General features: G+C 34.0%; 2 protein-coding genes and 1 long non-coding RNA gene across 5 annotated transcripts; 1 reads left to right on the top strand and 2 right to left on the bottom strand.

Moving 5' to 3' along the window:
• Positions 1-30,029: 30,029 nt before the first annotated feature.
• LOC130933202 (60S acidic ribosomal protein P0-like) lies at positions 30,030-32,377 on the top strand. Its single transcript, XM_057862752.1, has 3 exons — positions 30,030-30,389; positions 30,498-30,566; positions 31,838-32,377. The coding sequence occupies exons 1-3, from the start codon at positions 30,144-30,146 to the stop codon at positions 32,084-32,086; spliced, it is 564 nt and encodes a 187-aa protein (XP_057718735.1). The 5' UTR covers positions 30,030-30,143; the 3' UTR covers positions 32,087-32,377.
• A 1,993-nt stretch (positions 32,378-34,370) lies between these two features.
• LOC130935733 (two-on-two hemoglobin-3-like) lies at positions 34,371-36,233 on the bottom strand. Of its 2 annotated transcripts, XM_057865613.1 has the most exons (4): positions 35,991-36,233; positions 35,787-35,917; positions 34,924-35,114; positions 34,371-34,840 (listed from the first exon to the last, which is right to left on the bottom strand). In XM_057865613.1, exons 2-4 carry the CDS (start codon positions 35,910-35,912, stop codon positions 34,756-34,758), a joined length of 402 nt encoding a protein of 133 aa, XP_057721596.1. In that variant the 5' UTR covers positions 35,913-35,917; positions 35,991-36,233; the 3' UTR covers positions 34,371-34,755. The 2 variants fall into 2 exon arrangements, 1 of the variants encoding a protein (XP_057721596.1); XR_009067955.1 differs by having other exon boundaries at positions 34,371-35,068.
• Positions 36,234-41,219: 4,986 nt separating this feature from the next.
• LOC130933076 (uncharacterized) lies at positions 41,220-58,407 on the bottom strand. Of its 2 annotated transcripts, none has more exons than XR_009067606.1 (4): positions 57,911-58,407; positions 57,705-57,828; positions 57,477-57,625; positions 41,220-41,637 (listed from the first exon to the last, which is right to left on the bottom strand). It is a non-coding gene; the product is annotated as an uncharacterized LOC130933076 (long non-coding RNA). The 2 variants fall into 2 exon arrangements; XR_009067605.1 differs by lacking the exon at positions 41,220-41,637 and adding an exon at positions 55,196-56,053.
• Between the last annotated feature and the right edge of the window lie 5,532 nt (positions 58,408-63,939).

The following is a 63,939-nucleotide window of genomic DNA, read 5'->3' as shown; positions in this document are numbered from 1 at the left end:
AAAAAATTATTATTTATACCTATAAATATTTAAAATACTAATAAAACTATTCATAAAAGAACAAAATCAATGTTATTTCATAAAAGATGAGTTATGCAATGCTTATTAAAAGTATCTGAATGTTAAATTTTTTATTAATTCTATTAAAAAATTATATAGATTCCAAAATTATCCTTATTATTTCCACCATCTTCAACCTTTGATTTCTCCATCATAACTTTTCCCTTTTCAAACCCTAAATTTCTATTAATCTTCACATTTACCATGTTACACTCATAACAACAACCACATTATTCTCTTATCACTACCACCACCACTAACATCACCATTAACAATTGAGAGAATACTACTAATCAAGCTTCAATTAGGATGCTAAATGCACTTTTCACCACTACCATTCTCCGTCTCCCACTTTTTCTTCATCATTTTCCTAGCTTTTTTCCAAATTCACTCCCATGAAAATTTGCCCAAGTCATTATAACCGCTTTTGTTCTTATCTTTGTTGCTTCGAGGAGGAGTGGTGTTGGAAGTAGAAGTGTGAGAAATAGTTGTTGTCTGTGAAGAAATCAACCGAGGTTTCTTGGTGCTAGAAGTTAAATACTTGAAACCTGCAACGACCGCATCAGTTATCATTAGCGTTGACCCCGTTATGAGCTGCCGCTCCCTCCTCCGTGCAACTGGAACCCATGTTCTCTTCACATGAATATGAAAATCAAACCTTCTACTCTTGTAGTAAGTCCTGCACTTTCTATGTGCACAATCATTCTTCGCTTGGTTTCTAAAATCTTGACACGTAGTTATTCCACCACTGCTGTTTTTTATCCAGAACCAAATTGGCAACCATATTGTGGCCTATAGGACGCTGCTTATTCAGGTACTAATGATTATGAGGTTGTTGTTCTTGTGAGAATATTTTCATGATCAAGGCAAGCATTGCGATAAAGAGAAGAATGACAACATGCCAAGTGAAGTTACAGAATTGTTGGAATAATTGTTGCTAAGATGGCAAAGATCAGAGGAGGACAAAACGACATTGTTACGGTCATGATGGTGGTGGTGGAAGGAGGATGCTGGAGCGACGATGAAGGCATTGTTGAGGCCAATCATTCCTCCAGGCATATCAAGAGGTGTAAGGTCGTAGTTTAGAGACCTGGAAGGCCACGCTCCTTATGATGTAGGGGCAGTGAATCCATCACTGGTCGGGGACCCCGCATTGAAATCGAGAAAGACGCCGTCGATGGGAGCAATAACTTTGGTGAAGGATGTGAATGATATGTAATATGTGTTGTTGGGAATAATACACCATTCCCCCTTGAGAAAATACCTTTCACAGAAAAATAAAATAGACACAATCATAACACAAGAATTTAACGTGAAAACTCCAATTATTGAAGAAAAAACCACGGCCGTTGCCAAATGACAACCAGAGAATATCACTATGTGAAAATTGTTACAACACATAGACTTCTTTCTCTCTAAACCGGCACCCCAGTACACCCACACTCTCAAAGCAAATATTTAACTACACCTCACAACACTCTCTAATCAAAAGGTATAGAGGAAAAGAAAGGTCAGATACAAGCTTTAAGTGTTTCCAACTGATGCAAAAAATATGGAGAACTTAGCCTCATATTTATAGCATAGGCCACCTACTCCATTTGCTATCCTAAGCAATGTGGGACTAATTCAACCAAATTCTAACAATCTCCACCTTGATTGAAATTGTCACACATCTTCAGCTTCCATAGTCAACACCGACAATTCTTTGCTGCCATTGTCTATACCGACAATCATAGTTCAGAGAACTATCATACTCCATCATAAAATTATATTCACTTGGAATTAGACCACTCCAAGCATTTTGCCTTGGTACAGATCGAAACCTTGCTGAAAATTCATGGTGCAACTTCCAAATTGGCTTTTCCTGGAAGTTCTTCAGCCATCGACATAACTCCGCCACACACCTTGCATCTCAACGCCAACCAATGCCCGTGTGCAATTGTGGACCCGATTGCCACAACTTATCCTTATCCATGGCAGTGCGACAATACCATGAGGATACTTCTTGTCTTCTAGAGAACATCATCTTCTCTCATAGAGAGAGCAATATTGCAAGTATCAGATTGAGAGCCTTTTTCTGAAACCACATTACCTGGACAATTTCTCTTTACATGCCCAGGCTTTCCACATTTCCAGCATGTTACACTCCTTCCACGATTTCTTTTTCCATAATTGTCACTTCTAGCTACAAGCGCCAAATCTGATGAAGTGCTACCCTCATTTTTCATTCTTCTTTCTTCAGCAATGAGCTTACTGGCAACTTCTTCAAAATTCAGAGATTCCTTCCTATACATTAAAACATGTTTGATATACTCATAGGAAGAAGGAAGAGACAATATGAGTCTCAGTGCCTTATCTTCATCATCAATTTTCACTCCAATTGCCTCTAATTCAAAGACAATACCATTGATAGCACTAAGATGGTCGGAGATTTTCACATTGTGATCCATGCGTAGATTATGGAACTGCTCTTTCAATAACAGCCGATTTGAGATTCCTTTTGCCTGATACAACCCTTCGAGTTTATCCCAAAGTTCCTTGGCTGTTTTCATTCCTTGCACATTTGCAAGAACATTCTTAGCCAAACACATGCGAATAGCACTTGCAGCTCTTAAATCTAGTTCCTCACATTCTTCATCCTTCATACCAGAGATCTTCTCCTTCAACGCCTTGTGCAAACCTGATTGTATCAACACATCCTTGACTTGTATTTGCCACAAGCCAAAATTGATTCTTCCATCAAATTTCTCTATTTCAAGCTTCACAGCACTTGAACATCTTGACATTGTTGCAACCGTATACTGGAATAGTATAACTTAATTGTAGATCGTGCACTAGGAAGGGTCCCTAGGAAAGAGAGGTGGGTCACAATAGACACACTTAAATACCAAGTCTTTCCTTAGCCAGAACCTTTCCAAACTGCACTCTCACAGTGTCATACTGCCTTCCAGTAACAACAACAGCAACCAAAGATCAACCTCAAGCCACAGGACAAAATTCTTTTCTCATGTGGAAGGTCAGACTAGGCTGCAACCACAGAGCATACTAAGAATAAATTCCACCGAACCGAAGCTCTGATACCACTTGTTGGGAATAATACACCATTTCCCCTTGAGAAAATACCTTTCACAGAAAAATAAAATAGACACAATCACAATACAAGAATTTAACGTGGAAACTCCAATTACTGGAGAAAAAACCACGGCCGTTGCCAAATGATAACCAGAGAATATCACTATGTGAAAATTGTTACAACACATAGACTTCTTTCTCTCTAACACCGGCACCCCAGTACACCCACACTCTCAAAGCAAATATTTAACTACACCTCACAACACTCTCTAATCAAAAGGTATAGAGGAAAAGAAAGGTCAGATACAAGCTTTAAGTGTTTCTGACTGGTGCAAAAAATATGGAGAACTTAGCCTCATATTTATAGCCTAGGCCACCCACTCCATTTGCTATCCTAAGCAATGTGGGACTAATTCAACCAAATTCTAACATGTGTGTGGATGTTTGTTTATTTGTTAAGATGGTGATAATGGTAAATATGAATGCTATAGAGGTCTAAGGTTTGGATGAGTTTGAAAAGGAAAAGTTGATGAATAATCAAATGTTGAAGATGATGGAGAGGATACGAGTAATATATTTTAGTACTTTTGTCAAACATAATTTATCTTTTATGAATACAACATTAGTTATGTTTTTTATGGATAATTTTGTCAATTTTTTAAATATCTATCGGTAGAAACAGTAGTTTTTTCTTTTATAAAAGTGTGGTTTCTGCATAATGAACAATTAATGCTAGCTTTTAGAAATCGATTGTTTGCAAATTATTTTTTCAAATCATCAAATTTTGACATTTTTTTCACTTGTGATCAAATCCCTTTTCAAAGGATTTTTTTATTCTAAAATAAAAAAACTTTATTTTTCTAAAAGAAATTATTCAAACTTTAATTTTTTGAATTTATTTTTTGTGGAGACAAGTTTGCTCGCGAACTTCAAATTTCTATGCTTTTCAAATACTCCTTCTGTGCTTTTATTTTGAAAAAAATATATACTTCTGAATCGTTTTTGTGCTTCTAATTTGAAAAAAATATATACCATGATCAAAACTCTTAATGTTAAAAAAATCTAGTTTAGTTTAATTTGGATGAGAAGGAAAGTTGCGGAGTTGAATATTGAACAAACAACAAGCATGGCTTCTTCAACATTGCTAGCGACAATGGCAACCATTATTAAACCAAACGAGGTTTTAAAAATTATGGTATTGTGGAGCACCATTCTTACTACACCATTTCTATGTACTCTTGTATACTCTTGGAGACGATGATAATAATTGATATTGCTGCTGAAATATTGTCCAGTATTCAACTTTTTTATTTTTCTTTCCACTCAGTCTGGTATTTATAGAGGGAGACGAAGTGAAGTTCGTTGGGAGTGCGACAAACTTTACAAAATTAGTGAGGTTCGCCGAGGTGCGGTGAACTCAACCTAAATGCCAAAAAAACGTATTTCGAAAATTAAAGTCTAATTGATTTTTTTAGAGAAATAAATTTATTTTATTTTAGTATAGGAAAAAATCTCCTTCTTGAACTTTACAAGCTGACTTTATCTTTATTTTTAAGCTTTCCAATGCTTTAAATAACTTGTTGATGAGCGGATAATTTATACGCTTTTTGGCATTGTTTTTAAGTAGTTTTTAGTAAGTTCAAGCTACTTTTAGGGATGTTTTCACTAGTTTTTATGTTAAATTCACATTTCTGGACTTTACTATGAGTTTGTGTGTTTTTTTGTAATTTCAGGTAATTTCTGGCTGAAATTGAGGGACTTGAGCAAAACTCTGAAAAAGGCTGACAAAAAGGACTGCTAATGCTGTTGGAATCTGACCTCCCTTCACTCGAAATGGATTTTCTGGAGCTACAGAACTCCAAATGGCGCGCTCTCAACGGCGTTGGAAAGTAGACATCCAGAGCTTTCCAGCAATATATAATAGTTCAGACTTTATTCGGAAATTGACGACGTAACTTGGCGTTGAACGCCAAGTACATGCTGTTGTCTGGAGTTAAACGCTAGAAACACGTCATGATCCGGAGTTGAACGCCCAAAACACGTCATAACTTGGAGTTCAACTCCAAGAAAAGCCTCAGCTCGTGGATAGATCAAGCTCAGCCCAAGCATACACCAAGTGGGCCCCGGAAGTGGATTTATGCATCAATTACTTACTCATGTAAACCCTAGTAGCTAGTCTAGTATAAATAGGATAAGTTACTATTGTATTAGACATCTTTTGACAGTTTAATCTTTTGACTGTTTAGCCTTTGATTATTCGGTCTCTTGATCACTCAGGAGGGCTGGCCATTCGGCCATGCCTGAACCTTTTACTTATGTATTTTCAACAGTGGAGTTTCTGCACACCATAGATTAAGGGTGTGGAGCTCTGCTCTACCTCAAGTTTCAATACAATTATTATTACTTTCTATTCAATTCTCTTTTATTCTTATTCCAAGATATACGCTACACTTAACTTTGATGAATGTGATGATCCGTGACACTCATCATCATTCTCACCTATGAACGCGCGTGATTGACAACCACTTCCGTTCTACTCTAGGCCGGGCGCATATCTCTTAGATTCCCCAACAGAATCTTCGTGGTATAAGCTAGATAGATGGCGGCATTCATGAGGATCCGAAAAGTCTAAACCTTGTCTGTGGTATTCCGAGTAGGATTCTGGGATTGAATGACTGTGACGAGCTTCAAACTCGCGATTGCTGGGCGTGATGACAAGCGCAAAAGGATCAATGGATCCTATTCCAACATGATCGAGAACCAACAGCTGATTAGCCGTGCTGTGACAGAGCATAGGAACGTTTTCACTGAGAAGATGAGATGTAGCCACTGACAACGGTGATGCCCTACATACAGCTTGCCATGGAAAGGAGTAAGAAGGATTGGATGAATGTAATAGGAAAGTAGAGATTCAAGAGGAGCACAACATCTCCATACACTTATCTGAAATTCCCACTATTAATTTACATAAGTATTTCTATCCCTTTTATTTTCTTTTTATTATTAATTTCGAAACCCATAAACATTTAATCTGCCTAACTGAGATTTACAAGGTGACCATAGCTTGCTTCATACCAACAATCTCTGTGGGATCGACCCTTACTCACGTAAGGTATTACTTGGATGACCCAGTACACTTGCTGGTTAAGTTGAACGGAGTTGTGAACCATGGTATTGGCATCATGTTTTTGGCGCCATTGCCAGGGAATGAAAAGCAATGAATTTTGCAAAATGGAATAATACATGAATAACAATTTCGTCCACCACTTGTCATATTTCAGATAATCTTTTTTGTTCTCTCATTGCTTCATTTTAAAGAAAGATTATTGAGTGAAAAATAAGAAAATTTTTGTAAAACAAATAAGAGAGAATCTTAGATGTCCAAATCATTATATAATTCATGATAGAAGATAATTAAAAATAAAATTGTATGATAGTACAATTGAGATGCATTTAAGATATTAATTTTATGTATTATTCTTCACATACAAATTATTTACAAATATAAGTCTATACAAGTCATTTTATATTCACATGCCCTGCACTCTTCTCCTGACACTTCCTCTTTTTCTTCTTCTTCTTCTTTTTCTTCTCTTTCTTTTTCGTTATTTTTTCCTTTCACTATTGTCATCACCAACACCATCACCACCATCTCCTCCTCCTCCTCCTCCTCCTCCTCCTCCTCGTTGGACTTTTTTCTCTTTTTTCATTTTGCTCCCTCTCCTCCACCATCTTCATCATCATGACCATCATCGTTATAGCATCGTCGTATTCTTCTTATACATATCGTCATTATCGTTATTGTCATTATTGTTATTGTTATCGTAGAAATTTTGCCATATTGATGACGTTGCCTAATCCAAAATTTGTGCCATAAAATTTTCCCAATTTGTTTAGTTGAAGCAAATTTTAGGATAAGACTAAGACATTTAGGTGTATTGTTTAAAAATTTTCAGTGAATTTGTACTGATAAATTCTACATAATTCAAAGCTCTTCATCTTCTTCCTCCTCATCTTCTATTGCTTCTTTTTTTTTATCATCATCACCATCTTGTTCTCTTTTTTTTCTTATTCATCTTTTCTTTCTTGTTTTACATTCTCAAGTTTCTTCTTATTTTACTATTTCTTAACAAAAATAAAAATAAAAAAATCAAAAAAAGAAGAAGAAGAAACACATAATGCTATAAAATTACTTGGAAGAGGATAAACTTATATTCATTCAACTAAAAGAAAGAAAGAAACAAAGAAAAGAAGAAGAAGAAAAAAATACAGTATTAGAGAAAAGATTTTTGTGTAGTTGCAGTAAATTTCTCTGGGTAAAACTAAGATATTTAGGTGTATTATTTAAAAATTTTTGGTGGATTTATACTGATAAATTCTGCATAATTCAAAGCTCTTCCTCTTCCTCCTCCTCATCTTTTGCTTCTTCTTCTTCTTTTTTTATCATTATCACCATCTTCTTCTTTTTTTTTTCTTATTCATCTTTTCTTTCTTATTTTACCTTCTCAAGTTTTTTCTTGTTTTACTCTTTCTTAACAAGAATTAAAACAAAAAAAATCAAACAAAGAAGAAGAAAAAACACATAATGCTACAAAATTACTTGGAAGAGGATGAACTTACATTCATTAAACTAAAAAAAAAAGAAAAAAAGAAGGAAAAAAAAGAAGAAAAAAATACAGCATTAGCGAAAATATTTTTGTGTAGTTGCAGTAAATTTCGAGATAAAACTAAGACATTTAGGTGTATTGTTTAAGAATTTTCGGTGAATTTATACTGATAAATTTTGCATAATTCAAAATTCTTCCTCTTTCTTCTCCTCATCTTCTGCTGCTTCTTATTCATCTTTTCCTTCTTGTTTTACCTTCTAAGAAAAATACATAGTATTGCAAAATCAATAGAAAGAGGAGGAGAAAAAAATGCAGCAACAACAACAGCAATAAAAAGAACGATGAAAAGGATGAAACACGTGAAGAAGAAGAAGGAATGTAAAAAAAATTAGGAAAAATGCAAAGTAGAAGGAGAAGAAAGAGGAGAAGGAGGAGGAGGAACGCGGGATACAAATGTTGGAGGAAAAAAATTGTGATTTTACGCGCGCATTATGAAAGTGGATTTTCTTAGATTAGGTTAACTTGTATAAATTTGTATGTTAAAAAGATTTGTATGTGTAGCATATATCTAATTTTATTATATATATATAAAAATGTCGTTTAAAAATTTCATGAAAATGCCTGCTAGTTTTAGTCACAACAAATTCAAGACATTATGTTTTCGAAGATCATCACTTATAAGGTGATATCAAATCATAAAGTGTTTCGTCAGAATGTAGAATAGGATTCTTGATTAAATTAATATCACTTGTATTATTAAATTTTATGGAAATATGATCAAGTTTGAGTTCATAGACTACTGGTTATTTGATCCAAAGAATTTGAACGCAACAACTATCAGTAACTGCATACTACGCTTCGGCATAGACAATAATATAACATCTGTTTTTTCTTGTATTAAGACATTAAAAAATATCCAATTAGATAGTATGTACTGTTAATTCTTTTTCTATCGAACATACATCTCATAAAGTCAGAATAACCAACCAAATCACAAATAAATACTTAGAATATCATAACCCTAATTCAATATTCCAACTAGATAATTCATAATATTTTTAACCACATTAAGGCGTGATTCTTTGGAATTAGCTTGGTATTTAGCATATATATAGCATAATATTAGAGTTACTTACTTACTTGCTATAACATATTTTTTTATATCTAATTTCTCATTTTTCTCATCCTTATTTTTAGTCAATTCAGTCTCTGTCTATTTTTCTGAAAGATAAAGTCATTTCTATCAAAAAAAAGTATGTCCCGACTCTAGTCTTTGTATTCTGTGAGACATGACAGCCCTTCTATGCCTTTTGGTGTTACAAACAAACGGAATAAATATACATGTCACTTAACGGTGATGAGCTGGCTGTCAGGTGTCCATTAAGTATCAAGCTGTCAATTTAAAAATGGATAGGAATCGATCTGTCCCTGCCTCCCAAACAAAAATGCTGTCGTTTTAGGTGGGCGATTGAAATGGTGCGTATAGTACATGCTTTGGGTTTCCATTTAACCCTTCTTCCCTTTCTCTTATTTTCATGTTCTCTCTGAAGATGACAAAACGACGATGCTCTACTTGGCTGTAGAACTGAGTAAGATGCTAACAGTATTGCTGACAACACTCCAAGTGAAGCTTCAGACGGCACCACTAACGGACTCCCTGACGACGTTAACAGAATTTTCTTGTGCAAGTCTTCGAGGTAAGTAATAGATTATTTAACTAAAATATTAGTGATATTGTGTATTGTTTAATTAGTTTTGGGTTTGTGAGTGTTTGCATTTTTTTTTTGGCTTGGTATCGCATAACAAAGATAGAGTTTGGTTAGAACTCAATGTTGCTAATTTTGGGACATTTTGCCATCAAGAGATAAAGAAGTTTTCCCTTCTTGCAATGAAATTCATATATAGAAAATAGGATTCAATGGAATTCATATATAGTTTGCAAGTGGATTCAAAATGCATCAATTTGCTTGTATTAAAATCATAAACTCTATATATAACAACAAATCTTACCGATATAGTTATCTTTATTCAAATTTTGATATATATATATATATATATATATATATATATATATATATATATATATATATATATACTATATGCTTTGTTTGTCTCAGATGGATAATTTTATGGTTGTTCCTGTATTTCATCATGGAGAAAGTTTTAAGAGAAATTCAGAAGAGGTATTATGTTATCTTAATGAAAAAGTGCATAATTATCCACCTATAGATTTAGACTATATTAACTTTTTTTATCTAGAAATTTTATCTAAGGAGTTAGGGTATACAATATATAAGAAGATGTATTGGTTTGACAACACTGCTGATTACATGGAAGCTGGGCTACATGTTATTAAAGATGATACTGAGATAGATGAACTGAGGGATGCTCAAAAGAGAAATAAGGGCAACAATGAATTTTATCTTTACTTTGATCACCTGATAGATGTCCCTGAAGTTGTTGATGATGGTGTAGAGTATGATACTGTTGTGCTGAGTGAATCATCATCATCTTCAGATGATGGATATGAGACCACAGAAGATGAGCCTTATAAGCCTCCTCTTTCTAGTTTTGAGGAGACAGACAGCAGTGATGAGAGTTTAAAAAAGAAAAAAATTTTCAGAAAAAGAAGAAGAGAGTTCTACCTAAAAAGAAGGCTAGTCATGGCCCAAAAGTTCAAGATAGGGCTAGCCCAAATGTGGAGGTTGGCACTGGCCTAAATATGACAAATGACACTGGCCCAAATGTAGAGGTTGGGACTGGTTCAGGTGAAAAGATAGTATGGACACAATTCAGAAAAAGTCTGTCCAAAAAAGACCTTCTAAGAAGTATAAGGGCACTAGAAGAAAACATATTATGAGAGATGGAAGATATAATGGAAGTAAGACTGAGACTATAGGTGGTGGTTTAAGTGACATTGAAACTAGTTTGGGTGGCACATCCGGGAGTATTGGACCAACTATTGAGAAATTGATTTGGATTATGACAAGCCATATGATTATGAAAGTGAAGCATTGAACAGCCCAGTGTTATCTGAGGACGAAGGAAAGACTGCATACGATGCCTTTAATGGAGAAATTGAGTACGGGAAGGTTGAATTTAAAGTTGGACAAACCTTCACTAGAATAAAAGCATTCAAGAGTGCCCTAAAGGATTATTTCGTATATGAGGGTAATGATGTTATGTATCTAAAGAATGAGAAGCAGATGGTCAGGACAGCATGCACTAGTGAAAATTGTTCATGGCTAATATCGACATCAGGGAATAGTGCACATAGATGTTTTCAAGTAAAAACTTTGTTCAATGAGTATAATTGTAGGAGGGATTTCAGCAACAACCTTGCTGATAGGCAGTAGATAACATCAAATTTAGTTAAGAGGCTTCTTACTTAGCCAGACATGAAACCAAAGCAGGCTATGAAATACATGATCGAAGACTAGAACATCCAACTGAATGGTAAAATGATAAGTAGGGCACTTAAGGCAACTAGGGAGGAGGTAATTGGCGACGAAGGAGCACAGTATGGTAAGATTAGGGATTACCTGATGAAATTGCATAGGACGAACCCTGGTTCAACTGCAAGATTAGATGTGATACCTCAGCCAGAGTCTGTCCCTTTGTTTGATAGACTATCTATAAGCTTGGATGCTTGCAAGAAGGGCTTTATAGAAGGATGTAGGCCTTTAATTGAATTAGACGGTTGTTTTCTTAAGGGCTATTATGGTGGTCAGTTACTGTCTGCAGTGGGTCAAGATGGCAACAACTATTTCTTTGTTATTACATATACAGTTGTGCCAAATGAGTGTAAGGACACTTGAAAATGGTTCTTTGTTATTCCAAGGGCTTTTCATAGGAACTGCGTACTACACATTTTAAAAATTTTTCATTAAGCAATTTAAGGACCAACTGACCAAGCAACTTGTATGGAATTGTGCACGTTGCACCACACAAATTGAGTTCAAGACAGCTATGAAAAAGCTGAAACAGATTAGTGTTCCAACTTGGAAATATCTTGATAGGTTTGATCCAGCCGCTTGGTCGAAGGCATTTTTCAGTCCCGGACTCAAGGTTGACAATATCACCAATAATATGTGCAAAGTTTGGAACACTAAGATAGTGGCATAATGGGATAACCAATACTGACGATGTGAGAGGATTTAAGATGTTATCTAATGCGAAAGATGGCAGCACACAAAAAGAAGCTAGAGAAACATATTGGCGCTTTAGCTTTAGTGCAGCAAAAAAAATTGGACGACTTCATTAAGCCAAAAAGCCATAAATGGAAAGCTACTTGGGCTGTAGATAGTAAAAGGGTTCTTTTTGAAGTGCACTATCGAAATCACAAGGTTGGGGTTCATCTTGAAGAAAGAACATGCACATGCAACCTGTGCAGCTAACTGGTAAACTTGTTATTATTTTGTATTTGTAAAACTGTATATTTGTTACATAGGATTGGTTGCATGTGATAAATTGAATTCATGTCTATAGGTATGTCTTGTAGACATGCAGTGGCAGCCATGTCTAAGATGGGCCTTAGGCCTGAAGATTTTGTGCATAAGTGGCTGACAATGGAAGTAGTAAGAGCTACATACTCACATTGCATCAAATCGGTTAATAGTGAATAGTACTTGGTACAATCGAATGCTCCTAAGACTCTTCCTCCTCCAATTAAAAGAGTTGTTCATAGGCCAAAGATGAAGAAAAGATCGGACCCGGTTGAGAAAGAGATGAATCTAAACAAATGTAGAAAAATCTTTCAAGTCACTTGCTCAAAGTGTGGTCAGCTAGCACACTACTACAAGACTTGTACTAGTGCACCTCAAGACCCGAATTGAAAGCCAATGACAAAGAAGGAGAGAAGAGCAAAGAAAGGGTTTTTGCAATTTGTAGAGTCAAGCCAAACTAACACTAAGCAAGTATAATTCAACAAGTGATGATTCACTTTTAAAATATATTTAATATGCTAATTGTCCTATAAATATATAGTTAAGGAATTAAGTGTCCTAATTGGTTGAGCCTTGTTGTATTTCAATCTTATAATTTGACAATTAAGTAGGTTCAGCAAATAGGACAGAATAACTCAATTGCCAATGCTAAGGAAATTACATTAGATGCTGCTATGAGTTTATGCTAATTTAGTATCTTTATTTGGCATAACACTAATTTATTTGTTACCCTAACAGTTACTATTTATAATAGGCTACGGGAAAGAAGAATAAAAAGAAGCTTCCCAAAACATCTGCAAGAAGACAATCAGTGAATCATAGTCAAGGAGAGGAAATTAATAGTCTTCCAGTCTGCACCCCAAGCAGATGAGGTAAAAAATGGTCCTAAGTTAAATTTGTAATCTCTATTTAATTTAATTATGATCTTTGCTATGATCTTTTCTGAGGATAGCCTACAACAAAATTCAACACCAACTCTGCACCATGCTTTAGAGAGAAGCAACCAATTATGATCAAGGCTCAAGTCGAATGAACCTACGGCCAACCCCATCTGTTGGTTCAGGTCAATCTACTTCAACGAATCAAGATGTATCAATAAGAGTATCAGTTGAGATCATGACTGCAGCAACTTCAAGAACTGCAGCAAAACTTTTTAAGTTCATTCTCACTCTAGAGATTAGGCCTCCCAACAAGAATTGAGTAGTTGATCTAGTTTTAAAAGTTTGGGACTAGGAATAATAGATAATTTAGACAATAGCTTGTTAACACTATGTCTATTTTGGTTATCAAATTACTTGTTACGACAACTATGTTAATTAGGGACCTTGTGTTGTCCTTGTTTTTGTTATTATATAATTAAATGCTAAGATATATAACCAGTGGTATAGTTGGTTGAATACTCTTTTAATTTGGGTAACTATATTAATAAGGACTCTTATGATGATTCCCTTATTTTATTATTATGGTATCATGTGTTAAGTTTTAACTTTTATCAGATGACTTCTTATTTTGTTCAACAAATTTATAATGTCTTATTTTATTACAAAATCATATATACTATTGCATTCTTTAAAATTGAATAAACAAACATATAAAAACTAAAGCAGCTTAATTATATTTATGTTTGGGAGGCAGAAACAAATCAATTCTTGTCCGTCCATTTTTAAATTGACAACTTAATATTTAATGAACATCTAACAGCCAATTTATTATTGTTAAATAATACGTATATTTATTCCATTTGTTTTTAATGCCAGAAGATACAAAAAACCACCATATCTCACAAAATATAAAAAAAGGTCAGAATATATCTTTTTTTTGAATAAAAATCATTTTATTCTTTAAAAAAATAGCAGAAATCAGATTAAATATTTACTCTTATCTTTATTCTTATCCTTATAGTAAGTTATGTTCGTGGTGTGTCCATTGCCTTTGATTGTCCAAATCTCTTGAGAAATTTCTTACCATATATTAGCTTCATTAATAAAGTTCCTTCCTTTGCTTGCTTAATTTGAAATCCCAAAAAAAAAAAAGTTTTCACATCGCAAACATCTTAAATTTATTTTGCAAAATATTGGATAAATGCTTTTATAAACTTTCATTAATAATACCAAAAATAATGCTATCGACATAAACTTCAACCGAAAAGATATTTTTCTTTATGTTCAAGATAAATAGAGATTCATTCATTTTGAAAACGCATGTGATCCAGATATTCAGAATCTTCGAATTCGGGTGGTGAGGATTAGTCTCATAAAAAATACGTATAAATTCTTCTATAGTCATGGTTCTTTTATTATAAACTCTAAATATTTTACTGTACAATGAATATTTTAAAAATATTCCTTCATCAACTTTTGCAGCAAATATTTTAAAATTATCTTTTCTATTATTAAAAAAAATATATTTAGCATTCTTCTCTTGAACAAATTATATGGAGTTATTTATTTATTTATTTTTTAAGAATAGCTCTAATAACACTATTCATAATATATCAATCGATGTTAACCGCATCCACTCATAGATACTTAAAATTTAAAAATATTAGTCTCATTGAGTATTTTTTTTACCATTCCTTCTAACTTATAGCCCTCCAACAAAACTTAGATAGGCAAATTAGAATTTTAATTATAAGTATTACATACACTAAAAATTTGTTAGTTCAAATTGAAATAAATTGTTATTGACCCACTATAATTTGTAATATTCAATATAAAGTTCTATGATCTTAATCATTTTTTTATTTAGATTTGTTTGGATTCATCAAACGTATCTACTCTCTTAACGTTATTTTCCCAATAGTCTCAACTAACTTTTCTAGAACAAAAAAGAATATTATTTTAACTTTCTTTATAAACAAAACGGCTTACCGCTATCTTGAAAAAGCTATGATGGATTATTTAAGTTACTAATTATGTATTTCTTGTTAACCTATCAGTTGGTTTAATAGCCATCGGCTACACGAGACCTGAAAGGCAATTTAAAATAGTTATATTATTTATGTTATGGGAATAGTAGTGCTCAAAAAAGATTTTGGTTCCTTATTATGTATTATATTTATTATTATTATTTTTATAATATAATTTATTGATTTTATTAGATAAAATAAATTAAATAAAAAATTAATAATAATAATAATAATAATAATAATAATGAAGAAGAAAAATTATAGCATATTAAGAAAGAATATTAAGAGTATTAAATAAATATTATATAAAAAATATACTAAAAGAATATAAAAAAATTAAATACATTTAAAAATATTATAATTTAATATCATATTTTTTTAGTAATTATTTATATTTTTAATTAATATTATTTAAATAATATTTATTTTATTAAAATTAATTTTGATATAAAATTGTCAAATATAAATTATGTTAACACAAACTCAATTTGTCAATGAGTTATAGCTAAAATCACATAGTCTTTTCATATTCATTTAAGAGATTGTAAATTCGAATTTCTTATCTCTAGTTTAAAAAAAATCAATTCTATTTAAAATCAATTTTATAAAGTCACATTTATTCAATCTGAATTTAGAGAGTCTGTGAGTAAAAAAACTAGTTATGATCAATCATATTTACTTATAAATAGACTTCTGTGATTGCATGCCTTCACATAACGAAAAGAGAAATTACCATATAATACAATTTGGAGAGAGGCATGGAGTTGAAGAAACAGGTGGTGTTTGTGAATCTGCTCCTTTTAGTTTTAGGAATGACTACCACAATTTTCGCTGGGTTTGATAGAATTCCAAGTGTGTTGAAGGAAGCAGCAAATCTAAATGGTGATGATTACTATCCGTGCTGTGATAATTGTGTCTGCTCAACCATGACGAGTGGCACATGCCAATGTAAGGATGTTGTGGATGCGTGCCACGTGTCCTGTGGTAATTGCATTTGTACATCTCCAAAAGACTGTCGTTGCGATGATGAATTGGAGTCCTGCGATCCTCCATGTGATTACTAACTCAAAATCTTAAATACCAAGCTAACTTTGGTGAAGTTCAGTTACTCTTGATGTAGCCACGAGGCAACTTCACTTGGCCGACCTTTACTTTCGTGTGGATAGAAATATTAGCAAATAAAGACAAAAATGTACTTCTTTTATTTAAATAAAAAATTTGAAGGTAACTACTTAACTCTCCAAAATTTTAAAAATGCTAATAAAAATGACTTTATTTTTGTTAACAAAAAATATTATTCAAATATTACAAAATATTATAAAAATATTTTATCATAAAAAAATATTTTGTTAACAGAATAGGTGAAAAGAATAAACAATGCTAATGTGGCATTCCTTTAATATTAAAATCCCATTTGTTAGTAATAACAAGAGTTAAGTACAATTTTAGTTTTTAAGGTATAAGTCGAAAAATTTTTTTGATTCTAATTTTTTCACGTATAAAATTATTTCTAAAATTTAACTTAATTTTAAAATCGTCATTTTTACTTAAATTTTAAAATTTATGACTAAATTATCTCTAGCCAAATAAATTATAAAATAAAATAAAAAAGAGAAAGAGAACGGACGAGAGAGAGTAAGAGAATCAAGAGAAGAGGGGGAAGAAGAAGGGGGAAGGGAAGGTGGTGACGGGCCGGTGAGAGAGGATGGACGTCAACGCCAACAAATTAGCGAGGAGGACGTCCGACGCGTTGCCGTTCTGTTCTTCCTCCTCGCTAGCTCTTCGGTTGCCGCTGCTCCTTGCATGTCGCCGCTACTCCTTCCTAGGATTTCAATTCTATTTCTGATTTGTTGATTTTGTTAATTGCATTGTTAATTATTCTGCTTTTGTTTTTTTATTAATTACATTATTGATTTGTTGATTTTGTTAATCACATTGTTGTTATTGACTCTAATTCAATTCTGACTTTTTTGTTCTTCTGCTTCTGTTTCTTCTGCTTCTGATTCTATTGTTGTTGTTGGTTCTGCTGCTTCTATTTCTATCTTTGTTGTTCTTCAGAGTTCAGAGAGATGGTGATGATTTCTCTTTTCTTCTTCTCTTCTACTGTTGTTGTTAGTTGAAATGAATTGTGTTTTGATTCTTTGATATTTGTTAGTTGAAATTCTGTTGCTGTTGTTGAAATTTTGTTGAAATTCTAGTTGAAAAAGAAGAAAAAGAAGAATAGTAACTGAGTATTTTGGTGAAAAAAAAGAATGGTATTTTGATTCGAAAGACGGTTTTAAAATTTAAGTTAAATCTAAGCGATAATTTTATACGTAAAAAAAATTTGAAAACAAAAAAAAAATTTAACCTATATCTTAGGAATGAAAATCGTACTTAACCCTAATAATAATAATAATAATAATAATAATAATAATAATAATAATAAATCAAGTTGCATTTATCACCTCTTTATTAAAAGAATCATGAATTGAAAGTTTTAAGTTGATAAATTTGAAGAGTTTAAAAACTTACCATGTTTGAAATCAAAAGAGAAATTCAAAATGAATTCAAATTCGACAATACAATATTATTCATGAGGAATGAAACATATGAGTTGAAAATTTGACCAGAACTTAAAGTATTTGAAGTAAATTTAAATAAGAAATTTGATTAGTAAGTTTTTACTGTTTTTTTTTTTAAATATTACAATTAGTACTTAGTTGTTATGAGAATTATTATTATATTAAATTTTGCCTATACAAAGGTATATATGCTTAAGATTAGTTTGGATAAACAATTTAAATAAATTCTTTTGAAAAAAGAGGTTAAAATATAAAATTTTTTATTAACAGTAGCTTATAAATAAGTTATTTTGTATTTGAATTTTTAGTTATAGAAGTACTTGTTTTAAAGTTGTAGTGTTTGGATAAATGACTCAAAATATACATTTTTTTTACACAAGAGAATGAATATTAAAATAGCGATGGTAATAAATATATTCTAATAAAATTCTAATTCACAATAATATTGATGACAATGCCAAAGAAATTATTGTGTAATTTGTGTTTGGTATTTTATTGTGTATAATATGATATGTAAAAATAGAAAACAAATGTGAAATGTGTGTCATGTATGTTTTGTTGTTATTTTTCAAGGTTGCGAGAACCGGACCGGTCAAAGAACCGGTGAGGTCACTGGTTCAATGGTTCACTGGTTCGACCGGGGTTCAACCGGGGTTCAACCGGTTTAATTAAATATTAAATAAAATTATTAAAAATCTAAAAATAATTTTAAATAATAAATTATTATAAATATATAAATTTAATAATTTCTAACTTAATAAAATTTAAAATTTCACATAATAAAGAGCAAAACTTCAAGAAGAAAGCTATGTAGAGTCAGCACCTAAGCATAAATATGCAGCATATACATATAGTATTCTTCCATACATTTTTTGAAACAGAGGAAATTTCATTCAGGATAAAGGAAAGACATCTAACATAGCCAAATTCTGAACATGGCTTGGGGCATCTTCCATCCACATGCAATTTGGAGTGGTAAGAGCTAAGGTTGCTAATTCATGAGCTTCTCTATTCCCTTCCCTCTTAACATGACTAAATTCCACAAATCTAAAATTTCTAATAAGTGAAATGGCATCAGTAATAGAAGTTCCAAAACAAGAATTAAAACACCTTCTCTGTTTGAGGACACCCATTACTTCTATATTGTCACTTTCAAGAATCACCTTTGAAAAACAACAGTCTTTTACAAAATTCAACCTCCAAAATGCTGTATATGCTTCTGCTCATGTGCTTCAAGGGGATAAGGTATTGTCTGGGTTGTTGATGCCTCCATTATGATTCTCATCTCATTCCTAATTACAACACCAACTCCTCCATTAATATCATGTGACTCATTATGTATTCTTCCATACATTAGTCTTTGAAACAAGACTAAAAATGCACAAGCACAAGCATAAAAATCAAAACCATGTAAATAACATGACACTTATGTTTAAATTGTTAGTAACCACAACACCAGCAGCAGTTTAAATACAACACCAAGAACAACACAGCAAGATTATTAACAAAAAATACAGATTATTGTGTAATATAAATTATTAACAATTAATCAATAACACAGCAAAAAGAACAATTATTAACACCATAACAAGAACACAGTAACAGCCAAAAACACAGCAAAGAGGATTACAACAGCACACCATTCCATACCATAACACAGCAAGAACGACTTTCCAATACACAACACAGCAAGAACACAGCAAAGAGGAGAGGACTCACCTACCAGAATCTTCAGCAAGCACGGAAGAGCAGAGGGAGGCGACCACGGCAGAGCAGAGGGGGCTGGAGAAATTGTGGCGAGCAAGGCAGAGCAGAGGGAGGGGACCACGGCAGAAGATCAATAAAAAGCCTTTTGAATTGAAGTTCAACATCTTCAGTATCTTGTGGCTGTGGGTTACTTTGTGATTGTTCCGTCTGTAACAATCAGAAAAACAAATTCATGAAGCAGCAAATAAAAATCAGAAGCAGCAAACAAAAATCATGAAGCAATCCAAAACAAATTCAATGATGAACAAATAACCTCAGCAAATAAATCAAAAAATTTATTCAAAAAAGGAAGTTATGAACAGAAGCCAGAAAAATTTATTCAACGTTTCAACAAATTTATTCAACATACAAAAAATTGAAGAACAAATTTATTCCTCTCACAAAAAATTGAAGAACAAATTTATTCAAAATTCGAACGGAAGCCAGAAACCCAGAACTTACCGCAAGTGAAGAACGAACAGAAGCCATAAACCCAGAAACCCAGAAGCCAGAAACCCAGAACCCACAACGGTGCTTCACGACCAGCGACCAAAACCCAGAAACCCAGAAGGCAGAAACCCAGAACCCGCAACGGTGCTTCACGACCCGCGACCAAAACCCAGAAACCCAGCAGCCGCAACGGTGCGCGACGACCCGCAACGGTGGGAGTGTTCTTCACGGCGTTCGTCGGTTGTCCGTCGTTTGCAGATTGTCCAGCCTCGAGCTTAGGGTTGGGAGTGGAGTGTTGAGTGTTCTTCGAAGATTAGGGATTGATTTAGGGTAAACTGATGCTTCTACCCGTGTTGCTCAGCGCTTCAGCCTGTGTTTTTTTTTTTTTTTTTATAAAATAGCCAAACGACGCCGTTCCAATAGTTGGAGGAAAAACCGGTACTTGGAAAAACCGGGCCGGTTCGCCCGGTTCGCCGGTTAACCACCGGTTTGTCCGGTTTTTTGCAACACGGTTTTACATGTGGACCGGACCGGCTAGGTGACCGATTTCCGGTTAACCCGGTTGAACCGATCGGTCCGGTCCGGTTTTCAGAACATTGCTATTTTTTATTTTTGCTACTCCTGCTAGAACTCCTTTCTTCTTTATTGGGGTCGAGAACTTGCTGTAACAACTATAAAAAAATAGCAAGTTATATAAAAATAAAACCACATGTAAAAAAATAAAATTAAAATTGAGAATCCATACTACACACAATGTTAAATACAAACTTATTAATAAAAATAGAATAGTAAAATGATAAAAAAATACATGGAAGGGACATATACAACAGGTGGTTCAGATGAAATATTGTGTGAAAAAAGTGGTGGAGGGTCAGTACTTCCATCAGATGAAACATTGCGTGAAAATAGTGGTAAAAGGCCAATACTTTCAGCAGATGAAATATTACATGAAAATGGTGGTGGTGGAAGACAGTACTTCTAGCAGATGGAATATTGCATGAAAATAGTGGTGAAGAGCCAGTATTTTTAGTAGAATTAGGAAATCATTTTAACAGAACTAATAATGAAAGTAACACAATAGTGTCTTTTATTTTGAAGTCAAAATTTTTTTTAATGAAAATAATAAAATAACTTATCGAGAAGGAGAGAAGTCATATTTTTTCTACTTTTTCAAAAGATCTGAATTAATATCTCAAAAAGTTAAAAGCATTTCTCAAGATGGTACCAAACACGCATAATGTAATTTTTCATAATTCAAAAAAAAAAAATTGTTGCTACTTCCCAACGCTTTTTAAATGTAAATTGTTGTGTTCCATATAATACAGAGGCTATGGATTAAAAAGTCTCATATTCTTTTTTATGAGTGTTAGTAAATTTAAGAGATAAAAAATACAATAGTACTATTTTTGTGAGTGAATGATTTTGGGACCAATAATTATGAATAGTATACTTACATTTTTATTCAATTATTAATTTAGAATTCTAATTTTTTTTAATTTCTCTAAATCCAAATCTAAAATTGAATGCAGAGTAATTGATAATACAAATCGGAATATGTTCTACGTGAATTGGAAGACCCATCAATAAGAAATACTAGCTATAATGGGTTTGAAGAGCATGCGAGCAAGCCTTAAAATAGGATGTACTTCTATCTTTTTGCAGTGATAGCGTTGAAATTGAAAAGAAAGATAAATTTTAAGAGATAATTTTTTTAGGCCAACAAAATTTGATATAAAAATATTTTTGGAGATGTGTTCTAAAATGATATTGGATGGTATTATGTTTTAGCATGATAGATTCAGACCTTCTTCCAATGTACGAAAAGATTTAATCAAATTTTTTAAATTTTATATATGTGCATTGTTAGTGGTATTGAGAGTGCACATACAATTAGTTAGAGTTTGTTAGAAACAGTTAGAGAAGTACGTTACACTTGCACTAAACTGCTGTTATAAATATCACAGCAACATGTAAGAGAAGTTAGTTTTCATCATTAATGCAAATATTCCAATTCTACATCATTTTCAATTCTCTTATTCTTTCACAGTTCTTCTCCTCAAATCTCTTTCTTTTCATCACTAGTCTGATACCTCACATGGTATCAGAGTTAGCAGATCCATAGCCAACACATCATCATCAACACCATAAATCACCACCAATGCTTAAATGAGCTTGCTAAATCAAAACGTATTTGTAATATTTTTTGCAATCAAACTCGATGACAACAACTAGAAAGCATGGAAGAAACAAGCATTGGCACGCATCAAGATTAATAAGTGGCAGAATCATCTCAATCCAAGGAAAGTTTCTATAATGTTCAATTTAGAGGCAGATCGAAAAAATGGCATTGAAACTCAAGAATACCTAGATTGGGAAGTTCAAGATCAATGTCTTGTTGCGTGGTTCACAGCATATATGGAATCAAATTTTGTGAATCGAGTAATTGAATGTGAATACGCTCATCAGATCTGGAGCATTCTTAAAGAGTTCTTTAAAACTCGAGTTAAATCAAGAATCAAGCAATTGAAGGCTCAATTAAAGAGATTCAAGCAGTAAGGTTCATCAATCTCAGAATACATGGCCAAAATCAATCAAGCAGCAGAGTCATTAAATGCCCTAGGAGCTCCATTCACAACAGAAGAGTACATCGAGGCTGCATTAGGAGGTCTCAGCGAGGAATATAGCACTTTCATCACAATAGCCACAACAAGGATTGAACAAATGTCGAAAAGCGAATTTGAAGATCAATTGCTAACTTAGGAAGAGTTACTTGAAAGATTTCAAAAACCAGAGTTTGGCTCAGTACAAGTTAACCTCGCTCAGAGTAATGACGCTCCAGAAAGATTACAAGGACGAGGCTACAGCAATCACAACAACTACAACAACAGAGGCAGATTCAGAAGTAGATTTAGAGGTTCTCGAGGCAGAGGATATTACAGAGGTGGAGGAGGAAGATCGTCATGATGGCAAGGCAACAGACAACAGTGTCAGTTATGTGGAAAGCTTGGTCATACAGTGATCCATTGTTACCATCGTTTCAACCAAGATTCTATGAATCCCCAAATGCAAACCCTAAACTCAGCCCAAGCCCTCTCTCTAGCATTCCACAATGGTTCAAACTCCCAATTACCTTCCTAACAGCACCAATCAGCCTTAGAGCCATCAGCTACAACTTCATATCCTCATACTTTTTTATCACTACCGTCAACAATTTCAGACACAGCTTGGTACCCTGATTCTGGTGCCTCTCATCACATTACATATGATCCAAGAAACCTCATTGCAAGAGCATAATATAAAGGTTCAGAGCAAGTATTCGGAGGTAATGGTCAAGGTATGGACATTAAACATATTGGAAGTACGTTAATGCATGCATCATTGTCAAAAAGACACTTTAACCTGCAAAACCTTCTCCATGTCCCTACCATATCCAAAAATTTAGTTAGTGTAGCTAAGTTTGCTTTAGACAATTGTGTTTTCTTTGAATTTTGGCCTAATTTGTGTAATGTGAAATGCCAGATCTCAAAAAAGACATTACTTCAAGAACTACTTAAAGATAGCCTTTACAGATTTGAAGGAATTCAAATTGTCTCAACAAATCTCAAAAATAAAGAAACTCAACTTCAAAACCCATACTGTCACAGTGCTACTACCCTCAGCAACACTATCCTCAAACTAAAAACAACTCATCCAACTCTCTCCACCCTCACTCCAACACAACAATCCATTGAAAGAGCAACTGCTGCTAGCTCCACTTCTCAATCCTCCACAACATCACAGCAAGTGCCACTGCAACAAATTCCTGAACAACTACCTTCTGCTACTATATCTCAAAATTCTATGTTTGTTGTAAGAAATAAGCAAGAAAATATTATACAAAACACAAAAGAGTATGTAAATAAGTTCATTGGTCATGTTAGGCAGTTACAAGATTCTGAGTCTGTACTTAGTCCAATAGCAAATGCAGAAGTTCAAATTGCATGTAAAAGCTTAAGTCAAGTAGCTCAATTGTGGCATAGAAAGTTTGGGCATCCATCTGAAAAAATTGCTTCTATTGTAATGAAAAAATGCAATGTTCTTAATCATGCCTCAATAAATAAAGATCATCTCAATCCCACTTTGTGTAATGCTTGTTGTATTAGCAAAATTCCTCAGTTACCTCACACTAATTCTCACACAAATTATGAACCCTTAAATTTTATTTTTTCTGACATTTGGGGCCAGCGCCAGTGTATAGCAAGACAGGCTGTAGGTACTACATTTGCTTTATTGATGCTTGCACAAAATACACCAGCATCTACCTGCTACAAACAAAAGGACAAGCGTTCCATGCCTTTCAGAAATACAAAGTAGCATTGGAACTCAAAACTGGATTAAAGATTAAAGCCCTACAAACAGACAATGGAAGGGAGTATTTGTCTACAGCCTTTACTCAATTTCTAGAGACAAATAGAATCCAACACAGACTCACCTGCCCCTACTCCTACCAACAAAATGGCTCATTTGAAAGGAAACATAGACACGTTACCGAAACTACTCTAACCCTCCTAATCCAAGCCAATCTACCCTTAAATTTTTGGGGAGAAGCAGCCCTAACAGCCGCCTATCTCATTAATATCCTTCCTACACCCAAATTCAACTACATATCACCTCACGAAGCCCTCACCAATACGAAACCTGATTACACCAATCTCAAACCCTTTGGTTGCACTTGTTATCCCTTCCTTAGACCATATAACACTCATAAATTTGTCCATAGATCCCACAAGTGCATCTTCATTGGTTATGCATCAGACAATAGAGGATACTGATGCCTCTCACCAAATGGCATAGAATTCATCTCAAGAGATATGTTGTTCAATGAACATGAATTTTCTTATCATCACCTCTTTAATTCTCATTCCACTCAATCAACTATAGTATCCCAACCCCAGTCCATACTTCTTCCCTCTCATCCTAATCTTCTTTGCATTATTAGTTTTCCTGCACCATCACCTCTTCATCCCTCTCCTCAGCTTCACCACCCGAATCTTCCCCACTCACCATCAACACCACCCCACCTAACTTGTTCCTCCTCCTCCGCCCTGCGCGCCTATTCACCAGCCTTACACAAACCCTACCACACCTGTTTCTGTCCCTTACCATCCCCATGAACCTCCCGCTATTGTCTCATCTTTGCATGCATTACATGATACTTCCAATTTTATTAATGGCATATCTCTTTCATTATCTACTTTACCTGTTTCTGCATCTGATAATTCTGTTGCTGTTCCTACTACTGCTAATGATTTTGCTAGTGACCCATCTTTCAGTACAGGTGTTCCTCGGCCTGATAGCATTGATATTGTGCTCCCTCCACCTCCCTCCACTAATGGGCACCATATGCAGACTCGAAGCAAGTCAGGCATTCACAAGCTAAAAACTTATGCAGCAGTGCTTCAGGATGCTATCCTTGATCTTCATAACGTGCTGCCTCCAACAGTTGCTCATGCTCTCAGCTCCCCCCACTGGCAAAAGGCAATGCAAGAAGAGTTTGATGCCCTGATGAAGAATCAAACGTTTCAGAGCCTCCCCTAAACATAGCACCTATCATTAGGTGCAAATGGGTGTTTCGCATAAAATAACACCCTGATGGAACCATTCAGAAATACAAAGCAAGTCCGGTAGCAAAGGATTTTCATCAAAAGGAAGGAGTCAACTTTGATCAAGTGTTCAGTCCAGTAATTAGACCTCTCACAATTCGAATTGTACTTAGTCTAGCATTGTCCAAGGGATAGAAAATCAGACAGTTTGACTTTAACAATGCATTTCTTAATGGAGATTTAGAGGAAACTGTGTTTATGACTCAACCTGAATGCTTCATTTTCGCTGCTCACCCTCATCATGTTTATAAGCTCCAAAGGTCTCTATACGGTTTAAAGCAAGCCCCTCGTGCATGGTTTTCCAAGCTCAAGCTCACCCTCAACAGATTTGGATTCACTAACACTAAATCTGACACCTCCTTGTTCACCAAAGTCACCAATTCTTCTGTAATTTACATTTTTATCTATGTGGATGACATCCTCGTCACTGGAAGTTCCCAATATGAGATCTCTCACTTAATTCACTAACTAAATGCTGTATTTTCACTGAAGGACCTAGGAAAAATGAACTACTTCCTCGAAATTGAGGCAATTCGAACAAGTGACAATGAAATGTTGTTGTGTCAAACCAAATACCTGAAAGATCTATTAACAAAAGCTGGAATGAAGGATGCCAAAGGGGTGTCTACTCCAATGGTGTCAAGTCTCAAATTATCAGCACATGGAGGGGAAGCCTTTGCAAAACCAGCCCTATACAGGTCTGTAGTTGGTGGCCTTTAATATGCTATAATTACAAGGCCTGAAATTTCTTTTGCTGTAAACAAAGCTTCTCAATTTATGCATCACCCTCTTGAGAGTCACAAGAGAGCAGCAAAGAGGATCCTAAGGTACTTAGCAGGGACAATTAACTATAGTTTGAGGTTTCAAAAGTCAAATGAAAACAGAATCTATGGATTTAGTGATTCAGATTAGGGCAGCGATGTTGATGACAGGAAGTCCACCAGTGGTTTCTGCATCTTTCTTGGACCAAATTTAGTTTCTTGGTCAAGCAGAAAGCAGCATGCAGTCTCAAAAAGTTTCACAGAGACAGAGTATCAAGGTATAGCAGCAAGCTTAACTGAGATAATTTGGATTCAAAACTTGATGAGTGAAATGCAAGTTTCCTGTTCAACCAAACCAAATCTTTACTGTGATAGTCAGAGTGCAGTGTTACTAGTGGCAAATCCAATTCTTCATAGCAAAAGCAAACACTTTGAATTGGATCTATATTTTGTGCAAGATCATGTTGCTCAAAAGAAAGTCAACATACTTCACATCCCATCCCAAGATTAAATGGCAGATAGTTTCACAAAACCTCTTTCTAGTCAGAACTTTAAGCGCTTCAGAACACAGTTGAAGGTAATCAACAGATTTTTCAGGACAAATTCCAAGAGCCCAAGTAGTAGGATTGATGTTAGTGATATTGAGAGTGCACATGCAGTTAGTTAGAGTTTGTTAGAAACAGTTAGAGAAATAAGTTACACTTACACTAAGCTGCTGTTATAAATATCATAGCAACCTGTAAGAGAAGTTAGTTTTCATCATTAATGCAAATATTTCAATTCTACATCATCTTCAATTCTCTTTTTCTTTCACAGTTTTTCTCCTCAAATTTCTTTCTTTTCACCACTAGTCTGATGCCTCACATGCATGAGTGCATCTCGCTACATGCTAAAAATCATTTTAATTTTTTTAAATTTCCTGACAATGCATCTTGTTAATGGCGAGAAAAAAGTTTTTGATTTTATTTTTTATTTTTTTCTATAACATTTCCATTTACAACCTTATTTTTTTTCCTTCTCACCTACAACAGTTTCATCAACAACAAAATCAATACTTTTTTCGTCATTTTCTCTTCACAATAATCACAACCACAATACATTATTATTGTGTCCTTCATCATCCTATTTATTTTCGATTCTCAACCAACCATCAAACTTTTCGTCTCTCCTTCGATTTTTCATTAAAATGGCTTGATAATTTTCTCCTAAAACAAACAAACAACAACAAAAATCTAAAAAATTAAATATATTTATTAAATAAAAAATTCATAACATGATCATAAACTAAGATTTTTAACTTTTTACACAAAAAAATTATTTAAAAAATCTTATTAACAAATAAGAGTAAAAAAGTCTAGTTATTAACTAGTATAACATCATAAAATATAAAACAAAATAAAAAAAATTCAACTAAAAAAGTATATAAAAAATTCATAAATCTTATCCACAATTGTTTTGAAAAAAATATATGCAATTCTCTTGTAACTTTTTAGAAAGAGATGAAGCATTATATATTTTAAGAGTTTGTGTGTGCAAATTGGTTAAAGTTGGTATCATGCATAATTATGTTTGTGAAACATTAATCATAAATGTTGTAAATTTTTTCATTTATATTTTTTCTGTTATTGAATAAAAATTATAAATAATTTGTTCATTAACTTTTTTTCGTCTATTTGTTATCAAGAGTAGAAAAGATGTAAGTTAAAAAATATTTATCGGATTAAATATTAATATAATAAAAAAATTGAGATAATTTTTTTTGTATACTAAATAAATTAATTTTTTTAATAAATATATGTATTAATATTTTTGTATACAAACTATACATAAATATAATAAAATAAATTAAGTACAAAATTTGTGTGTAAAGTAAACCATACATTAAGAGTCTAATAATATAATTAAATGTCACTTAATTCGTATTCATACATTGTATGATTATAATATAAATAATTTTTATTAAATTTTTTTTTTAAATTGTATAATAGTAAGAGAGTGTAACAGTATTTATTTAAATATACAAACATAATAATTTTTATATTTAAGTAGAATCTATTAATATATATGGACTAGAAAATATAACAAAATTATTTTAGCCTCTAAAAATAAAAGCTGAAATAATCTTATATATTATACAATAAATTTTTAGTTTTTTATATATAATTTTTTTTAAATTAAAAATAACAACTATTATTATCAATAAATAAATACTAATAAATTTTTATAATAGAATAATATTTAGTCTAGAGGTAGTCCAGATGTTATACTAGTGAAATATAATGCAAGAAGCAAAACACCCTCTTATGTCATGCATTTGAGATATATCAATATTAATTCCACCTCAAAATTAATTTTGCATTTTCATATCCTTTTATAGAAAGTATGTAGCATTGTACTTATTCTGTGACTCCTCATATTTGAGAGTTGAAACTTTACGATGATTCTATGTTTTTATTTTGTGTTAGGCAAAATAAAAATGTTGGGTGCAATTATTTTTAGTAAATTGATAAAATAGATAAAGAAGAATATTATAATGTGTAAAACTATGTGATGTTTTTTTAAGAACAAATGTCCAAAATTTTTATCTAGTTCATACACAATAGTTATTTATAAATAAGAAATGTTAAGAACCATTAAAATTTATTATTTTTAGTTATTATTTAGTTATTAATTCAATTTTTTTAGTTTAATTTTTTTAATTTAATAATATAATAATATACTTTAATTTTATATTTTTAAATATTAATGACTAACTGATGATAAAAAATAACAAATTCTAATGATTATTTAGCATTTCTCTCTATAAATAAAGTAATATCCAATTAATAGTTTTTAAAGAATTTTTAATTAGACTATAATTTTTAATAAATTTTTAATCACAACATCAGTTTTTTATTTTTATTTTTTTGTTACACATATCAATCATCGCGTTAAATTTTGATAAAAAATTAAGCAAATAAATCTCTATCATTATTTAATAAAAATATAACATTCTCTAAAATTGTTTAAAATTTTTAAATTAGTCCCTCCATAGTCCATATAAACAAATAATTAATCTATTTTGACTAATTTTTAATCTAAATAAAAGTTTGAGAATTGATTTAATGATTAAAATCTATTAAAAATTAAAGTGTCTAACTAAAAAAATTTTTAAAGACTAATTTAAAATTTTACTCTTATAAATATTTCTAGATTTTTTTGAAGAAAAAACTAAAATTATGTTATTATTACTTATAAGTCATTCCACATTTCATACAATTTAGTATAAATTGCGTTTAATGAAAAACTCTTACTAAGTCCTGATTACATTATATTGTTGGTTTTTTTTACCAAGAAAAACATTTTTGTTTAAACATTTCATTACTAATTTTTTGTTACTATTAAAAATAATTCCGAAAATAATTTTTTCCTAAAATATTCCACTGAATGTATTATGATTTTAAAATTTTATATAATTCTATAATTTGTTATCTTATTGTAATCAATAAAAATAAGTATAAATGCTTGTATATAAATTACTAGTCACAAAAAAAAAAAGACCACCCCTCTTATTCTTATATAACAAGTTTATTATAATTAGTGTATTAATAAGTACTAATATACTTAATTTATTTTTTTATTAACTAAATGTTTATAATAATAGTAAATTAGATATAATTAAGAAAATAAGTATTTTAGGTTTCAATAACTAAGAGGGTGAGTTTAAGTTTTTATTTTAAATATTGTAAAGTATTTTTGAGTTTTGTTGTCATTTTATACCAGCCGTTGGATTGAAGCAGTGAGAGAATCATCAGATCTAGGTTTTGTTTCTTTGTTTCTTGCGGAACAGAGTAGTCGTTAGTGCAAGTTCGGAGTTGCGAACTTCGGAGGTAGCGGTGGTGGTTGGCGATGGCGGGGAAGGTGTCGAAGGCGGCGTTCGACGCTAAGATGTGGAAACTACTGAGGGACTACAGCCAGGTCCTGGTGGTTACCTCCGATAACGTCGGTTCCAACCAGATAAACGGCATTCGGAGGGGTTTGAAGGGCGATTCTGTGGTGGTGATGGGTAAGAACTCCATGATGAGACGCTCTTTCACGCTCCAAGCTCAGAGGACTGGAAACAAGTCTTTTCTCAACCTTATCCCTCTTCTTAGGGTATAAACTAGAAACTCTTTTAATTCTGGATTATCAATTCAAAATTGAATCTTAGATTTTCGAATAGAATTTTTCATTATGTAGTGCTTATTCTGTGAATTGGATCAGGGAAATGTGGCTTTGATTTTCACGAAAGGGGATATGAAGGAGGTTAGCAATGAGGTTGCCAAGTTCAAGGTTAAGTAATCTTGCTCTGTGTCTCTCTCTATCTATGCTTGTGTATATCTATCTCTTTGTTAAGTGGTGTTCGTTATGGTAGTTAATGAAACAAGTAAATTAAAATTTGAAACAGAGGAAGTAGCAGAGAATAGAAAAAACGTATCGTATTGTTGCTTTCTTCATAAAACAAATGATTGGTACAATAGCTATATATAAAACTTGCTATTCGTATTCACAAAATCTGAATGGTACTAACGGAAAGATACAAGGAGATTTGGAGAAGATTCTGGAATAGTCTTGCTGGCATATGAACACACGTTTAAACATCTTGAACGTTGGACCAAACTTGTTTGGATGATTTTTTTCAACATGATTTTTACCCGTACGTTTACTTGAAGCAATATTTTGTAGCTTTTGTTTTCAATTCTTACTGTTGAGAATTGATTGCAAAATTTATTCTCGCAACTACCCTTCTTCCGTTTCTACATATACTGTCATCTTTATTTTATTTTTTAATTACCCTTCTTCACCTTCCTGCCTCATCTTTTCTACATGCAAGATCATCTTTATTTTATTTCTCAAACTATCCTTCTCACTCTTTTCATACACTCATTTCCCTCATCTTCAACAATCAAGGTAAATCTCTTTCTTCTGCCAAACACACACTTGGTAGTTTGGTTCATCCTTTTGCAATTATATTCAGGATTTCACTTAATAAGATTGTCCATAGTGAAGTTGTGAGTGACAGTCTAGGTAATTGATAAGGAGCCTTAGTAGAGAAGCCATGGTATTACAGCTTAGTTGCTGAGAGGCACGTTTATATATCAGTTGATACACAAGAGAATACTTTTGAGATTAAGTATGCCTTTGGACTTGACAACGGCGGTGCTTACCGACATTTTCCTATTCTGTCCTTGCTTTTTGATTCTGCACCCTTAGATTTTAGCCAACAATTTTGCTAGCTCATCCGTCTATGCTAGTTAGTACAAGACACTAGGGTGGGGTTTAGTAATAATATTCAATATAAATTTACTACTAATGTTCATTGTTATCTTATGCCTCGAACTAGAAGTAAGAAATTAGCACTCCTAATATTCTGGGTTCAGGCTTTTATCAACTTGACTGGTGGAGCCATTGGAATTTTTCCTGTAGTGCTCAAGTTTGGGCCTGGTTCATATTTGTTGATTTAGTTGCTGATATAAATATTGGTTGTGTTTGCAAGTAGAGAAACATGTTTATTTATCAAGGAACCTATGAGCCTGATATTTGCTCAACAACTATATCCACAGGTTGTTGATCCTCTTCTCATGTGCCCCAAGTACTTATCATATGAATCGTATCGCAATTGTTCCTACATGCAATCTGGACAGTTACCTTTGGGCCTCAAGTGTTGTAGTCAGCAGTCGTCGCAGGATTCTGAGCCCTTTCTTGTATGCTCAAAATTCACTCCGCACCAGCATTGTTTCATGCAGAGATCAAAACAGTTCTTGGCAATGAGTGTGTGGTCTCCTCTTCTCCTTTTAGCTGGGAGCTTGTGATGTGGAAAAAGTGTTGTAATTTGGATCCAATGGTTTATGGGAAGGATGAGTTTCACATCCTTTCTTTGAGCACCATTGACTGTTAGTTTATTTAGAGCTGAATCCTCCTTGATACGAAATGTGGAATTAATTTTTTTTTCATTTTGTATCAGGGTCTGTGTTTGGGAATGGGGATTTTGGTATGAGGAATTTTATTGCAGGAATTTGTTCGCTGTTTCAATAAGAATATTAGAACTAGTGTATTACTCAATGAGAAATGTAAAATGACTAACATTGTTTTATGTTTGTGTACTATTTGAGTTAACACTAATCAATTTTTTTTAAATTATCAGTTGTTTAGTTCATTGGTACAAAGATTGGGAAAGCTTGACCAGAGAAACAAAATTTGGGGGGTAATGCATATCTTCTTCAATGGAAACGTGCTAATAGAAGCGAAGCACAAGCAAATTTCCATTAATTATAACGAAGAATTTACTACAATTTTACTAAAAAGTAGTCTTTGTGTTATGTTTAATTTGATGAGCCATTTACTACAATTTTACTAAAAAGAAGTCTTTGTGTTATGTTTAATTTGATGAGCCATGGAACCGTCAAATGTGTACCACAACTATTTAACAATTTCTCAAGAAAATGGAGTTATTGTTTGATTCGGTGTTTCACATCTAAACTACGAATTTGAAACTTTCAATGGAGGCAAGAATTTTGCCAATGTAAGCTGAAGCTATTAAATCAACTTTCAGAGTTTTATAATCACTATAAGATGAAGCCAAGACAAAATTGTGTAAAAATTGAATAAAAAATTTCGTATTTTTTATTAATTTATTTGTGCAGGTTTTGTATGTAGAAATTCCGTCAGAAGATATAATAAGCTATAAAGCCATCTGCAGAAGATTGGTTCTTCCATGAGTTGAAATGTTTAACTTGATTTATTTTAGTTAATCGAGTTAACATTAAAGACTTTCCGAGACTGGGTATTATTTAACAAAGTGATAATGTGCGTGTGCTTCTTCTGAAGGATATTGAAACTAATAAGTAATAAGTATTTATTTATTGTTTGTGAATTTACTTTACAAATGTGGCGTGTTTGGAATTTTTATTTTGGTGGTCCCAACCTTGCCAAGAATAATAAAGAAAAAGAAAGCATGCGAGAAAGAGATGATTTTTTTTTTCAGATAATTCACGTGAATAATAGTTTGGAGTTTAAAATTATGTAGATATCTTAAGTTAATTTTTATTACATGTCTGTTTTAAACATTTTTATATAAATCGAATCAATTTAATTTAATTTACTATTATACAATATATGCATAATAAATTAAATTAGCTTGATTATTGAAACTTGAATTTTTTTTTTAAGTCAGAAGTAATAGATAATTATACAATATAAAATGACCAACTATATTTATATAATATATAATTTGTAAAATATTATGTTAATTAAATTATTTTATAAATAATTAAAATATTATACTAATTAAATGATAAATTATAAATGATTCAATTTACTAAGTAAATCAAATCATAGTAATTCGATTTCGATTTACATGTAAATTAATTCAATTTACACAGATATTTAGGACAAATGTGTAACAAAAATTAATTTAAAACATCTGTATAATTTTAAATTCTAAACTATTTATTCATGCGAATTATTTTTTTCCCCCTGTTTGAAATATTTGTTAGCGACCCTGTTTGAAATATTTGCTAGGGAAGAATGGAAGCATCTTTCACAATACAACATCGAAAGTGACCGAAATTATTGACAAGTCAGTCAAAAATAATAGTAAATAATAGTAGTATGATGCTTGATTCCAATAGTTATTGATAACCATATTAAAGATAATGTAGGAATAGTAATCATATGCTTTTTGTTGTATATTTTCTGCAGTCTAATTTTCTATTTCTTTCTATGTTCACCTTGTTTTGTTGATTTTTTTTTATATAAAAGAAACTAGCCTTTCTAATTGCCATTTAGGGCATCATCAATCCATTTTTCTTTTTTACTAGTATAGGGCATAAATCAAAGTTAGGTTACATCAAATTTGGTATGCGTGTTGAAGATAAAATAGGCAAATAGCATCATATACCGTCATTTCCCACTTTAATTGCCACCACAAATGTATCAATTTTCATTCTTGCATTACATCCCTTTCCCCTGCAATTCATTACAATCATAGCAACTTTTCCAACTTTGGCCACAAAATGTTCAAGATCTTATGTGTGCGTGCTATATGCTTAAATTTAACTAAACCGTGTGTGAAGACTTAAAAAATTAACACTGATAAATCAAAATTTATAAATTTATAGATTTATAAGAATGAATCTGACATCGATCTAGTTGCTGTAAATTGCAAACAAACAAGCAGGAAAACCCTAAAGTTAAACCACATCTAAGTGTTTGAACTGAGAAGTGCCTTATTCATGGATAACATTTATAAATGGTGCTTAAAAATATACATAATATTAAGAGCATTTTTAATATTCCAAAGAGAATGACCATTTCATTCTTTTGAATATCCTATTGTGATAAAAATGTTAAATCTTTACACATGGATGCTCTACCTTCTGATCCAGGTTCATGCTTGCATGGCCATTGGTATTGGTATGATTTGATTCCTTAGCTGATCTCCAAATATGCAATGAAAATAAGATTATGGTGAATGTTATTGTTATCTTCCTGCTGCATGCTTGCATGGCACTTGCTGGTTTTGATTCTTCAGTTCATCTCCAGCAACCAGAAAATATGCAGTGTGCCTAAAAAAATAACAAGGAAAGCAAAATAGGATCTGAACAAGCATCTATATATATGAAGTTGCACTGTGCGACAGAAAATAAACCTGAAAAAGTTCATCATTTTTATCTTTGAGTCATCATCTATATCTGTAGTTGTATCCAACGCTTGTTGCATGTGATGCAACCACCTCTCTGCAGCTTGGTGCGTGACTGGAAACGGTCGATGTCGACCAATTAGAGCAGGATGCCCTGCCAATACATCAAGAAGGAAGCTTATATGGTAGCTAGTTCCACTCTGAGAGAGAAAACTTTTGTTGATTAAGCTACAAATATTTTTATAATATTAAGATGATGTTAAGAAAAAGACCCAATTGTACTAGTAGAGTGCATATAGTGCTAAATCACTGGCCAATATAAATAGAAGAGTAAAGTGTTAATTAGGTCGTGTGAAGATTTTGATTTTGGACTAATTAGTACAAAAAGTACTAATTTAGTACTCAAAGATAGCAAACAATAGATTCATTATGTCTTTTTATCAATTTATGTATATCTATACAATATAGTAATAACTTTTGAAGCAAAACTTTATTTGTGTTGATAGGATTTATGATAAATAAAGAATAATAAAAGTATATGAAAATTTAAAAGATAATAAATATTTCACTGTCCAAAATCTAAATCGTTTTCATATTTATATAACAGTAACAAGACATGTACTACTATAAATAATAAAATAAATGAATAATTTTATTTTATTTTGCATTATTTATTGACAGAAAGTCGTGCATATCCATCAATTATTATCTTAGAAAACTTAATTAGTATTTTTGTCTTCAAAATCAATATCTTTAAAGATGTCACTCTGCTCTGGATAAAAATAAAATTGCTGGTACAAGATTACTTGAAACTATTACATAATCACACATGTTCTCGTAGAGCATTTTCCCCTATTGTGGAAGAAGAGTACCTCTTCTCTGAGAATAGAGAGCAGGGCCTCCCATTCTTTGGACGAAAAATTCGTATTGGTTTTGAATAGCGTCTTCCTTCTTAGAATTAGCGAAGATTGAACGAAACCATTCTTCCTCATCGTCATAAACCCTATCTCCCAAGTCAAACCGATATTACATTTGAAATGAATGAAAGAAGTAGTGAGCATTAAGTAAGTAAGTACCTGGTGTAGAAATTGGTGGAGAGATTAATGAATGTTTGAAGGCCAAGTTTCTAAAACAGATTGGTTTCGTCGATGGCAAAAGCGTCGTCCGTTGCCACTCCGCTCCATTCCGCCGCTTTCTGTTGCAAACTCTGCATCGTGTTAGTGTTTGTTATGCGTAGCTAGCTGTTATTGCAAATCTGCAATATATATATAAGGCTCGCAGAGTTCGCGTGGATTCCACGCTATTTTTCGTTTTATTTATTTACTTAAAATTTAAGTTGAGGTTAGTACCCAAACTGTGGGCGCAGCTTTCAGTTTTGCAATAGTGAGGTAAGAATGTGCTTATCTGACTCACTCTCTTTCTAATAATACCAGCGTCCACGGTGTAGCCAAAAAAAATGTTTTTTTAGATAATTGTTTCGGCAAAATAAATGAGACGTATTATCATTTAGTTTAAAAAAAATTGGTTTATTTTATATAAATAGTTTAATTAAAAAATTAGTTAATATAACTATAATGTTAAATTTTTTATTATATTTTATTTTAAAAATAAATTGATTAATTTAAATTGAAAAATTATAATTAAAAATTATTAAAAAAATAAAATTATTTAGTATATTGGACTATCTTAATGTTAAATAAGATTTTTTTATTATAAAATAAAAAAATTAATTCTAAAAAAAAAATCACATTATTTTTTAGGATTTAATTTTTTATTTACTTAAAGTTTGTTTATAGACTCAACAAATTTATTTACGTTTTAATACGATTTGAATTGTATTAGTATATTTTTATTTTTTAATTAATTTAATTTTATTTAAATAATTAGAATTTTAAATTATAAAATTTGTATTAATTTATAATTTAAAATTTAAATATATATAATTTAAATTAATGATTTATAAAATTGTATGTAATCTTATTATTGTACTCATATAATTAATTATATTTTTTCAATTAAAAAAAAAGTAACGGTCGTTAATTTTTAAGTAACAAATAAATACACTTATATTATTTTTAAATTAATATTCTTAAATAAATATACTCTTATTATTTTAGTTTTTTAATTTAAATAAATATATTTGTATTATTTTAAATAAAATTTAAAATTAATATAAGTAGGTTTATTTAAATTTTAAAATTTTAATATTTTAAATAAACATACTCTTATTATTTTAAAATTTTTTAAATTTAAATAAACGTACTCATATTATTTTAAATAATTATATTCTTTTAATCGTGTTAAAGAGTGTAGAACGTAAAACGTGTTATCCCTAGTAATTTAGGTAAAAAAAAATCATACCATCCTAGGACTATTAAATAACTTTTAAATAGTTACATAAATATAAGAATGTTGATTAGATACTTTAGTTCTATTTAAAATAAATTCTAGTTTTTTTGGTAAAAACATAAAATCATGCATTATAGTGAAATCATAATTTTTTGACAAGTAAATTCTCGTCTTATTATTTTAAAAGAAATAATTTATTTATAAAATAATCTTAAAAAATTAACAATAATTTTCATGAAAATAGTTTATTAGTAAAATAAATGTTAATTAGTTAATTATCATGAAATTTAATTTAACGTTAAATTTGTAATCGAATATATTTTTACAGTTTAATTTGAAATACGTGTTAGAGAAAGAATTTAGCATCTGAAAATTTAAGTGGTTGAAAAAAAAAAAAACAGAAACAGATGATACCATTTATGAGTTTTTATTGGCATCATAAATTCAGTTTCATCCTTCCATGTAAATTTTAATTTTTTGGTCTTTCATGTTCGATTCCTAATTTTTTCTTTTTTATCGTTCCTATATAAATAAAAAAAGTGAATTTTATTTTTTTTAGAATATTAAATTTTATTTTTTCAAATAATTTGTATACATATATTTGACGAAAATTAAATAAATAAAAGTAACAGATAAATTTAAAAAAGATTGGTAAAAAAAGATAAAGAAAAAGAACGTACTAAATTTATCATTTAAGAATAACATGCAGAAAGAATTAAAATTTTTTTTAGACCAAATGGTGATACGTGTCAACCATCCAAAAACTGCAGGTGACTCTTCATCATATTTAAGTACATTGATATTTATTTTTTATTTAAATTTTAAAAAATATTATGCCATTATATATACAAAAGTATCTTCACAAATAATTATAAAAAGACAAATATATCTTTATAATTATTTGTGTTAAATAATTAAATAATTTTTTTATTAAAAAAAAGTCAAAAACACCTTTTTTACAATCAAAATTAAATTAAAATCACATCAATCTAATAATTAAAAAAATAAAAATTAATTAACCAAAAGTCCATAAAAAAAATAATCGGTGCTTGCACTTCTTTTTCTCTCAACATCAAAATTACACCAAAAATGATGAACAAACCCTGACCAGACAAAAAGTCGCAAAACCAATCCTCATCTCCCTCTCCTTGTTACTTCCTGATGAGCGGATAATTTATACGCTTTTTGGCATTGTTTTTAGTATGTTTTTGGTATGTTTTAGTTAGTTTTTATTATATTTTTATTAGTTTTTAGTTAAAATTCACTTTTCTGGACTTTACTATGAGTTTGTGTATTTTTCTGTGATTTCAGGTACTTTCTGGTTGAAATTGAGGGACCTGAGCAAAAATCTGATTCAGAGGCTGAAAAGGACTGTAGATGCTGTTGGATTCTGACCTTCCTGCACTCGAAGTGGATTTTCTGGAGCTACAGAAGCCCAATTGGCGCGCTCTCAATTGCGTTGGAAAGTAGACATCCTGGACTTTTCAGCAATGTATAATAGTCTATACTTTGCCCGAGATTTGATGGCCCAAACCAGCGTTCCAATTCAGCTCAAAACTGCCCGGCGTTAAACGCCGGAACTGGCACAAGAATGGGAGTTAAACGCCCAAACTGGCACAAAAGCTAGTGTTTAACTCCAAGAGAAGTCTCTACACGAAAAAGCTTCAATGCTCAGCCCAAGCACACACCAAGTGGGTCCGGAAGTGGATTTTTATGTCATTTACTCATTTCTGTAAACCCTAGGCTACTAGTTCTCTACAAATAGGACCTTTTACTATTGTATTCTCAATATTTGGATCACTTTAGATCTTTAGATCATCTTTGGATGCCTAGTTCTTAGATCATTGGGAGGCTGGCCATTCGGCCATGCCTAGACCTTGTTCTTATGTATTTTCAACGGTGGAATTTCTACACACCATAGATTAAGGTGTGGAGCTCTGCTGTACCTCGAGTATTAATGCAATTACTATTGTTCTTCTATTCAATTCAGCTTGTTCTTGTTCTAAGATATCACTTGTTCCTCAACTTGATGAATGTGATTATCCGTGACACTCATCATCATTCTCACCTATGAACGTGTGCCTGACAACCACCTCCGTTCTACCTTAGATTGAGTGGATATCTCTTGGATCCCTTAATCGGAATCTTCGTGGTATAAGCTAGAATTGATGGCGGCATTCAAGAGAATCCGGAAGGTCTAAATCTTGTCTGTGGTATTCTGAGTAGGATTCAATGATTGAATGACTGTGACGAGCTTCAAACTCCTGAAGGCTGGGCGTTAGTGACAGACGCAAAAGAATCAATGGATTCTATTCCAACCTGATTGAGAACCGACAGATGATTAGCCGTGCCGTGACAGGGTGCGTTGAACATTTTCACTGAGAGGATGGGATTGTAGCCACTGACAACGGTGATGCCCAACATACAGCTTGCCATGGAAAGGAGTAAGAAGGATTGGATGAAGACAGTAGGAAAGCAGAGAGACGGAAGGGACAAAGCATCTCCATACGCTTATCTGAAATTCTCACCAATGAATTACATAAGTATCTCTATCTTTATTTTATGCTTTATTCATAAATCATCCATAACCATTTGAATCTGCCTGACTGAGATTTACAAGATGACCATAGCTTGCTTCATACCAACGATCTCCGTGGGATCGACCCTTACTCGTGTAAGGTTTATTACTTGGACTACCCAGTGCACTTGCTGGTTAGTTGTGCGAAGTTGTGATAAAGAGTTGAGATTGCAATTGAGCGTACCATGTTGATGGCGCCATTGATGATCACAATTTCGTGCACCAAGTTTTTGGCGCCGTTGCCGGGGATTGTTTGAGTTTTGACAACTGACGGTTCATTGGTGGACGAAATTGTGATCATCAATGTTGTACTCTTTGTTGTTGTATGGAATAATTATAATGGCTCTTTGTTATGTGTGGACACAAGTCCATTCAACTAACCAGCAAGTGTACTGGGTCGTCCAAGTAATAAACCTTACGTGAGTAAGGGTCGATTCCACAGAGATTGTTGGTATGAAGCAAGCTATGGTCATCTTGTAAATCTCAGTCAGGCAGATTTAAATAAATTATGGAATTTGGAAAATCAAATAATAGTAAATAAACATAAAATAAAGATAAAGTTACTCATGTATTTCCATGGTGGGAATTTCAGATAGGTGTGTGGAGATGCTGTGCTCCTCCTGAATCTCTGTTTTTCTACTGCTTCATCCAATCCTTCTTACTTCTTTCCATGGCAAGCTGTATGTAGGGCATCACCGTTGTCAATGGCTACATCCCATCCTCTCAGTGAAAAAGGTCCAAATGCTCTGTCACAGCACGACTAATCATCTGTCGGTTCTCAATCAGGTTGGAATAGAATCCCTTGATTCTTTTGCGTCTGTCACTAACGCCCAGCCTTCAGGAGTTTGAAGCTCGTCACAGTCATTCAATCCCAGAATCCTACTCGGAATACCATAGACAAGGTTTAGACTTTCCGAATTCTCATGAATGCCGCCATCAATTCTAGCTTATACCACGAAGATTCTGATTAAGGAATCCAAGAGATATGCACCCGGTCTAAGGTAGAACGGAAGTGGTTGTCAATCACGCGCATTCATAGGTGAGAATGATGATGAGTGTCACGGATCATCACATTCATCAAGTTGAAGTGCAACGAATATCTTAGAATAGGAATAATTCGAATCGGATAGAAAATAATAGTAATTGCATTGAAACTTGAGATACAGCAGAGCTCCACACCCTTAATATATGGTGTGTAGAAACTCCATCGTTGAAAATATATAAGTGAAAGGTTCAGACATGGCCGAATGGCCAGCCCCCAAAACGTGATCAATAGTCTCCTAAGATGAAGAATAAAACAAAACTGAGACCAAAGATGTCTAATACAATAGTAAATTATCCTATTTATACTAGACTAGCTACTAGGGTTTACAGGAGTAAGTAATTGATGCATAAATCCACTTCCGGGGTCCACTTGGTGTGTGTTTGGGCTGAGCTTGATCTATCCACGAGCTGAGACTTCTTTTGGAATTGAACGCCAAGTTGTAACGTGTTTTGGGCGTTCAACTCCGGGTCGTGATGTGTTTCTGGCGTTTTACTCCAGACAACAACATGGAACTGGCGTTGAGCGCCAGTTTACGTCGTCAATTCCCGAATAAAGTATGGACTATTATATATTGCTAGAAAGCTCTGGATGTCTACTTTCCAACGCCATTGAGAGCACACCATTTGAAGTTCTGTAGCTCTAGAAAATCCATTTCGAGTGCAGGGAGGTCAGATTCCAACAGCATCAGCAGTCCTTTGTCAGCCTCCTATCAGAATTTTGCTCAGGTCCCTCAATTTCAGCCAGAAATTACCTGAAATCACAGAAAAACACACAAACTCATAGTAAAGTCCAGAAATGTGAATTTAACATAAAAACTAATGAAAACATCCCTAAAAGCAGCTTGAACTTACTAAAAACTACCTAAAAACAATGCCAAAAAGCGTATAAATTATCCGCTCATCATTCATCTTGTTGCTTAGATTAGGTATTTTTCTTCAGAGTTCTTAAGAATGAATTCTAGTGTTTCAAGGTGATGTTCTTATCATCACCAAAGCTGATTGATCCTCATCAATTTAGCTCTTGAATGCAGTGTCCTGCTGAAGCTTGGCTAGCCATGTCTAATTCCTTTAGACTGAAACTTTAGACTAACATTGCATGATTCCTGAAATTCTCATTAAGAATTTTGATATCTTTATTTTCTTTTTCACTTAATTTTTGAAAAATCCAAAAAAATTACAAAATCATAAAAATAAAAAATATTTTATGTTCCTTGTTTGAGTCTAGTGTCTCATTTTAAGTTTGGTGTCAATTGCATGTTTCTTTTCTTCTTGCATTTTTCGAATTCATTCATGTGTCTTCATTGATCTTCAAGTTGTTCTTGATGATTTCCTTACTCTGATCTTTAAATTCTCTTGTCTTGAGTGTTTTGTTGTTTCTCATATGCATTCTCATTTTGTTAGTGTCAATAGTATACAAACTTCTAAGTTTGGTGTCTTGCATGCATTGTTATTTGATTTTAGTTGCATTTTGATTATTCCTCATCATTAAAAATTTAAAAATATTTTTAATTTGTGTCTTTTCAAGTCAATAATACAGAGAATTGAAGATTCAGAACATACAGCAGAGGAATTACATAGAAAAAGCTGGGCGTTCAAAACGCCCAGTGAAGAAGGAAAACTGGCGTTTAAACGCCAGCCAGGGTGCCTGGCTGGGCGTTTAACGCCCAAAAGGGTAATGTTTTTGGCGTTAAACACCAGAATGGATACCATTCTTGGCGTTTAACGCCAGGATGGCACAAGAGGGAAGATTCTGTTTTTTAATTCAATTTTTTTTTCAAGTTTTCAAAAGTTTTCAAAATCAAATCTTTTTCAAATCAAATCTTTTCAATCATATATTTTTAAAATCAATTTCTTTCCATTTTCAAAAATACTTGCTATCAATTAATGATTTAATTCAACATTTCAAGTATGTTGCCTTTTCCGTTGAGAAAGGTTTAATGTTTGAATCATATATTTTCTTGTTAGCCAAGTCATTAATTTTGAAAATCAAATCTTTTTAAATTATTTTTCAAATCATATCTTTTTAAAATCATAACTTTTGAATCATATCTTTTTAATCACATCTTTTTCAAAATAGTTTTTCAATCATATCTTTTTAATTTCTAATTTCAAAATCTTTTTCAAAAATCATTTGATTTCTTTTCCACTCTTAGTTTTCGAAAATCAATCAGTATTTTTTCAAAATGATTTTAAAATCTATTACTTATTTTCAAAAATTTCTTCCCCTCTTCTCACATCCTTCTATTTATGGACTAACACTCCTCCTCAATGAACAATTCGAACTCCATCTCTTTTAATAAGTTCGAATTTTTCTACCTCTCCTTCTATTTTTCTTTTCCTCTGACACCTCAAGGAATCTCTATACTGTGACATAGAGGATTCCATATTTTCTTGTTCTCTTCTCTTTTATATGAGCAGGAGCAAAGACAAAAGCATTCTTGTTGAGGCTGACCCTGAACCTGAAAGGACCTTGAAGCGAAAGCTAAGAGAAGCTAAGGCACAACTCTCTATAGAGGACCTAACAGAAATCTTCAAAGAAGAACCCATGGCAGCCGAAAACAACAACAATGCCAACAATGCAAGGAAGGTGCTGGGTGACTTTACTGCACCTACTCCCGACTTCTATAGGAGAAGCATCTCTATCCCTGCCATTGGATCAAACAACTTTGAGCTTAAGCCTCAATTAGTTTCTCTAATGCAACAGAATTGCAAGTTCCATGGACTTCCATTGGAAGATCCTCATCAGTTTTTAGCTGAATTCTTGCAAATCTGTGACACTGTCAAGACCAATGGGGTTGACCCTGAAGTCTACAGACTTATGCTATTCCTTTTTGCTTTAAGAGACAAAGCTAGGATATGCTTGGACTCACAACCTAAAGAAAGCCTGAACTCTTGGGAAAAGCTAGTCAATGCCTTCTTGGCAAAGTTCTTTCCACCTCAAAAATTGAGTAAGCTTAGAGTGGAAGTCCAAACCTTCAGATAGAAGGAAGGTGAATCCCTCTATGAAGCTTGGAAAAGATACAAATAATTGATTAGAAAGTGTCCTTCTGACATGCTTTCTGAATGGAGCATCATAGGTATCTTCTATGATGGTCTGTCTGAACTGTCCAAGATGTCATTGGATAGTTCTGCTGGAGGATCTCTTCATCTGAAGAAGACGCCTACAGAAGCTCAAGAACTCATTGAAATGGTTGCAAATAATCAATTCATGTACACTTCTAAAAGGAATCCTGTGAACAATGGGACGAATCAGAAGAAAGGAGTTCTTGAGATTGATACTCTAAATGCCATATTGGCTCCGAACAAAATATTGACTCAGCAAGTCAATATGATCTCTCAAAGTCTGTCTGGAATGCAAGCTACACCAGGCAGTACTAAGGATGCTTCATCTGAAGAAGAAGCTTATGATCCTGAGAACCCTTCAATGGAAGAGGTGAATTACATGGGAGAACCCTATGGAAACACCTATAATCCTTCATGGAGAAATCATCCAAATCTCTCATGGAAGGATCAACAGAGACCTCAACAAGGTTTCAACAACAATAATGGTGGAAGAAACAGGTTTAGCAATGGCAAGCCTTTTCCATCATCTTCTCAGCAACAGACAGAGAATTCTAAGCAGAGCCACTCTGACTTAGCAACCATGGTCTCTGATCTAATCAAAACCACTCAAAATTTCATGACTAAAACAAGGTCCTCTATTAGGAATTTGGAGGCACAAGTGGGTCAGCTGAGTAAGAAAGTTACTGAACTCCCTCCTAGTACTCTTCCAAGCAATACAGAAGAGAATCCAAAAGGAGAGTGCAAGGTCATCAACATGGCCGAATTTGGAGAGGAGAAAGAGGCAGTGAGCGCCACTGAGGAAGACCTCGATGGACGTCCACTGGCCTCCAATGAGTTCCCTAATGAGGAACCATGGGAATCTGAGGCTCACACTAAGACCATAGAGATTCCATTGGATTTACTTCTGCCATTCATGAGCTCTGATGAGTATTCTTCCTCTGAAGAGGATGAATATGTCACTGAAGAGCAAGTTGCTAAGTACCTTGGAGAAATCATAAAGCTAAATGACAAGTTATTTGGTAATGAGACTTGGGAGAACGATCCTCCTTTGCTCACCAAAGAACTGGATGACTTGTCTAGGCAGAAATTACCTCAAAAGAGACAAGATCCTGGAAAGCTTTCAATACCTTGTACCATAGGCACCATGACCTTTAAGAAGGCTCTGTGTGACCTAGGGTCAAGCATAAACCTCATGCCTCTCTCTGTAATGGAGAAGCTAGGGATCTTTGAGGTTGAAGCTGCAAGAATCTCACTAGAGATGGCAGACAATTCAAGAAAACAAGCTTATGGGCTTATAGAGGATGTTCTGGTAAAGATTGAAGACCATTACATCCCTGCTGATTTCATAGTCCTAGAGACTGGGAAGTGCATGAATGAATCCATCATCCTTGGCAGACCCTTCTTAGCCACAACAAAGGCTGTGATTGATGTGGACAGAGGAGAATTGATCATTCAAGTGAATGAAGAATCCTTTGTGTTTAAGGCTCAAGGATATCCCTCTGTCACCATGGAGAGGAAGCATGAAGAGCTTCTCTCAAAACAGAGTCAAACAGAGCCCCCACAGTCAAACTCTAAGTTTGGTGTTGGGAGGCCACAACCAAATTCTAAGTTTAGTGTTGAACCCCCACATTCAAACTCTAAGTTTGGTGTTGGGAGGTTCCAACATTGCTCTGAGTATCTGTGAGGCTCCATGAGAGCCCTCTGTCAAGCTACTGACATTAAAAAAGCGCTTGTTGGGAGGCAACCCAATGTTATATTTAATCTATTTTCCTTTGTTATTTCATGTTTTCTGTAGGTTGATGATCATGGGAAGTCAAAAAATCAATTGAAAAAGTAAAAAAAGAATGAAAAACAGAAAGAAAAATAGCACACCCTGGAGGAAGATCTTGCTGGCGTTTAAACGCCAGTAAGGGCAGCAAATGGGCGTTTAACGCCCAGTCTGGCACCATTCTGGGCGTTTAGCGCTAGAAAGGGGCACCAGACTGGCGTTAAACGCCAGGAACGGGCAAGAAGCTGGCGTTAAACGCCAGACATGGGCACTAGCTCGGCGTTTAACGCCAGAATTGGCATAAAGAGCATTTTTACTCGCCACTTGGTGTAGGGATGAATTTTTCTTGACACCTCAGGATCTGTGGACCCCACAGGATCCCCACCTACCCCACCACCCTCTCTCTTCTTCTTCACCCATTCACCAATCACCTCAACCACTCTTCCCCAAAACCCCCTCACCTATCAAATCCCACTATTCTCTTCACCACTCACATCCATCCTTCATAAAACCCACACCTACCTTACCATTCAAATTCAAACCACTTTCCCTCCCAAACCCACCCATAATGGCCGAACCATACACCCCTTCTCCACTCTATATAAACCCATCTTCACCTCTTCATTCTCACACATCCTAAACACTACTTCTCCCCCTTGGCCGAACCACAAAGCTATCTCCATCTCCTCTATTTCTTCTTCTTCTACTCTCTTCTTTCTTCTTTTGCTCGAGGACGAGCAAAACTTCTAAGTTTGGTGTGGTAAAAGGATTGCTTTTTGTTTTTTCATAACCATTTATGGCACCTAAGGCCGGAGAAACCTCTAGAAAGAGGAAAGGGAAGGCAAAAGCTTCCACCTCCGAGTCATGGGAGATGGAGAGATTTATCTCAAGGGTGCATCAAGACCACTTCTATGAAGTTGTGGCCATGAAGAAGGTGATCCCCGAGGTCCCTTTCAAACTCAAAAAGAGTGAATATCCGGAGATCCGACATGAGATTCGAAGAAGAGGTTGGGAAGTTCTTACCAACCCCATTCAACAAGTCGGAATCTTAATGGTTCAAGAGTTCTATGCCAATGCATGGATCACCAAGAATCATGATCAAAGTGTGAACCCGGACCCAAAGAATTGGCTTACAATGGTTCGGGGGAAATACTTAGATTTTAGTCCGAAAAATATAAGGTTGGCATTCAACTTGCCCATGATGCAAGGAGATGAACACCCTTACACTAGAAGGGTCAACTTTGATCAAAGGTTGGACCAAGTCCTCATAGACATTTGTGAAGAGGGCGCTCAATGGAAGAGAGATTCAAGAGGGAAGCCGGTTCAACTGAGAAGGCATGACCTCAAGCCCGTGGCTAGGGGATGGTTGGAGTTTATCCAACGCTCAATCATTCCCACTAGCAACCGGTCCAAAGTTACTATAGACCGGGCTATCATGATTCATAGCATCATGATTGGAGAGGAAGTAGAAGTTCATGAGGTCATATTCCAAGAACTTTATAAGGTGGCGGACAAGTCCTCTACCTTGGCAAGGTTAGCCTTCCCTCATCTCATTTGTCACCTCTGTTATTCGGTTGGAGTTGACATAGAGGGAGACATCCTCATTGATGAGGACAAGCCCATCACTAAGAAATGGATGGAGCAAACAAGAGATCCCACTCATCATGAAATCCCTGAGATGCCTCAAGGGATGCACTTTCCTCCACAAAACTATTGGGAGCAAATCAACACCTCCCTAGGAGAATTGAGTTCCAACATGGGACAGCTAAGGGTGGAGCACCAAGAACATTCCATCCTCCTCCATGAAATCAGAAAAGATCAAAAAATCATGAGAGAGGAACAACAAAGGCAAGGAAGAGACATTGAGGAGCTCAAGCACTCCATAAGATCTTCAAGAGGAAGAACAAGCCGCCATCACTAAGGTGGACCCGTTTTTTAATTTCCTTGTTCTTTATTTTCTTGTTTTTCGAATTTTCATGCTTATGATTATCTATGTTTGTGTCTTATGATCATTAGTGTCTTAGTGTCTATGCCTTAAAGTTATGAATGTCCTATGAATCCATCACCTTTCTTAAATAAAAAATGTTCTTAATTGAAAAAGAGAAGAATTGCATGAATTCTAAATTTTATAATAGATTAATTATTTTGATGTGGTGGCAATACTTTTGTTTTTTGAATGTATGCTTAAACAGTGCATATGTCTTTTGAATTTGTTGTTCATGAATGTTGGCTCTTGAAAGAATGATGAAAAAGGAGACATGTTACTGAGGATCTGAAAAATCATAAAAATGATTCTTGAAGCAAGAAAAAGCAGTGAATATTCAAAAAAAAAGAGAGAAAAGAGAAAACGAAAAAAAAGAGAAAAAAAGAAAAAATAATGAAGTTGTGATCCAAGGCAAAAAGAGTGTGCTTAAGAACCCTGGACACCTCTAATTGGGGACTCTAGCAAAGCTGAGTCACAATCTGAAAAGGTTCACCCAATTATGTGTCTGTGGCATGTATGTATCCGGTGGTAATACTGGAAGACAGAGTGCTTTGGGCCACGGCCAAGACTCATAAAGTAGCTGTGTTCAAGAATCATCAAACTTAACTAGGAGAATCAATAACACTATCTGGATTCTGAGTTCCTATAGAAGCCAATCATTCTGAATTTCAAAGGATAAAGTGAGATGCCAAAACTATTCAGAGGCAAAAAGCTAAAAGCCCCGCTCATCTAATTAATATTGATCTTCATAGATGTTTTTGGAATTCATTGCATATTCTCTTCTTTTTATCTTATTTGATTTTCAGTTGCTTGGGGACAAGCAACAATTTAAGTTTGGTGTTGTGATGAGCGGATAATTTATACGCTTTTTGACATTATTTTTAATATATTTTTGGTATGTTTTAGTTAGTTTTTATTATATTTTTATTAGTTTTTAGTTAAAATTCACTTTTCTGGACTTTACTATGAGTTTGTGTGTTTTTCTGTGATTTCAGGTATTTTCTGGTTGAAATTGAGGGACCTGAGCAAAAATCTGATTCAGAGGCTGAAAAGGACTGTAGATGCTGTTGGATTCTGACCTCCCTGCACTCGAAGTGAATTTTCTGGAGCTACAGAAGCCAAGATAGCGCGCTCTCAATTGCGTTGGAAAGTAGACATCCTGGGCTTTCCAGCAATATATAATAGTCCATATTTTGCCCGAGATTTGATGGCCCAAACCGGCGTTCCAAATCAGCTCAAAACTACCCGGCGTTAAACGCCGGAACTGGCACAAGAATGGGAGTTAAACGCCCAAACTGGCACAAAAGCTGGCGTTTAACTCCAAGAGAAGTCTCTACACGAAAAAGCTTCAATGCTCAACCCAAGCACACACCAAGTGGGCCCGGAAGTGGATTTTTATGTCATTTACTCATTTCTGTAAACCCTAGGCTACTAGTTCTCTACAAATAAGACCTTTTACTATTGTATTCTCAATCTTTGGATCACTTTAGATCTTTAGATCATCTTTGGATGCCTAGTTCTTAGATCATTGGGAGGCTGGCCATTCGGCCATGCCTAGACCTTGTTCTTATGTATTTTCAACGGTGGAGTTTCTACACACCATAGATTAAGGTGTGGAGCTCTGCTGTACCTCGAGTATTAATGCAATTACTATTGTTCTTCTATTCAGTTCAGCTTGTTCTTGTTCTAAGATATCACTTGTTCCTCAACTTGATGAATGTGATGATCCGTGACACTCATCATCATTCTCACCTATGAACGTGTGCCTGACAACCACATCCATTCTACCTTAGATTGAGTGGATATCTCTTGGATCCCTTAATCGGAATCTTCGTGGTATAAGCTAGAATTGATGGCGGCATTCAAGAGAATCCGGAAGGTCTAAACCTTGTCTGTGGTATTCTGAGTAGGATTCAATGATTGAATGACTGTGACGAGCTTCAAACTCCTGAAGGCTGGGCGTTAGTGACAGACGCAAAAGAATCAATGGATTCTATTCCAACCTGATTGAGAACCGACAGATGATTAGCCGTGCCGTGACAGGGTGCGTTGAACATTTTCACTGAGAGGACGGGATTGTAGCCACTGACAACGGTGATGCCCAACATACAGCTTGCCATGGAAAGGAGTAAGAAGGATTGGATGAAGACAGTAGGAAAGCAGAGAGACGGAAGGGACAAAGCATCTCCATACGCTTATCTGAAATTCTCACCAATGAATTACATAAGTATCTCTATCTTTATTTTATGTTTTATTCATAAATCATCCATAACCATTTGAATCTGCCTGACTGAGATTTACAAGATGACCATAGCTTGCTTCATACCAACAATCTCCGTGGGATCGACCCTTACTCGCGTAAGGTTTATTACTTGGACGACCCAGTGCACTTACTGGTTAGTTGTGTGAAGTTGTGATAAAGAGTTGAGATTGCAATTGAGCGTACCATGTTGATGGCGTCATTGATGATCACAATTTCGTGCACCACTTCCCTAGTCCTATATCCGCGCGGCGTGCTTTCCTACCTTGCGCCGCTGTGCTCTCGCCGCCGTGCCTCCCGCCGTCGCATAATCTGTGAGTGTTGTATCGCATGATGCTCGCTGCTGCGATCTGTGGGTGTTACCGTTGCTAGTGTCGCCATCGCTGCTGCTCTCTTTTCTGCCGTGGTTGACTTCGTCGTGGCGCTGCCGATTTAGGTAAGTCGCAAACCTCCTCTTTCCGCTGCGATAGTTCCCTCCTATCTCTATTCAATACTTTAGTTCAATGTTCAAACTTCAATCCGTTTTATTCCCTTATTTTGTTCTGAATATGATTATGAATTTATAATTTTGCTAGTTATTGGATTGATGTTTGAATCTTCTCTACTGAACTAAACTCAGTTAAATTTTTGAATTCTTTTAGTTGAATTTTCTTCTATTCTATTTTATTCTGAACTATCTAAAATGAATTATTTAATTTTTTTGTTCAATTTTGTTTTGAATTTGTTATTGTTCAATTTTTAATGACTGATTCCTTTCAACATATAACAAACATTCATAAAAGGGTTAAGTACTGTTTTCGTCCCTAAGATTTGGGGTGAAAATTAAATTCGTCCTTGACCTTTTTTTGTTATTAAAATCATCCTTTTGTCCATAAAAAATATTTTTTGGACAATTTTACCCTTAAACAAAAATAAAAAAAATCCCCCTTTAATATAAAACACCAAACCAGGAATGTTCCCTTTATCTTCCTTCTTCTGTATGAAGAACTCCAAGGCTTCATCCAACTGGCTACCTACCTAAGGTCCCTTATCTCTAATCTCCCTAACCAACCTAACAGCATGATGAAACCTATTACTCCCATACAAAACACTGACAAGGACACTAGCGGCCGGCCCAATGGAAGAAGTGGAGGCAGTGGTAGACGTGGGCGGCAGCGCCATAGTGGAGTATAGTGAGGACGAAGGACTCGTTGGGACGGGGAAGTGTTAGGGCAGAGAGAGAGGTGGCCACGACGGCATCATTACAGGAGGAGAAGTCTGTCGAGGAGAGAATTTGGAAGATTCGGGTGATGAGTGGGTCGCACGTGTTGAACCAGTCCTTAATGGAGGATGCAATGTCCTTTTGGTTTAGTGTGGAAGAAGAAGAAGATGAAGGGGTTGCTGTTGTGAGAGAACAGGGATCTGCGTTGGTTATATGTTTTAGTTTTTTGTTTTTGTTTTTTATTTATTTTTGTTTAAGAGTAAAATTGTCCAAAAAATATTATTCATGGACAAAAGGATGATTTTATAAGATTTTATAACGTTAAGGATGATTTTAATAACAAATAAGGTCGGAGACGAATTTGATTTTCACCCCAGACCTTAGGGACGAAGACAGTACTTAACCCTTTATAAAAATACTTATTCATAGAATAGTGTAGATTGTTCCATTAGAAACCAACAATAGAGTAAAGGGTTCTGCTGTACCATGGTTCTTACTAGTTAGTACTTTATTTGCTTATGTTTTATGTTCTGCAGATAGTGATTTGAGGAGTTGAGACAAGGAGTAATCACTGTATGGCCGAAGTTTAGGCAAAGTTGAATGCTGAACCCCATTTGAAACATGTTTTCGTACCATTTATTCTGTTATGAGGATCATATTTGTTGATATTTTCTGCAATCCTATGATTTATTTCTCAATTCAGATGGTTATTATGTGGGAATTTAGGATATAACACTCCATTTACCATGTATACCTTTTCATCTGTAATCTGTTCTGGAGCATGTCTGGCAATAAATTACTTCAAAGAAATAAGTGTTTTATAAGCTTTTGATATGGGTTGCTTTAGAAGCCAATCTAAATGCAGTCATGGATTTGCTAAAATATAACCAATTCTTCTTGTTAGAGATCAATTTATGGTTGAGATTTCTTCTCTTTCCTTCTTTGCAGTAAAAACAAAAGTAGAATAAAAGGAAAACATGGATTTATTTTAGTTCAATCCTCTAACCTACTTTTAATTCCTAAGGTCTTCATTATTCGGATTAAGCTCGATTTCACTAATGAATTTTTAAGCTTGGAAAATATTTGGATAAATTTGAAGCAGATGCTTGCACATTTTTGAATTTTTTATTCTTATCCATTGAGATATAAATTAAACTATTTGGTGTTCAGATGAACACCAAATAGTAAAGTTTACTGAGTGCAAGAAACCGATTGAAACAACAACAATAACAACAACAAAGCCTTATCCCACTAAGTGGAGTTGGCTACATGAATCAAACGACGCCATTATGCTCTGTCATGTATCATGTCTACAGAGAGACCGTTTACATATAGATCTCGTTTGACTACCTCATGGATGGTATTCTTAGGTCTTCCTTTGCCTTTCGCCCCTTGTCCATCTTCCATCTCATCCACCCTCCTGACTAGATGTTTTATCGGTCTTTTTCTCACATGTCCAAACCACCTGAGATGCAATTTAACCATCTTTTCCACAATAGGTGCTACTCCAACTCTCTCCCTTATATCTTCGTTCCTTATTTTATCCAATCGCGTATGACCACTCATCCCTCTCAACATCTTCATCTCTGCCACACTCATCTTATGTCCGTACTCCCCTTTAGCCGCCCAACACTCCGTATCACAAAGCATAGCCAGTCTTATAGCAGTGCGATAGAATTTACCTTTAAGTTTTAAAGGCACTTTTTTGTCGTATATAAAACTAGATGCATTCCGCCATTTTGACCAACCTGCTTGGATCCTATGATTTACATCATGTTCAATCTCTCCATTATTCTGTATGATGCACCCAAGATACTTAAAACTTTTAACTTTTCGTAGGATGTTTTCTCCAATCTTCACCTCTATATTAGGGTTTTCCCTTCTGAGAATGAACTTACATTCCATATATTCCGTCTTGCTACAGCTTATGCACATACCATACACTTCTAGAGCTTCTCTCCATAACTCCATCTTCTTATTTAGGTCTTCCCTTGACTCTTCCATAAGGACGATATCATCGGCAAAAAGCATGCACCATGGCACATGCTCTTGGATGTGCTTTGTGAGTACTTCCAACACTAATGTGAAAAGATATGGACTTAAGGATGATCCCTGGTGTAATCCTACACCAATAGAAAATTCCTCTGTCACACCACCTTGAGTCTTCACACTAGTTGTGGCCCCATCATACATGTCTTTAATTGCACTAATATATGCGATCCTTACTCTCCTATTTTCTAAAACCTTCCATAAGACCTCCCTTGGTACTCTATCATATGCTTTTTCCAAATCAATAAACACCATATGTAGATCCCTTTTATTACTACGATATCTCTCCATCATCCTTCTTAATAGGTATATCGCTTTAGTGGTAGAGATCTACCTGGCATAAATCCAAATTGGTTCTCTGTTACTTGTGTCTCTTTTCTCAACCTCCGTTCTATCACCCTTTCCCATAACTTCATGGTATGACTCATAAGCTTGATCCCTCTATAGTTTCTGCAACTTTGTATATCCCCCTTATTCTTGTAGATAGGTACCAAGGTGCTCTTCCTCCACTCATCAGGCATCTTCTTTGACATTAAAATCTCATTAAAAAGCTTCGTTAACCAGTCGATGCCTTTTTTTCCAAGACCCTTCCAAACCTCAATTGGGATATTATTAGGTCCTACTGTCCTACCATTTTTCATCTGCTTTAGAGCCTCTTTTACCTCGAAGTCTCGAATCCTTCGATAGTAGTCAAAGTTTTGATCTTCTTCCCTTGTGCATAACCGACCAAGGCTTGGAAGAGTCTTCTGTCCCTTATTAAATAACTCGTAGGAGTAGCTCTTTCACCTTTCATTAATCTTCTCCTCTTGAGCCAACACCTCTCCATCCTTATTCTTTATGCACTTAACCTGATCCAAATCTCTCGTTCTTCTTTCGCGGCTCTTTGCGATTCTATATATACTTTTTCTCCTTCTTTCATGCCAAAAGACTGGTAGAGACCCTCATATGCTCTTGTTCATGCTTCATTTATAGCCACTTTTGTCTCTTTCTTACCCACCTTATATTTTTTTCAGTTATCTGCATTATGGCATAAGGACCACTCTTTAAAACACTCCCTTTTTATCTTTATCTTTTCTTGTATACTCGCATTCCACCACCAGGACTCCTTGTCTCTTGGTCTTATTCCTTTAGATTCACCAAAGCTTTCTTTTGCTGTTCTTCTAATAACTTCTGCCATCTCCCCCCACATCTCTTCCGCGCTTACACTCCCATACCACTTTGCTCTTCTCCTACCCGTCTTAGGAAGCTTCTTTGTTCCTCACTTTTCATCCACCACCACCTCATCCTTGGGTTCTTTGTATGATGTATTTTTCTCATCTTTTGCTCACTGCGAAAATCTATGATGAGCACCCTATGTTGTATTGTCAAACTCTCTTCCGGGATAATTTTATAATTAATGCAAAATTTTTGGTCGACTCTCCTCAACAAGAAGAAGTCAATTTGAAAGCTTGTCATGCCACTCTTATAGGTTATAAGATGTTCATCTCTTTTTTTAAAACATGTATTTGCGATGAGAAGATCAAAGGTTGAGGAAAAGTCCAAAATAGTTTTACCCTCGGTATTGATTACCCCGAAACCATGGCCTCCGTGAATACTCCTATATCCAGTCACTTCTCTCCCAACATGGCCATTTAAATCTCCTCCTAAAAAAATCTTAAGCAACCAATTGAAAAGTTTTGCTAAATTGTTTAAAATCGTAGTGTACTCTGCATAAAATCCACGTCCAAAAATGACTTGTTAAAATATACATATGAATATATATAAAATATTACAAGTAGAATCGATAAACAATCGAACATGATTTAAAATTAATATAAAAAATAAAATAAAATTGATTTAATTTTATCAATTAATTTTTTCTCTCTCTCGATATACATATCAGCTAATTAATTATTGAGAAAGATAAAAGAAAAATATTTATATAATATTGCTATTGAGTTCCAACCATAAAAAATTCAATTCAAATGAATACATATTACATCATTTCAATTTTCTTCGTACATTATCAAATTAATCTAAACAAAATATTTGATTTGCAAATCAACAAATCATTTCAGAATTTACATGCTCATAATTATATATACATGTTTCTTTATCTAACTAACTAAAAGGTAGCTGCTTCTGCTATACATTGTTCATAAGCTTGAGAAATTGCATGCTGAAGACATGTCAAAGTTTTTTTGATACTTTATGACTTTCATTAGCCAAAAATTAAAGTTATCCATTGTAAATTTCTCTATATACTTGTGTTTTGGCTTTTCAACATTTTTTCTTTGGTTCACACATTGATCTTTTTTAGTGGAATGAAAACTTTGTAATGGATCCTCATCATTTGGCCTTTCCTTGTAAATATTCTGATTGATCTCTCATTACAGAATACTATCCTGTCACTTGAGATGAATAGCAAACCTGCTAGAGGCCCCAATATTGTCGAAAGATAGAGTGGCGAAACTTTTAGAAGTGTTTCACCTTCTCTGACATTGAAGAATTGCTTATGTAACACCCTAACTTTCAAATGTTATGCTTCTGGCTGCGTCATTCTGATAGTTCGGGTATTACGACGATTTTTAAAATATTTAATACTAAAATATGAGCCTGTTTAAACTTTAAATCTTAAACCGAATTTTCAAACATACATTCATACCTTTCAATACAATTTACAATACTTATATATATATATATATATAAACTTCCCATATCAAAATTCCTATCCCTCTTGCAAAAGTTATAATATTAATGGTGAGGGAAGAATAATAATAACTAAACTAAAACATCTTCTATCGCATAAGCTAAACCGAACTACTCTTCATAAGCTTCTTCGTCCATTTTCTGAAAAGAGAAGTCTATAGGGGGGTGAAAACCTAACCACATGGTCTCACCACAGATTTTTAGAATTTGTTATAAGAAGGTATATAGTAAGTAAATTGTTTTTTAAACTCAATGATTAAGTATCCAAAAATCCCAAACTCAGGCTTTCCTATAAAAGAAAATTAAAAGTTTCCTAACAGTATGAATGTTCAATCACAGTCTTCAACTCAGCGACTCAAACAATTCTACAACCAAATCATCATCTCATCATCAATATCCAAACTCGAAGGTACCACAACAGAAATAAAACAGGCAAAACATACAAGGAAAACACAGTATAGATTGCAGTCACAGCAAATAGCTCAGATAGTAATTAATAACAGTTAAGCATTTAGGCAGACCCAAACAAATTCAAACTCAAGCAAAGCATACAAGTGCATATGATAAATGCATATCCTATGGCTGATGATATCCTCTGTCGATTACGTAGCTATCCCGACATGTTCTCAAGCTAAAAAATATACCATGGGAAAAACCCCAAGCTGACATGGGGAAGAGAACGCCCCCAAGCTCAAATATATCCATGGGACGAATCCCAAGCTGACAAGGGGAGAAGATTCAACACCCCAAGCTAACATGGGGAAAACAATACTCCAAGCTGACATGGGGGAAACAACACCCCAAGCTCAAGAGTAACTACGGAAAAAATCCCGGCTGACATGGGGGCAACGCTTCAAGCTCAATATATTCAAGATTCTCATAATTATCATTTCTATTTTCGATACTAATTCATATCTCACTTTCTCATTCATCCTCATTGTCATTCAATTATTCAAAAATCATACTCAAAAATCAATCTTCACTCTCATACTCATTCTCATCATACCACTTGTTCCTTTCTTTAATAATTCAAATTCAAAATATAATTCATTCTTTTCTAAATAATTCTTTTCTAAATAAACCAAGCACCAAACATAAACTTTTTCTTCTTAATTCCCAGAAATCAAATTATAAAATCCTTGAAAATTTGAATCTTTCTAAATAACCATTTTTAAACAGAGTCTCCAATTTTTATAAAAATTTAGGCAACATCTCCTCTAAAATTCGGACTATGCCACCCTCGTGGGTCCCATCAAAACCACAATTTCCAACCCAGTCTCAACTAGTTTCAAATATCAAATCCTCTCCAAAATCAAACCAAATTCCAACATTTAAACATCTTCCAGTGATTCAAGGAAAATCAATTCAATAACGACTAACTGAACAAACCAAAACAGCAAATCAAAATAACTAGCTTCCTCAATAATTCAATAAACTAATCAAATAAATGATCACAGCCATCCAAACAGATCAATTCAATTCATAAAACTCATGTAATTATAAAAATATATTTTTCATACTATTATCGACTTATAACAACTCTTAAAAGTAAAATGAATTTTAAGAAAATGCCCCTACCTCGACACGTTCAAATCACAATCCAAAAGACTCAAGAAATTTCTTTCCTCTCGACCCGAAGTCAATGGCAGCTTTAATTCATAGCCCGCACACTTTCGCCACAGCATAAACATCTTTATGTCCCAACATGCAATCCCGGTTATTAACTCCTAAAACATCAATATCGTGGAAACCTCAAAACATATAACAGAAAACCAAAGGCGAGAATTCCGAGATAGAGACACTTACTGGAATAAAAGAACGACGCGTCAATCACCCCAAACTCAACCCGCAGTAGCTCTAATAGCGGCCAAGAGCTTCAGTGGCTCAGCAACAACCTTAATTTTTGACATGCAAACGCATAAAATTAACCCTACAATATCTATACGTCAGAGTCCTTAACCACAGATAGCTATAATGATTACAGAAAGAGCTTCAAAGCACGAGCAACTCACTGTAAAAAGAAGAATGACAGAAGTGGAGCGGCGGCTCCGATGGCGACCTCCGACAGCGGCGACGGAGACAACTTCACGGACGGCGACGTGGTTTGGCGACGAGTCAGCTGGGCGGACCAGTGGCAACAGATCCGACGCGGTTCTGTTTCCTCCCTCACGCGTCCTTCACTCGTGACCCCTTTTCTCTCGCACGTCTCTTCTTTGCGACGACGCAACTGCCAGCGGCAAGGACAAACGGCAGTGACGGGGTTGATGGGCTCAGCAACGATGACCAGGAGTGGCAGCTCCCTGGATGACGACGACGGCGAGGTTGACAGCGGCAAGTTTCTCCTCCCCTGGCGCTCCCTTCCTCTCTCTCGGATTCCCCTCTCCTCTCATCCCTTTCTTCTCCCTCGGGCCCCTTCCCCGATCCCCTTTCTTTTTTTTCTTTCTTTTCCTTTTCTTCTTTCTTCCTTTCAGCTGGTAGGTTAGGTTTGCTAGGTTAGGTTTGTGTTTAGTGTGTGTTGTGTATGGGTATAACAGAGTGAGTGAGTGTAATTAGGGTGTGTTAATTTAGGTATTTTATTAAAATTTTAGGTATAGTAGTGTAATTTTATAAAATAAATAAAAATATAGAATAATAATTAAAAACCAAATTAAATATAAAATATCCATCTTTAAAATACCTTCCAATTACAAATTTATAAATTAGTTTTAATTAAATGCTAATTAAATAAAAATTGGAGATAAGTAAATTAATTTTCCTTTATTTATAAAATAAGGTTAAAAATTTAAATATTTAAAAGTAACACATAGAGAATATTCACTATTTATTTATTTATTTATTTTCTTTTATAAGAACTCTAAATAATAAATATAAAATTTTTTAAAAATATGATCTTAAATAAATATAATAGACCATAAATATTTAATTAATAACTTTTTAGAATTAGGGGTCTTACAACTTAAACACTTTGTCGTCTCCACCAAATTGAAGAATTTTAGCCCCTAAGCTCAACTTCCCGTTAAGACTTTTAGATATCTTTGGTGCCATTCTAACTGCAAATCATACTCATGTATATCAATTGAAATTTGGTCTACTTCACATGAACGCCAAACAAATCATTTCGATAACAACAAAAGGGTACTAGCATATTCTTGGACTCCTTGTGAAAGACTATCATCACAAGTTCTTCTAAGTTTGTTTAGAATTGAATATACTATACCTAAAACAATGAAAGTGAAAGTCAACTTCATCAACTTAATGCCTGATTGAAAAATAATAACAATTCGTAAACATCCAATTTTCGGCTATACTCTTTACCAACATCTCTATTTCAATGGCTTAAGGAAAAATATTTATAGAAGTTAACAAACTTAGTAATAATATGGAAAACAACAATCAAGTTATGTCATTGCATTAAGCAGAACCCAATAGGAGGGTAAAAGGAAAGCATAAGATTATCCAAATCAGTGTTATGTCCATCTACTTAGACAAAAAATAATTCAGAACCTTTCACTCTGTTGTTGATTTCTAATGGAACAATCTACATTATTTTATGAATAAGCATTTTTATGAATGTTTGTTATATGTTGAAAGGAACTAGTCATTAAAAATTGAACAACAGTAGATTCAAAATTGAGTTCAGTTTAGTAGAGAAGATTCAAAAATCAATCCAATAACTAACAAAATTATAACTTCATAATCATATTCAGGACAAAATAGAAGAATATAACAGATTGAAGTTTGAACATTGAACTGAAGTATTGAATAAAGGTAGGAGGGGACTATCATAGGGGAAAGAGGAGGTTTGCGACTTACCTGAACCGGCGGTACCACGACGGAGTCAGCTCGGCAGAAAAGAGAGCAGCAGCGATGGCGACATTAGTAACTTGCAATACGGCAACACCCACAGGCTGCAGCAAGGAGCATCATGCAATACAACACCCACATGGCAACACCCACAGACGACGTGACGGCAGGAGGCATGGCGGTGAGAGCATAGTGGCGCGAGGTAGGAAAGCACGCTGCGCGGAGAGGGAGATGAGGACTGGTTTTGCGACTTTTTGCCTGGTTAGGGTTTGTTTGGTGCAATTTTGATGTTGAGAGAAAAAGAAATGCAAGCACACATTATTTTTTCTAGTTAACTAATTTTGATTTTGTTTTCTTTTATGAAACTATTAGATTGGTGTGATTTTAATTTAATTTGATTGTAAAAAGGGTGTTTTGGACCTTTTTTTACACAAATAAAAAGAATTATTTAATTATTTAACATAAATAATTATAAGGATATATTTGTCTTTTTATAATTACTTGTGAGGGTATTTTTATATATGTAATAGCATAATATTTTTTAAAATTTAAATAAAAAACAAATGTCGATACAGATAAATATAACCCACGTGGCAAATTTTTATTTGTCCACTTTTTATATCGTACTGATACATATAAAATATTAATCGTACCGAAGCAATCACCTTTTTTTTATTATCGAAAATGGAAATATATCCTATAACATCCTATCCTATCCTATAACATCCTTTAAAAAGAAAGTTATTCCCATTACTTACGTATAATTTATTAGGTTCATTATCAATTTCTGTCACATGTTTTCATCTACTAAAATTTAAATGCCTTCTGTCATCATAACCTATAGGATTTGTCTTTAGTAAGCTCAAGTCTTTTAAATTTTTTTAATATGCACAAAATATAAATTATAAATAAAGTTCATATGAAAATTTAATAATAATAATAATTATTATTTTATATTTATCATAAATATTTTTAAATTCAACTAATGAAACCTTAAACTTACCACACTCCAAATTCACTCTCTAAACTCACCACCACTGTAAACAAACTCTAAACTCACCCTAATTCCTAATTCCTAATTCCTTTTCCTATTAACTCACCACAACCTACTCCACTTTTCTCTGGTCTCAGCCGTCGCCGTCCAGCCCAGCCATCGTCGTCGCCGTCTAATCCATCTCCTAGCGTCGTTCCTAGCCTCTCCCTCCCCATATCCTCTTCTCTCTTCTCTCATCGAGTCGTCGTCAGTACCGTGGTGCTCTGTCTCCCCCTTCATCCTCCACTTCCAGAGTAACAATGGAGCCTCAGTCTCAGGTTTGAATTTGCTTCATTGATTTCTTTTTTTTGTTCCTTTTATGTTCTTGTTGTATGAATTTGTTTGAACTTATTCAGTTGTTTTTTTTCTACTTATTTTTTCTTTAGGATTTTTGTATTCCTTCCTTTCATTGATTTCATTCAATTATTTTTTTTGTTCTATTTATTTGTTTTGATTCGGGAGTTGTATGCTATATTCATGTCGGAGGGACAAAGTGACATGAAATAGAGTTATAAAGGAAGCTCTAACTTTCGATTTCACAGAGAAATATGCCATGTGCAACGCTAACATAGTTATTTATGACCTGAAAGTAGTTTTTTATAGTTGCTTATTATGGTGATCCATGACATAAGAATGAAGTGTTGTGCTACAAGCATGTTGGTGTAGCTAAGATTCATGCCAATTTGCTAATTATATGTAGTAATTATAATTCTCAATTATTGTTCTGTTGGTATGTAACATAGTGAGGCATGAGGCTTCATGAATTTTACAAAAAATACTACGAGAATTGTGTAGTTCATTTGTATTTTGCATTGCAGCCATGTCAAATGCTATTTTCCATCACGACTAGTTGCAGAAATAGTGGCAAAGACCATTCTTTGAAAAAAGAGGCGGGCAAGTTTACAATTTTAATCAATGTTTTTGAAAAATCAACATTTTCTATTTTGTCTGTAAAATATGCTCAGTTGCCCACTCTGCCACTCAAAATACTTCCACTTCTTATTTCCTCTTTCGCTCTTCACATGTGTTTTGCATTTGCCTTTTCTGTCTTTATGCGATCTACAATCTTTAGTTTTGGCTCTGGAGCTAGGCTACATTTTTATATCTAGTAGTGGCATTATGAATTTAAGAAGTGGCAGCAGCTATCTCTGATCATCATTGGTAAACCTTCTCTTTTTAATTTCTTTTACTAATGGTTTGTTTTGCTTATTTGATTATAAATTGTACCTAATTTGTGCTATTTTGCTGGGTAATTAACGTTAGTCACCATAAATTACAGAAAGCATCAAATAGTCAAAGACACACAATGGATGAAAATGCACATAATGTTAGTGATCATATGGATGAAGACGCAACTTATGATGTGGTGGATATAGATCAATATCATATAAATTCTTGGGAAGATATTGGTAAGATCGATTTCTCAGATCTATGTATAGAAAATATTTATCAATTACACTTTGTGTAATACCCGGTCTAACCGAAATTAATTAAATAACAAGTTAAGTAGGAGCGAATATGGCTGGAAGATTTGGCAATTAGAATTTGATGATTTAAATATGATATTTGGATTCAGTGAATTTTTCCAAGTCGGAAAACAAAGTTTTCTGCGTAAAAGCGCGCAGTGAAATTTTGACCGGAAGTACCGGCTGAGATCTGTCTGGTACTGCAGCTGAGAAAATTGATTATGAGTAAATAAGATTAAGAAATGAGGAATTATAATTAGGGGAGGTAGAAATATTTGAAGTGCGATTTAGAGCGCTAATCTTAAAGGTTTTGGCCCAAAATTGGGCCAACGGACAAAAATAAGTGAACCGGGCCTAAGTAAGCCCAAGACCCAACATATATAAACATTAGTTATGAGCATTTCAGCTCATTTTGCCCTAAAGAATGAGTGTTGGGCGCTGAATTGAGAAAAGAGAAGAGAAGAGAGAAAACCTAACTCTCTTTGATCTTCAAACCACCATAACTTGATCTACGGAGCTCCGATTGACGAGCCGTTTGTGGCCACGCGTCGCTCTTCTTATCTTCTACAATTATATTTAAGCGTTGTGGTGAGTATTTCATTTATCTCTGCCCAGTTTTCAAAATTCCCCACTATTACACGTTTTTGGGAAGTTAGTGTTGAAATCTTGTGATTTTGGGTGTTTAGGGATACTCCAACATGGGTTCTAAGTGAGTTCTATCCCTACTTCATATGAGCTGAGGTAAGAAGTGCTCAAACCCTTGTGATTTGTCACTTTTATGAGCCCTAGGTTGATGTATGTATGTGATATTGGTTATGTTAGTGTATTTGATGATTTTGGTGCACAATTGGGAGATTGGTGTTGCTTGAGGAGCTTTGGTGAGACTTGAGGCTAAGGTTGGTGGAGACTTCCAAAGAAGAGGCTCAATTGGTTTGGCTACAAGAGGTACGATTTAAGTTTCATTTAAGTACCGTGTGGTGTGATGAGAATTCCTAGGCTAGATGCCCCTAGGATTAAGTTTGGATTGTGTAAATGGTTGGTGCTAATATGCATAGTTGGTATGTAATGTGAATTAATGATTGGGTTGAGAATTATGTGACCTTGTATGCTTGGTGTATTGAGAATTTGATGCATTGGGTAATGAGTATTGATTTGTGGTTTATGTATCTAAATTATGAAATTGGGCCGGAGGCCGTGAATTTTGGGCCGGAGGCCGGAAAGAGGTAAGTAAGGTAAGTTGATGTGTGCATTGTATGATGACACAAGTGATTGGATGAATTTCGAATAATGAATATATGAATGATTGGGTTGGTTATTGAATAATAAGGTTTGAGGAGTTGAAGTGTGGAATTTGGTAATTTTGGGTGAAATTATGTAGATGAGGCATGTTTGATTTTGGTTGAGATATATTATGTGGTCATATATGTGAGTATGATTATTGATGCCTTGATGGTATGATAATGCATAAGAGATATGTATGTTGATATATATGCTTAAGGAATGATTAAGGTTGATTTGGGGGTGAAACCACGTGATAGTGAGTATGATATTGATTATGTATAATGATGGTTGATTGGAAATAGTATTGTTGAAAATTGGGATGAGGAAGGATGTATGACATGTTGATATGTTTGTAATTTAGTCATTTGTTTGAAATGGGTAAAAATGGTTATATGGCGATTTTGCGAATCGTGGTAAAGTGTTAATGTATGAGTTGAGGAGGCTTGATGTTGATTTT

This window comes from Arachis stenosperma, chromosome 6, assembly GCF_014773155.1.
Source record: "Arachis stenosperma cultivar V10309 chromosome 6, arast.V10309.gnm1.PFL2, whole genome shotgun sequence".
Lineage (NCBI taxonomy): Eukaryota > Viridiplantae > Streptophyta > Magnoliopsida > Fabales > Fabaceae > Arachis > Arachis stenosperma.
The sequence above is the reverse complement of the archived record's forward strand: the minus strand, read 5'-3'. Positions and strand labels throughout refer to the sequence as shown.

Excerpts from the sequence above, each read along its gene's own strand:
- LOC130935733 (XM_057865613.1), bottom strand. The coding sequence starts at position 35,912 with ATGACGATGAGGAAGAATGGTTTCGTTCAATCTTCGCTAATTCTAAGA. Across the intron at positions 35,115-35,786 it reads TCTCTATTCTCAGAGAAGAG|AGTGGAACTAGCTACCATAT; the intron begins GTACTCTTCTTC and ends TTTCTCTCTCAG. Across the intron at positions 34,841-34,923 it reads AAAATGATGAACTTTTTCAG|GCACACTGCATATTTTCTGG; the intron begins GTTTATTTTCTG and ends TTATTTTTTTAG.
- LOC130933202 (XM_057862752.1), top strand. The coding sequence starts at position 30,144 with ATGGCGGGGAAGGTGTCGAAGGCGGCGTTCGACGCTAAGATGTGGAAA. Across the intron at positions 30,390-30,497 it reads ACCTTATCCCTCTTCTTAGG|GGAAATGTGGCTTTGATTTT; the intron begins GTATAAACTAGA and ends GAATTGGATCAG. Across the intron at positions 30,567-31,837 it reads ATGAGGTTGCCAAGTTCAAG|GTTGTTGATCCTCTTCTCAT; the intron begins GTTAAGTAATCT and ends CTATATCCACAG.